This window comes from Mauremys mutica, chromosome 3 (assembly GCF_020497125.1).
Source record: "Mauremys mutica isolate MM-2020 ecotype Southern chromosome 3, ASM2049712v1, whole genome shotgun sequence".
Taxonomy (NCBI): Eukaryota; Metazoa; Chordata; order Testudines; family Geoemydidae; genus Mauremys; species Mauremys mutica.
The window spans coordinates 130,776,269-130,848,357 of NC_059074.1; the positions used below are offsets into that span (position 1 = coordinate 130,776,269).

The window sequence follows — 72,089 nt, forward strand, 5'->3', positions numbered from 1 at the left end:
CATGTACACTGATATTGCTTTAAACGATACTGCCTGGGTTTTGTGGTTAGTAGTATAGTCCATTAGCAATCTTTGCTGTTTTTTTGCAATTGTTTATGTTTGAATAGATTGTTAAAATGTAAATTTTTTTTTTTAGCCTGGTTTCAAGACACTAATGTGACTCTTAAGAGATGTGTGTGCATGCAAACATGGTCATTTCACTTCCCAGTCCCTGGACTAAATTATGGTAACCTGAAGTCTTGACTGCCTCAGGCTTCTCTTTCTAGTATTTCTGCTTGAAAGCACTCTGAGCCAGCCTGCTACCAGGCTTACAGGTATCTTCCTTCCAAGCATCCAGAGAGACTTCTCACTTTTCTTTAGTCCATTGTGTGACATCGATGGCAAATCTGATACCCACTGCACATCATGGTCAACTCTACAATAAATATGTCAGTCCATCACAGACACGATCTGAAGCTGCCAAGAGGCCTTTTTCCTAATTACACATATCTGATAGAAAGATCATACAAAGAACAAGTTACCTGGCACTGAACTACCGAGCAGACCTCAAAGCACTGAGGTGGTCTGCTGAAAAAGTGTTTTAATGTAGCTATCGATGAACTGATAAAAGAAAATGGAACAGGGCAAGATTGAGTCCAAGTGCCAGAAATACCATGGATGTGCCAAAGTACCAAAAAACCCAGGTACTGGAGCAGTACAAACAGAACAGAGGCTGATAGGCCTAGAAAATTAGGGCACTGTTACTGAACCAACTGCAAGGAAGACTAGTACATTTAAGACACTTTATAAGAGCTGGAGTGATGCAGAAGCACAGCAAACAGAAACCTGTTCACCAAACAGTGGCCAGGAAAGGACTGACTAGAAGGCTTGGAGAGCAGCATTTATAACCTGCATTGATTGGTGAACAACATGCAGCAGGAAGCCTGGCTCACATTGTACCATGCTACTGCTGTCCTCAAGGGTCAAAATTCATGAAGTCTCTGCAAAACCAATCAAACTCCCATTAAGGGGCTAAAATCTTGTCTGTAAAGGGTTGGGCTTTTTTTTCCCCACCAATGTAGCTACACTAATACAAAGCACCCACCCTGTGTAGACTCATTGCACTGGTGTAAAACACGATTTGCATCAATACAGCTCACCCACTAAGTCTAAAAATGGATATCAATTTTTTCCTCAATCTCCTCTCAATTAAAACCCCCCCACACATCTGAATAATTAAAAACAGAGTTTCATCAAGGAAACAAATGGCAGATCCTGGACTGTAGCTGTAGTGTCACTGAATGCTAAAAACAGACACACACACCCCTATTTTATCAGATTATAAATTAGTTGCTGCTGAGTAGGCTTTAAAAAGTTACATAATTACAAATAACCACAACATTGTTTCCAAGAACCTTTATACATCTTTTTAATTAGATTAGCTTTACAAGCAACTTGAGAGCTCTTTATAATGAACACTGCTTTTCAAATTACATGACTTTATAGGCAATCTGTAAATGAATCCTGAATTTCTTTGCCTGTTATAGAAAAAGGTCTCATGTTTTACAGCTGGCTAATGTCATGAATAAAAATAGTATTATGAAGCTTTATCTTTAACCAGGACTAAACACATACAGGTCATAAGACAGTTTAAAAAATAGTTTTAAACATGGACCTGCTTTGTGACGCTCAAGACTGAAGATTTCAACTGACATGAAATGAACAGATTCTAAAAGGATATTGGTTAAAGAAATGGCTGCTCAGATTTGTTGACCCTTTTGTAATGATTGACAAGAAATGATGAAGCAAAAAATTAAGTACTTTTTTTTTTAACCTGTCTGGCAAGCAGAAACATATACATTAATTAGAATTTGATACTTTGCATACCTGCAGCAATAGAAGTTTGAATTACAGAGGGACTGGAACAGAATTGAAAGGTTTATGCTGTACATTTCTGAAACAAAACCAATCAAATCTCCATTAAAATAATACAAAAGCAGATAAAATTAAAAGTGGTGGCTTTTTTGTTTGTTTGTTTTGTTACAGCTGGCCTAATGCAATGCACTGCAGACCAGACAGTAATGAAGATTTGCACTCCTTGGTCAGGCTGGCAGAGGCACTTACAGTAGAGGTGTCTTGTCTGATTTTCTGAGAAGGGAAGAAAGAGAAACTAAGCTGTAAAGGGTGAGAACTAATTAAGGTCTGAACAAAATGGGAGTTTTTCCATAAGGTCTCCTCCATTGTATCACAATAATGAGTTTCCCCTGCCCGCCCCCACCCCCCCCACACACACCGGTCAGTTTGTCACTAAATAAAATAAGGGTTGTTGGGGTTTTTTTTTCCCTTCATGTTTTACATGAATAGTAATCTTTTTAATAAAAATTACTGAGCTTTCCATAGAAAAGGTCTCTGACTGAATACAAACTATACAAATGCTAAAATTTTCGAAAGTTGTAATATTATATACAGAAATATTTCTGTACACTCACATTGTTTTGGCTATGTAAGGAAATCAAGGACAGATAGAAAAATGGAAAGAGGTGAGCTCAAATACCAAAGGCATTTGTAAATATGGATGCTGCCTTTTAGGATTTTCTTTGTTCTCTCAAACTTTAAAACTCAAGACTAGAACATCCATCTCTTAAGTAACAGAATTTCAAAGCTTTTGGATGCCTCATCTTTATTCTGTAAAGTCCATTTTTCCTTTTTTAAAAATGAAAATGTAAAAATAAAGTAATTTTTTTCGCTAAATATTCAGGACTGATCAAAGGCCAGTGCCTTTTTGGGGAAATCCTTCAGCAGAGTGACAATCTGAAAACATATTACACATGAAGCCTGTAGTGATGCACTTCAGCCTCAATGTATTGAATGTTCCCTTGATACTATATAATAGACCAAGGAGCCAGCCTGCAGATCAGACGGGACACCAATATTCAGAAAGAACACAAAGTTTGTGAATTTCAACGTTCTATTAACTTACATACAGTAAAAGAACAACTTTCAGAAAGGAAGAAAAAGGTGGAATTCTCCTGTCAAATACATAGGTTCTGGGTACCTCTAAAAGCCTAGGAAAGCCTATCCTAGGAACTTGACGGTATTTACCAGGTCCCCAAAGCCACCTACAGCATGGATAGTGTCAAGTTCACTTAGTGCCAGTCACTTTAAAAAAAAAAAAAAAAAAAAAAAAAAAAAAAAGATATAGAATCCTTCCCCTCTGTGGATTCAACATACAACACCATGAATTAGAAGTTGCTGATAGTAAGATAGTGATTTGTTTCTGTTAACAAGCTTCATAAAGGACATAATCAAAAACAATACAGCAGCAATCTTTAAAAGTTCAAATTAGTGTGAGATATGAATATAAAACAATCAGGTTTTTAGCTGGTAATTAAAGTGCTCCTTTTCTGACTTTAGATGTAAAGAAAATTAAAGTGATCATTAGTTACTGGCAATTCTTATATTAAATTAGATCTTTCATGGCAATGAACAGTATGAACAGTTTTACAAAAATAGATCAATGATATTTTGGAGAATACTGTATTTTTACTCAATTTTGATAAATTGTACCTGGTCATACAAAAATTACCCCAAATCCAAACTTTACCATATAAAAAAAGGGAGCGATGAATTGGATGACAGGTCTGGCAAAATATAACAATGGAAAAATTCTATGTAGGGCACTTATTTCATGTCCATATGTGTACGCTATTTCTTACTGATTGCTTATCTTCTTTACATAAGCAGTCACAGGTCTGGAGTCACAGTCACATAGCACAATGGTTCAGCAGTCAAAATCTTCTGTTTGATGCAACATTGAAATGCTGTGTTTGTTTCCTTATTAAAACGTTGATTTCTTGTCAATTTTTCTTTATTCCATTATTCACATTCAAAAGTTAATAGTTTACTGGGGGAAAGTAGCAAGGAGAGTTGCTAGATTAAATCCTTTATAAAACGTCTTTCCCAATTGAGTCAGAAGGTTTATTGAGTTCAACCCTCACACCTTTTTCACCTGCAGAAAAACAACAACAAAAATACATCAGCATAATGTTTCAGCATTTGCTAAAGAGCGTGCTATAATAAAACTACTGTGCCACTGCTATGCCTTCCTGTTGAAAGTTTGGTACCATGAAAAATAGGTATTTTCAAAAGGTGTTCAACACGCTTCAGAAAATAAAATACAAATTCATATATTTATTACCTCCTTATAGGCCAAATTGTGAGCAGCTACTTTTATATTCAGGAGAAAATTTTCAAACTTTGGTGCTTAAAAGTTTGGATCCTAGGTGTCAATTGACTGAATTATGGCTGAAAATTGAGTCATTTATTTAGCTGTTCAAATATGGAGTTAAAAGCCTAACTTCAGACAGTCCATTTTGAAAGTGTAGGGCTCAGTCCTTACACAGGCAAACTCGCAGAGAAGTCAAGTGAACCTCAGAATTTGGTCCATCATTCTACTTTTGTGAAGAGAATTACTGAAGAAAAGAGTTTGTTAAATCTTTATCCTTTCTAACATTAACATCCTATCTGAGGTATACCCTAAATTGCCATCTTTCCTGCCCTTTTCGTTAGAAGTGAACTGTAATACTGTAAAGTAAAACAGAACTGTTTAAGTCTCCAAATCATTAACAGAAATCAAGTATTTAGTTTTTTAATTTTTAAATCTATACAGATTAATGGTAAACCAAAAGAAAGACCCATCATCTACCAAGACCAGAGTTGAACTGCCCAGATTTCTGCATTCCCTAAAGCAGAGAAAGAGCTACAATCCTCATACTGCTTTAGTAGTCTGTTATGTCATCGACTGTACCAGGGAAAATAGGAATCGTAAGCAGTGCGTGCATCTGCTCCCACATTTGGCTCCTGTTTAAATCAGAATCAAAACCCTCATTGACTCAGAGGAAGTCAGATTGGAACCAGATTCTCAAGGTGGTGAAAGTCACCGTAGAGCCACTGACTTCATTAGTGCTATTCTAATTCCCAGCAGCTGGGAATCTAGCCCTATAACTATATATGCAAAAATATTTAAATTGACCTTTACTGCCAATGCCATCAACTACTTCACATTAATTTCATGTATGACAGCAGAACTAAGCTGCTCATTCTGATAAAGCTTGCTTATTTGCACAGGAAAATTAAATCAACTTCCTCTTGAAGGGCAATCCACAAGAGGAAGGCAGATTTTAGCTAAGTGGGCTTAGGGCAGCCTTGCAGAAGAAGTATCAGAGGGGTAGCCGTGTTAGTCTGGTTCTGTAGAAGCAGCAAAGAATCCTGTGGCACCTTATAGACTAACAGATGTTTTTGCAGCATGAGCTTTCGTGGGTGAATACCCACTTCTTCTTCTTGCATCCGAAGAAGTGGGTATTCACCCACGAAAGCTCATGCTGCAAAAACATCTGTTAGTCTATAAGGTGCCACAGGATTCTTTGCTGCTTGCAGAAGAAGCGACTATCACAAAAATCAACATTCGTAAATGAATACATTCTCAATTATTTTATTCCAGATATTCAGTTTTAGCTTTCTTTTCTATTCAAGCTGATTTATCAAGTCCTGTCCAGTTGTTAAAATTATCTTCTATTTTAGGTACTTGCATGGCCCCCATTACCCTAGGTATTAGGGATGGGGAGAAGTAATATCCCAGTTTTACAGACCAGGAACAGACACACAGAGGCTAAGTGACTTGCCCAATGTCATGCAGAAAGCATTTGGCAGAGCAGGGAACTGAATCTGGGTCTCTCAAGTTACAGGCTACCTACAGCCCAAACCATTTGACAACCTTTCTTCTAAAACATGACTACACAAGTCATGTTAACCCTCTCTTGGTGGCTGGTGTTAAGACTATTTTCATGTTTTTTCCAGAAAACCAATATATATATATATATATATAAAATATACAAAAGTGATTAATTACCAGTTAGATATTTTACTTTAGCTCGTGCTCTTTCATCTGCATCAAAATACCACACTGTTATTGCGTACCTATAAAATGGATGAAAATACAACAAATGAATTCCTGATGTCTGGAAAACAAGCAGTGATGTTTATTTACATAATACAACCCATTTAATTGTTAGGTTTTTTTCAGTACATTTGATAGAGTAGGATTAGGGGGAATAGAGGGAGAAGATTTTCTGTTAATTTCTACTGTTTTAATACCATTTATATGAAGGAAATTGTTTGAAAAGACAAAGTGGGTTTGCCATTGATGCTATGAATCTGCATTTTTCCAGTAAATGCTATACCATTATTACCCAAATCACATGAAAGAAACTGTATTGTATAGCCTGCGGCCAGACCATCTTAGGTTGTGGTCTCACATTTCATAAATTAAGCAGGTTCAAGGTAGCGTCCTGCTGATCATTCACTGGGAGGGAGAAGTAATTATCCCTTCCAGACAGATCGACCAGCATTCTATAGCCCATGTATAGTGCATGATAGACACTTTTTAGTAGTTTCAGTAAGTGGCACCCTTCCACCTGAATCAGTACTGAACCAATGACCCAACAAAGCTTCCAGGGGTATTGTGCCTTTGGAAATACAATCTATCAAACAAGATAGAATAAAGAGAAGGTCCTGCACACATGTATTTAAAAATCCCCTGGTACATTTTGCAAAGGAAGTGGGGAGTTGAACTAAATAGGCTAGAGCATAAAGGTTATTACATTCTGCCTAATCAAAAACCCATGAATTTTCAACAAGCTGCCTGTCCTACACTGTTGTGTAGTGTTGCTGTACACTGTTAAACAGTAACATGCTTCAACCCAGGAGCCAGCGGCGGCTCCAGACACCAGTGCTCCAAGCACATGCCTGGGGCGGCAATCTGCGGGGGGCACGCTACCGGTCCCTGTGAGAGCAGCAGGCAGGCAGCTTTCAGCAGCTTGTCTGAGGGAGGTCCGCCGGTCCCGCAGCTTTGGCGGTAATTCGGTGGCAGGTACGCCGAAGCCACGGGCCCGGCGGACCTCCTGCAGGCAAGCCACTGAAGGCTGCCTGACTGCCATGCTTGGGGCGGAAAAAAAGCTAGAGCTGCCCCTGCCAGGAGCAGCTGATTTCTGTACATTTAAATATATAGATTGCTTTATGACTCAAATTACAGGTGTTCCATAAATGGAAGCGATTTATGTTTCTAGTTTACATTCTTAACATGCAGAGAAACATCAATTCTCTAATTCCTGTTGCTTGCTTTAGTCAGTAAGGTTTTCTTTCAAACAAACAAAATATAGCAGAGTATTTCTGCTTGACTTGAAAATTTAAGGTTTAAATATACATTGATTTATTTAAAGTATTAGAAGTAGCAAATAGTTTGAAGTCCAAAGTCTCAAAATGATGTTAAGCAGAATTCCCCTTAAGCACCACAGCTTAAGTATAGTGGAAAATCGAAGTTAAAAATCAGGTCCAGCTCAATTGTGAGCTACTTTTTTGTTATTTTTTTTCTACTCCATTCTTCACATAAAAACAGACATTTGATTACGTAAGATAAAATTATATTTTCTGTATGATCCAGTTACTTGGTTCTGGAGGTGAGATTCTCCACAAAATAGATTTTTAGGGAGTATCAGCAATGTCATTAGACTTTCATCATTCTTGTCCTAGAGTTGAAACACAGTAACCTTTGCTGCCACGAGTAATAATGGGCAACATCAACCTTGATATTTCCTAACTTTTGAGTACTTAACTGTGCAATCAGAATATTCACTCTCTTAACATGTTTAGACTTTTTTTTTTTTTTAAATGGACTTTCCCCCTCTCCTTGTCCCCATTTTTTTTTCCCAAATAAAAGAAATTTCAGAGTCTGGAATTTTCCTATTTGGCTAGTTACCACCAGAATGCCCTGTTGTGTACAAGGTGCACAGTAAATCTGCCAAGGGCTCCTCCTCCTCACGCACTTCACCTGATGTGCATCTTGCTCGAGTGAACACCTTAGAAGGTGCATATTGAGTGAGGCACTGGTCTTGCAATGCAATTCATCCAATGCGCTCCCTACAAGATCAAACACATGCACTGCACACCCAAGTTAGTCTGACACACATATACCTACATTCCTTTGGGGTGTTGCTTTAAAAAGTGCTTTTGTTCTGATTACTTGCACACCCAAAGTAGGATAATCCTAAACACTACCAAACAGTATGTAATAAACATCATCTAGCTTTTATAAGGAGCTTTTCATCAGTAGAATCTCAAAGCACTTTACAAAGGTCAATATCATTACCCCATTTTGCAGATGAGGAAACTGATGCACAGAGCAAGGAAGTGATCTGCCCAAGGTCACCCAGCAGGCCAGTGGCAGAGCCAGGAACAGAACTGACATCTCCTAATTTCCAGCCCACTATTGTATCCTTTAGGCCAGGCCTGCACAACATGCGGCCTGCGGAGCCTCACTGTGCGGCCTGCAGGGGGATTCTAAATCCCCCGCACACGGCGCTCTGCGGGCAGCCCAGAGCCCTTTAAATCTCAGCCGCGGCCGGGATTCAAAGGGCTCTGGGCTGCCCGCTGCGGCGGGGAGCCCAGAGCCCTTTAAATCCCAGCTGCAGCAGGGAATCAGAGGGCTCTGGGCTACCCGCAGAGATTCCCAGCCGCGGCTGGGATTTAAAGGGTTCAGGGCTCCCCGCGGCTGCCAGCAGCCCAGAGCCCTTTGAATCCCAGCCCGTGGCCGCTGATTGCCCCCTCCCCGGACCCCTGCCTCCCAGGACCCCCACCCCCTATCTAAATGCTGCTGCTCCTTGTCCCTGATTGCCCCCTCCCGAGACCCCTGCCCCTAACTGCCCCTTGGGACCCCAGCCTCTATCTAAGGGTAGGTCTATACTCACCGTCCGGGTCGACGCGGTGAGTTCGACTTCTCGGAGTTCGAACTATCGCGTCTAATCAAGACGCGATAGTTCGAACTCCCCGCGCGCTCCGGTCGACTCCGGAACTCCACCACCGTGAACGGCAGTGGCGGAGTCGACCTTGGAGCCGCGGAGTTCGACCCCCCCGCGTCTGGACGGGTAAGTCAGTCGAACTAGGGTACTTCGAGTTCAGCTACGCTATTCGCGTAGCTGAACTTGCGTACCCTAGTTCGAGCCCCCCCTTAGTGTAGACCAGGCCTAAGCCTCCCTTCTCCTTGTCCCCAACTGCCGCCTCCTGAGACCCTCCCAACTTCCCCCCAGGACCCCACCCCCTACCTGTCCCCTGATAAACCTCTGGGACTCCCATGCCTATCCAACTGCTCCCTGTCCCTTTACTGCCCCCCGGAACTCCCTACCCCTTCTCCAACCCCCAGCCCCCTTACCGTGCCACTCAGACCAGCGTGTCTGGCTCCATGCAGCTCCAGACAGTTGCTGCCATGCTCCTCCGCGGAGCCCACAGCCCCCCCGCCAGCACCTGCCTTCCAGTTTCAAACACCTCAAAATTCAGGAGTGCTCAAGCTCAGTTTGGGCAGCTTTTACTTCATTTCTCCCAAATCAAATATACTGATCCACTGTAACTTGCTGTAGAAAAAGTAGGATAAAATTGAGCAAGAAATGCTTATTAGGACTGGAATTGCTATTTTCAACAGCCATTGCCTTTTTGTTTGTTTGAAAGGAAGACAGTGATATTGCATTGGCAAATTCCCCATAGAAAGAAAGAGTGGAACAAAAGAATAATGAAGGCACCTCAACATTTCCTCATTTATGGAGGACAGTCTTACAATATGCATCCAGATATCCTCCAATCACACAAGCTGAAAACTGTTCCACTTTACTGCAGCTCTGTAACCATATGGGAACCAATCCTGTCTGTGTTTTGTGCACGTCCAAAATTCCTGCTGAATGACCTGCCCTGGGAGCGTTACCAGTGACCCAGGGCTGGGGCGGCAGGAGGTGGGGGGACACCCAGGGCTGGGGCAGCAGCAGGGTGGAGGGAGGGCACTGGTGGGGAGGAAAGGGGGAAGCCTAGCGCTGGGGCAGCAGGGTGTGTGGGTGGGTGGGAGGAGAGCCCAGGACTGGGGCAGCAGGAGGGTACGGGGGGAGCCCAGGGCTGGGAAAGGGGGCAGCCAAATTTTTTTTTGCTTGGAGCAGCAAAAAACCTAGAGCCGGCCCTGCCGGGTTCCCCCAGCCGCCGGAGCCCCGGGCCCTTTAATTTGACCCTGAGGGCTCCCAGCCACCTCTTTAGCTGGGAGCCCCTAGTTGATTTAAAATAAAGTATCACCTCCCCACCCCCAACCTTCCTTTTTGGCCCACAGCTGTTTTGGTGGGGCGGTGCTGGGGAAGGAGGGTTTGTTTCCGCAGGGCTGGGCGGCTCTGGGGCGGGGTGTTTCCGCGGGGCCGGGAGGTTTCGGCCCTCAGCTGTTTTCTTTGAAGGAATGTGGCCCTCGCCGCTTTACGAGTTGTGCAGGCCTGCTTTAGGCCATAGTGCCTCACCAAATCAATGTAACCAAAACAGTCAAAAGGCTCAATGAGGGCTATTTCATCTTTTTTTCCCTCCTACCTAATTTCAACTTTCTGCTCCCAGCAGTTTTGACTATAGCCACTCAAAAAAAGATGGCAAGAATTTAAAAACAGGAAAACACATTTTCTACCTATGATCCTTGTCCTCAAAAAAGCCTGAAACATTTTGGCGCAAGGACTTAAAATTAAAATGCTGAGCAACATTAAGTATGGGTGTCACTACTAGCATCCCAACTTTTACATATTGACAGATCAAAATGTTATGTGCAACATGAAATGTGGATTCTACAGAATTAATAATTACAATGATTTAGTAGTTAAAGTCACCCCAGTAGATTGGCAGATAGCATCTGGTAATGCCACACTGGAGACACAGGTTTGGCAGTGACTGCAGATATGTTCACCACCATTACCACTCTGCCGCAGAATTAGTAGCATATTGGTGAGAGCGAAGTTCTGTTTGCGATTCAGACAAGGAGCAACATAGTACTCCATGTAATAGAGAGCTGAGTACAGAGGAGCACTCCATCCTTTCCCCAGCCACAGCCACTTTTGTGGTGTAAAACTGGCGGGGAAAACGAAGGAAAATTTTAAAATAAAGACAGTAACCTCCCCCAAATGAAAAGAATACCAAAGAAAATTGCTATGCCTAGCCAATCTCAAACACATGATGTGTAACTAGGAGCAAGGAGGAAAATTAATGCAATATAAGCCTAATAAAAAGCTAGTTGTAATCAGTGAGAAGATATCACTGACTATGGGTAGGACCCTACCAAATTAACGGCTGTGAAAAACACATCACAGACTGTGAAATCTGGCTATTATAGGGGAGGGGCAGGGCTGGGGGCACCCCAGCTAGGGACTCATATTGTGCACCGGCCTCCAGCTGCTAGTCCTGGCCTGGGCTAGGAAGCGACGGGACTTCTTCTTCCCCTGCATGGGCTGCTCCTGGAGCTGAGTCAGACCCACCTCCAGGAACCTCCTCCAGCTGCAGGAAGCTCTGCGGCTGCTGGCTGGGTGCCCAGCTCTGAAGGCAGTGCGGAAGTGAGGTTGGCTGTCAGCCCCCAACCAGAGCACAAGGCTGCAGCTCCAGCTGTCTGTCCTGGGCACGAGGCTGCCAGGAAAACCCAGACATATGGTAACCCACCCCCACATACTCTGTGACCCTCACTTCTGCTGGCTTTAGAGCTGGGTGCTCAGCCAGCAGCAGCACAGAAGTAAGGGTGGCAATCCCACAACTTCCTACAATAGCCTTGCAACACCCCCTCCCTTCCCCACAACACTCCCTTTTGGGTCAGGACCCACACAGTTATAACACTGTGAAAGTTCAGATGTAAACATCTGAAACCATGAAATTTACTTTTTTAAATCCCATGACCATGAAATTGACTAAAATGGACAGTGAATTTGTAAGGGTGCTAACAATGAGCTCTGTATCAGGCCCTTTTTGAGACTGATATAGCTTTGTGAAATCAAAATTACCAGTGGTGTCCTGTTTTGAGTATTTATGTGCCAAAAAGGATTTTCTGAATACTCAAAATTGTACCCAGAACTAGATTTTCTAGAAAGAGAAGAAAATGCATAGGAAGACTACAGTACGATGGCATTCTGACATCAAGTATCAGTAGTATGTTTGCAAAGGAGCCTCAAATTGTACAAGAAATGGGCTCTGTTTCAGGCCATACTATATTAAAATTTCCTCCTTGCTCTTAGTTTGTCATTATAGGATCTTCTACCTCTAAAAGAAGCTTTGTGAAATACATTCTTACATCTCATTCATCTTACCTTGTAGCAAATGCTGGCTGAACTTCATGAGGGTTGCGGCGGTCAGACCAGAAAAACAGCAGTCTATCAAATTTGGGTTCAATATCAGCAAATTGAGCTTTGCCTTCTGGGAATATTCGAAGAATACCTCCACTTACCTAAGTGATTTAAAAAAAAACAGTTAAATATTTATTTACTCACTCTTCGTCCAGTGATTTCAAGGTGCTTTACAAATAGCAACTCTCAACCCCCATTTTATAATAAAAGGTTTTTTTGTTTTTGTTTTTTAACCATTACCCATTTGAGGAAGTGAGACAGATGTTAAGGTGGTGACCGAAACCACAAAGCAAAATGAACACAGCCCAGAAGAGTAGAGGCCTAATTCTGAGTCCCACTAGGTTTCGCTCTCTCCAAGGGCAATTATTGATTTGCTAATGATATGTTTAAAAAAATCGTGAATCTGTAATTTAAAAGAAGAAAAAGTTAACTCTTTTTTTAAGCTTTTGGGGAATCACTGTTCTTTGGGTGCCATGTCACTGTCCACTTATTTCAAGCCCTTCCAAACTTGGAGCTCTTAAATAGGTGGGTGAGTATGTATCTCTACAGAATACCAACATCAGAAAAAGGAGAGAGAGAGAGAGAGAGAGTTACTCATAATTAATATTTTTCTAAAGATCCTGGTCATCTTGGGTCACATCGCGCCTCCCTCCAGCTGGTTGCTCTGAAGGATACCAAGTTTTTCAGCAATACATAGCGTATATACTAAAGTGCTAGAATGGCTATCGTGGCATCTATAGAACAACTCTGACATTGTTTTCAATGGGCCTTCATTTTCTCCAGAGGAAGACAGTAGTTTGTTGATTATGGGGAGGCTATGGTTCTTTTTTTCCCCTCCTTCTGTCCCTTCTCTACCCAATGATTCCTCCCCCTTCTACCTCACAAGATCCTGTCCATTCTTCATTCCTGTAATCCATTCATCCCTCTCCTAGGAAGGCTGCTTCTACTGTTGAGGATAGGAGGAGGACTGGCTCTATTCTGCTCCTCCACCAATCTGTGCTTCTCCTTGGAGCCAGAAATCATACTGGTAATTCAGGCAAGGCAGGTCAGCTACAGGTAGTTTAATCAGTGAACAGGAAAGAACTCACCACACCTAGTGAAAGCCTCCTCAAAGCCATGAACTGATCTTTGCCCCTTCTCTGTGGCATAACCCCCCACAATAAAATTAAAGTCATTAGTGCTCCAAATGCCAGTCTGGGCAGCTGCTGCTAAGACCCTTGAGTAAACCACGATTTTTAAAGGAAAAATCACCAAAATGTTCAGCCCTACCAATCTCTTTACCATTTGAAGGATGCAGCCATGCCAGAATGGGCTAGTAATTTATTTTTTAAATGAAAAAGGTTTACCATTTTGCATAGAGGGGTCAGAGGTGCAGGCTTTGTGGGCTCCCCTGATCTGGTTACTTACACTCACTCCAACTCAGTTTTCAGATCTTCACATTGTACACATATACCATCTACCCCACAGGGCTGTAGAGTGAAGAGACAGTGTCATGAAAACCTTTGAACATGAAAATCACCACTGAACTCAGCGGTAGCCAGTTAAGCATAGGGATTTGCATATCAGATCAGATTGGTTAATATTCCTCCTCATTTCAGTTCTCTCACTTTTAAGGTGCTAAGCAACAGAAATGTGCTGATAAATTGCATGACTTTTCAGACAGTCATGAGTGAGCTTTTCTTCTGTGCATAATAGGGAATAATCTCTGTATAAGTGATTGCTCCTTGGTCCCTCGGCAATGCAATCTTTGTCAGGGTCTGAATTCATGTTATAGCTGTGCATATCTTGTTTGGCTGTACTGAACCAGGATTAGCTACCAACACTTCCACAGTGTTAACTGCATTTAGACATGTTAGTCAGGCCCCAAATCCAAGAGAGTAACTAGAAAACTACTGGCTAAAAGCCAAATGGAGATTTCTATTAGATCCTGCACACAGAATGATCAGAACAGTGATAGCTACAGCCACAGTACCCATTTACTAGTCTGTGGGCTAGTTTATATCACAAAGGCTTTGCCAGTATATCAACAATATAGTGAAGACATTATCTTATACTGTCAACAAGATTCCAGTCAAGGGAGACACCCTTCAGAACCTGAATTTATTAATTCTGCCATAAAGTACATTTGACTTTTTGGGAGCTCAGAAAAGATCTTTTCTAAGTCTTAGGCCTGGTCTATAAGCTATTTTTGTACTGATATGACTATTTTGATTGGCAGTGATTTAAAACAACCCAACACAATAGTTACACCAGTACAACCCCTAGGATGGTTGCAGTTATGCCACTATAAAGGTGCTTTACCGGTATAGCTTATTCCTCTTCCGGTATGAGTACAAGCTATACAGTTTATATGGCATCTTAATGCTGGTATAATTGTGTCCACACTAGAGAGGGTTGTATTGCTTTAAACTCTACTGATATTAGTTAAAATGGTGCAACTGGTGTTTTTAAGAAACTCCTTAACCTCCAGCTTCTCCCTTCAGGCAGAATGGGTGTTGGCTACTGTTTAATGCCACCTTGACTCAAAAAAATTTAATTAAAAAAAATTAAAAACCCACACGCACTACAAAGTTGAAGGTAATATCTTTCATTTGTACTTTCATACTAATCTCATTAATACATTCCCTCTTCTGTTACTTTTTGTTTAATATCAATTGGGAAAGAGGTTTGTTCTATTTATATTACATTAATGCAGTGGTTCTCAAACTTTTGTACTGGTGATCCCTTTCACATAGCAAGCCTCTGAGTGTGACTCCCTGATAAATAAATTCAAAAGCAATTTTTTATATAACACCATTATAAATGCTGGATGCAAAGCGGGGTTTGGGGTGGAGGCTGACAGCTCGCGACCCCCGCCCATGTAATAACCTCATGACCCCTAAGAGGTTCCGACCCCCAGTTTGAGAACCCCTGCATTAATGTATATTCATACGTATGCTTATAGTAATTTTTAGGTATCTGGGGTGCTCAGATACTAGTGTAATTGGCTTATTTTATATCAAATAAGACATACAAAAATGTATACCATATTAAGCTTATTAGCCCCTTCCAGCCTCCCACTCCAGGAGGTTCTATCAATATCCTTCAAAACCCTGAAGCAATAATGCTTACTATTTGGTACACCTCACCAAGTAAGTGATATGGAGCTCAATGAAAAGCTTCAGGATCAGGAGCAGGAATCCTAAACACACACAGGAAAAAAATGTGTTAATTTCTCTTATATAGGAAGAGAAACTACATACCTTGGCATCCCAGTCTTTATTAAGATAATATATACATGTGACACATCTTCCATCTCCATTTGGATTATCAACGTGACGCACATATCCTGTTCCATTGCCTGGATAACAAGCCACCATTGCCTGCAATCAAAGAATCATCATATGAACCAAAAGGACATTTCTCCTACCTGTAAAACTGGATTTCTGCACTTCATCTATGTCAGTTCACACTTAAAACTTTTACTCCAACTCACACCTGTTAATAGGCATCAGCATCCATCGAAAGCTCCCTGAACTGGTATAGCTATGGAAACAATTTACAAGAATGAAAAACATTCTCTTTACTTTCAGCTCCACAAGACCTGACTCACTGAAAGACTCTGAACAAAAATCCTTGAGACAGAAGTTCTGCTTGATATTTCCTTACTCCCTACCTGTCTGAATGACTCCACAATGAAAGGCAGATCTGCAAATGAAAACAAAGCCTACGTTTTAAAAGTCATTCCTTCAAAATGTTTTTATATATAAAACAAACTTTCCACAGAAGAACCCCTACTATGCTTTCTAATTGATAGTTTGTCAAGATGGGTATGGACAAGTGGCAGATTCCATTTTTTTGTGCATTAAGTCAATCAGAATTATTTCCCACGATAAGCAATTTCACATGAAAATCTAAAGATTTTATACTGCTATCCATCATCATAATGCCCAAGTACCTATAATCATCATACATCATATTTTTCATTTTTCTTTTAAACTACAATTATGACTTTTGCATTTTTGCAAAGGGTATGATGGCTCCCCCCCGACAAACTAGACTTAGTGATGCCTAGGCTTAGAAAGGATCTCTAGACAATGGCCTTCATTGATTGAGTTGAAGTTAGACTAACAAATTTAGCTCAGAATTTCAACCATAAACTTCAACCTAACCATAAATTTTCAAATGGCTGAGCAAAGTTTCAGTCATGCTAATCTTATTATAATCAACACGAATTGTACAGCTTATGCTTTGCTTAACATTTTAAAAACATGCCCCACACAATTTGAAGTCTTTCAGTGCATACTTTGCTGGCACTATGTTTTGATATTGTGGTTGGGAGAGGATTTATGGAGGCAAAGCCTTTTTTTTTTTAAAAAAAATGTTTCTATAATCTAGACAAACAAAGGGTATTAGAGAGTTTATTCCAAAGGCAAGAAATTGCTGTTTGGCACATAGATAGGAGGACATTTTAATAGCAGGTTTTAAAAGCATTTAAGGTTCATTATAATTGGGAAAGAAGATCTTGCTACAAGAGTAAAAGCCAACCTACATATTTTAACATTTAAAACACAAATATAGTCCTACGTAGAGAAATCAGAATATACCCTTTGTTAAAGATGGTGTCAGTAAATACAAGTTTAAAATTTGGTGAATCTTAACATAAAGTATGGACATATATAGTCACATTGATGCAAAAAGCTAAGTTAATATGACATTACGGCAGAAATCTCAAAGCCACAAAACCCACAAAATTCAGAGTTTGCTTAATCCCTTAAATGCATTCACTGTTACAGGATCTTACATTAAGTAAACATATTACACAGAGTAACATGACCTAATATTTGGCAAGGTCAACATTTATCACTGTTGCCACAGGAAGATTAATTCAGTATTGTTTAGATTTTGTGGGTTTATGATACCAAACAATGTCATATTAGTGTTCTGTAACTTCCTGTTTTTTATCCACAGGAATTAACGAATGAAAAATGAAGCTAGTTTTGAAAAGGAAGACATTGGCTTCCATAGAAAGACAACCTCTCTTTTGAAAAAATGTCAGTCTACCACAGAACCAGTATCTGGTATTCTAGAACTTGCACAACTTTGAAAGCTGAGTCCAGTTTTTGCTGGATCCAGCCTCACCCACACCTATCCCCAGCTGTTATTTCATCTGCACCTCCATCCAAATTTAAAGGAATACTAAAATATATAAAAAGTTATTTGAGATGTTTGGATGAGAAGTGCCACATAAGTCCATTACAGATATTAAGCCTCAACACCTAAATGAAACAGGTACTACTAAACTCATGTAACAGAGCCTCTCTGTCTCAATTTTCTATTAATGACTTGAAGATCATTCACTGAGTCAGTGAGAATCAAGAGTAAAACCTACGAATCCTGCTTCCCATACCAGGCCCTTCTAGCCACCAGAAAATACTCCCTCAAACACACTTAAGTGCATCCAGGGAAGAAAAGTTACGTAGTTAGAACAACATAGCTTCCACAAATTTGTAAATCTGGAAGGAAACCAGATGAGTAAGTTACAGGAAGATTCTCTTCATTTACTATTTCTTGACTTGATCCAGGAGACTGGATCATACAATTTTAATTCTGCCTATTGAATCGAAAGGAGAGCTTTCAAAGCCATCTGAAGACGCAGACCCACCAGCCCTTTTTAAGATAGTACAGTGAAAACCCCATTATCACCACCTAATCCTTTAATGTAGAATTTCCAATAAATATGTTTAAAGTCAGTTGTCAGTATACTAGAAGAAAATACTTTTGCTGTGACACTTTATCTGGCTAATATATATTGGTCATATCAGTAACGGTGACTCAGCATTTAGGAGCAAAATGGAAAGCAAATGGCAATAAACCAATATCGCATACTACATTTACATATATTGCTTTATTATTCATTCCCTCCTGCCCCCCCCAACTGAATTACTTTAAAGGAAACTTAGAAAGCTTACAGTTTCCATAGTGTCTGTGAAATGTATTTTTTCTTTGCCCAAAACAATATCAATATGTTCTCATGTACTGCAAAGTTATTCATATTTAAGAGTTTTCATTTTGCTATTTAAGGATATGGCAGTTATATATATGTGTACAATTAAATCACAGTGTTCTTCCATTATATATGTATATATGTGTGTGTGAGAGAGAGAGAGAGAGAGAGAGAGAGAGACCTTTATTTTTATTTCTGTCTAACCCTCTGGATGGCAATACTGAAAATAATGCAGAAGTAAACTCGCAGCAGAAAGACATACCATTGATTTTTGGGTGCTCACTAACTCCAAGCAAACCTCCAAACCTTCTGCGGGTACACCTTCTTTGTCAAAATTGGCAGATGTTAAAAGCTTTTTAGAGAGAATGACAATAGGTGTGTCCCAATCTTTTTCTTATTTATTTATATTGTTGATGTAGGAAGCTTATGTCTATTTCTTACTTTGGACTTTCCCTCTCCTTCCCCATACAGCTAGGACACAGACACAAAGTTCTATTTATTTATAGTACCTCAAAAGTTTGTAATTATCAGAAATAAGGTGTTCTATACCATAACAGTCACAACCCCCCCCATCCCAAAATAACATGAGCACAGGGCATTTGTTAAATGTTCACCTATAATCTGTAACTAATGTTTTAGTGTTTTACTTTGAACTAGAAAAATTGGAAACGTTTTCCACAGAAAAACGGACCCTGCTCCTAAACCTATTCCTGCATTCATCAACTTGGAGCTTTTCCCCACCCAAGACTTTGAAACAGAATTTACAGTATAGATTTCAGGAGACTAAGTTAAGTGCTTGTACAAATACAGAGTGTATAAAAGTGTTCCACTTCCTTCAAAACCCGCATCTGGTACCAATGTCCCCTCTAGGTCCAAATAAGCATGTTTCCTTCCCTGTATTGCAGAACTGCAAGGCCTTTTCCTGACAAACAGTCTTTGATAATACAGAGTAGATGTTTAAGATTTAACCAAATGTCATCTCTCTGCAATAATCAACAGCGTGTGGCTGAGAGACTAGCAGTGTCAAGTCATGCATTTCAAATCTATACTGACCCCTTATGAGTACCATCCTTGAATAATACATTTCAAATTTAATATAGGGAGTTGTGTGTAAAACTGATTTCCCCCTCCCCACCCAATGTTATAAAAGATTAGCAGGATAATTCATTATTTCCTAGTACCAGGAGACACTTCATGAATAAAAGGAATCACTAATATTGGCTTTAGCCACAGGATTGCCAATTTCGGTTGAATGTATTCCTGGAGATTTTGTCACACAACAATCTTTAAAGATTAATCTTTAATTCCTGGATACTCCTGGCCAATCCTGGAGGGTTGGCAACCCTGTTTAGCCAGCTGCTTCATTCTTTGTTTGAAAATTTTCTTATTTCTAATTAAAGGCACAACAGGAATTTTAATACTGGAATTTAGCTTACAAGTTAGCTTTTTTTATTTAAATAAAAGTTTTGTGCAAGGAGGGTTAATAGAACTGGACCAACTTTAATAGGAAGATTAACATATTAGTATACGTTTGTTTTAACACTGTTGAGGTACACAGTGTATGTTTGAAAACAGATTAAGATTACACAATCTACGTTTAGTGCCCAAATCAAAGTCTCAGTGACTAACAAAAATTCTTAATGAACAGAAAGACTTGCTGCTATAATCACACCTCTTTAAAACAGAAATTCAGCACAAACGTGTAAGAAGCATATTTTAAAGTGGACAATTTGTATATATTGTATATCATTTAATGCTGCCAACATCTGTTCTCCAGTCTAAGCATGACATACTACCCAACATTTAGTCTGATTATCTGGGTAGCATCTTGGTGCTTATAAAATTTTTGAATGAAAACTAGATAACATAAATAGTAGCTGATTACGTGGAAAGGTCAGGATGGATAAAAACCAATGTTTGTTAAAAATCTCAAAAAATCAGATTTAAAAAAAAATATTTAAATTATTTTTTTTTAAAAATTGAGTATATTTGAAATTATGATTGCCTAAAATTACTATGATTATTAAAATAATTTAGATTAAATAAAGTAATATTAAGCAGTACAAGTTGCTGTCAAGTTTTAAAGAAAGTCAGCCACTGAACTGGTGGAAATCATGATTAAACACCTGGAATCAGTATTTGCTGAAGGGCTAAACCAGCTTATGATAGCAGTAGCCTCTTCTGCAGGAGCAGAGAGAATCATCTTCATTTCAGTTTTTTCATCTAGTTTAGTTCAATGACTAATTGATTCAAAGAGGGGAAAGCAACTGGGAGTTGAAAAAGCAAGCAAAGTTGGTTTTCCCTCTTCCAATCTATGAATAAAAGCTATGTGAGAGAGGTGGTCTACTCATAGGCGTCGACACTGTGGCACGAGGGGAAAAAAATGGTGGGTGCTGAGCACTCACCAGCAGCGCCCCCCCCCCATTAGCTCTCCCCTCCTCTACTGCCTCCTGCACGCCGGCAGACCCAGCGGATCAGCGCTTCCCCCTCCCTCCCTGCACTTCCCTCCCGCTACAATCGGCTGTTTTGCAACATGCAGGAGGCTGGGAGGGAGAACAAGGATGCAGCACGCTACGGAGGAGGGAGCGGAACAGGGCAGGAAGAGGTGGGGCGGGGTAGGGCCTTGGGGGAAGAGGTGGCATTGGGGCGGGGCCTGGGCCAGAGCCGGGAGTCAAGCAACCCTCGCCACTTTGGAAAGTTGGCACCCATGGGTCTACTTGTTCTAAAATTTTGAAGGATCTGATGACTAGAAACAATCAGCTCAATTCAAACTACTGATAACATTACCTTTAATAATTCAATTAGTGCAATGCAATATATTTTTATAAACTTTCTTATGCATCCTGATTTAAGGTAATTTTCTTTAACCAATAAACATTTTAAAATGCTGTTTTTATGCATTTCAAATTGAATTTGAACATCCAAACTGAGCTTTGACACAAATCAAGTAAAAAAAAAAAAACCCCAAACATCATTCACCAGTTATAACATCATAAAAAAATGCAAAAAATCAAGAAACTGAATAGTTGTAGATAATCTTTAGAATTGTTTAAATAAATGTGAAAGACAGTATATACTCCTGGCCAGCAAAAACAAAACAAAACAATAAAACCCCCATCAAATTTAGTGTAATACCAACCAATGAGAATCAACTGCTCTTTAGAAAAATTAAAAGTTTAAATGCAAAACAAGATTAATAGAGATTATTTAAATCAAAAGTTTCCTGCTTGCTGATTTACATCATGATTAAAATCAGTAATTTAAATTAATCCACCCTGGATACAGTAATACCAAAAAAGAGAAACTACTGCTTTAAAATAATTTTAACTGTATTTAAATCTGATCAAATAAGATTTGTGACCACGGAGAAACATATAGCCTAACGGTGATGACATTCTGCTTTATAAGTTTTAACCTATAAAATGTGTCTACACAACTTTTCTTTACTTTCTTATCATTACATGTGCAACCCCACTAATGGGAGTTTCTAGAATAGATAAGTTGATTTTCTACTACATCATCTCACCCTACTCAGAGCAAAGACAAACTGAAATGCTGGTAGCATAAGTCTTGATATTACCCTTCAAAAGTAGCTTCCCTCAGAAATTATTTTTTGCTTCTTAAAACCAGAGTTTAAAAGGTAAACATTTTAACCAGTTCAGACATTCATCACTGAACAACAATTCAAATCCTGGTTTAAAGGAACAAACAACAGCATGTGTCATTGCCTGGAAACCATCAATCCAAGCAATAGCACAAACCCAGTGGGCATGAGACCGCATAAGAGGCACCTTACACGTTTGTTCCCCACAACTTCAGCACCCACATCTGGCCCATGTGCCACAGCCAAGCATGCAGAAGAGTGAGGCTTTTCTTTTGTAGTTCTGTTTACTGACAGATCAACATTAACAAAAGTGAGTGTCTCTTAAGGGAAAATAATAAATAACCATAGAATGGCTTTGTGCTGAGGCCAGCTCAGAATTTTTAACCATTTTAAGAACATTGTACACTTTACAAAGCACATGGTCATGTGGTTGTGGGGGGAAACTCAGATTTAGAACCCCTTGCTCCTCTCTCAGTCAATGGAAAATGGGAGTGCTTCAAAGACAGCATCTTCAGACCTGGTCTATACTAGATAAAACAACAACAAACAAACAACTATCTGTTCTACCACAGATTCAACAGAATCAGTTTGTAAGAATTTGTATTTATTATGATTCCCTAGTGTAGACACCACTTCAGAGTGCAGAAGTCCTCAAGTAATGAACTCTGGCCAACAGATAAGTACTGACTAGTTAAGAGGGAGCAGCATCCATTTCTCCTTGGGAGGGTCACTTGCAATCAGGGATGTCAATGGGAAGAGAACAAAGGAATTCTGGAAGAAACACCTACTTCCCTCTGCAACACACCCACCCTCCACAAAAAGTCAATCAGTTGTACCACCAGATGTCAGCAATCTAATAAGGGACTTGGCTAGATCTATTCCAAATGTGTTTATACCAAACTTTGAAAAACCATCATGAAAGGTTACCAAAACCAGGCACAAAGTCTACTAGACTGCCCTTTACAATTATAGTGACTATAATGAAAAAGAAAGGATATATCCCTCAAAAAGATTCGCTCTTCCTATGCCAATGGGGGATAGGATTCCACAAGGCTGACTTAATCTTTCACAGCAAGTAATCACTACGTTTGTCGACTAGAGTTCTGTCACAAGAGTCAATCATAACTGCTGTGGACAACACTGGGTAAGTGCTACCGTTTGAGGGACAAAAGTGAGAAAACAAGTCAAGGAAATGGAGCCAAATAGACACCATTCAAGAAGAGAATGAACCAAGGAGAAAGACTAGTTAGCAGGAACTGAAAACTAAAAAATTCCTCTGAAATAAAACGTAACTAAAAACAGTTTTTGTCTTCTTCCACCCATTTGAAAGAACAGAAGGGGGAATCCCCCACTAGACAAAGAACAAGGAGACCAAGTACTTGGCAGCCTTACAAAACAGTAAATGCTCATTCTTAAGCCATTTTACAAGCAGGGCCACCTAGAGGATTCAGGGGGCCTGGGGCAAAGCGGGGGAGCGGACATAAAAAAAGGCACCACCCGCTGCAGCACTTGTACTCACCGGGTGGCGCTCTGAGTCTTCGGCGGCGCGAGTCAAGGCCGTGCCACCGATCTTTGGCAGCACTGAAGGACCTGCCGCCGAAATGCCACTGAAGACCCGGACCGGCACCAGGTGAGTAAAAATTAAAAAGGCACCTCTAGCCAGGGAAGGTTCTCTCGGCCAGGGCTCACAGGGCTCCTGCGGGGCCCAGGGGCAAATTGTCCCCACTCTGGGCGGCCCTGCTTACAAGTCTTGCACTTGGAAGAAAGAGCAACACAATGACCTGGACCCAAGAATGATTTCAAGATAGCAGATGTGCACCTCCGTCCTCTCAGATGTATCCCTGCAAGATGAGAGTTCTTATACACATGCCACCACAAGCCCAATTAGCAGCAACCTTCTCAGCAAACTGGAGGATCGTCAGACATTTCAATATACCATACTTCCTAGAGAAAGACTAGTTAGAATACTTCAGATCAAAGGTGTCATATACACACACCCCATGGGTAGGATCTGGCCCATACAATATATTTGTGAACAACATGGGAGATATACATTGAAGTTGGGCCTCTATTATGGTGTCTTTAAAAAGGGATTTCACTTTAGTCACTATACCTTAACTTTTGTCTAACTAACCCCCTCATTTTTGTACAGTTCCCCCTTTTGAAATTAAATGCCACAGTGAATCAAATCACTGGAATGGGTTCCCTAGGGAGGTGGTGGAATCTCCATTCTTAGAGGTTTTTAAGGCCCGGCTTGACAAAGCCCTGGCTGGGATGATTTAGTTGGGAATTGGTCCTGCTTTGAGCAGGGGGTTGGACTAGATGACCTCCTGAGGTCCCTTCCAACCCTGATATTCTATGATTCTATGATTCAGAATTTGCAGAACCTAAGTTTTCATTTTAAAAAGTGTTTCTAAAACAAATCTTCCAAATGTCAGAGCATAAACCAAAGAAAAGTCAGCCCAAGTCTGCAGAAACCTTGAAACAATGGCTCAAAGGTGCGAACTCCCCATTCCACTAATTTCACTGTCGTGTTCATTCTAAAACCTAATGATATTTCAAAGTGTAAACTATCTATTTCACTACTTATTTTAAGCAGTGAATGAGGAAGAGTTGGGAGTTGCTGCAAGGAAGGAAATGCAAAAAGGACAAGACACAGGGAAGCAAAAAAAGAAGGGGAAAGGAGGATGGGGAAAGGAAGAGAAACAATGGCCAGAAATAGAAGTGTTCCTAAATGTGAGCACATTTTCCCCATTCAGTAATAATAATGAATGCAATGATAAAGTATTGAACAAATTAAAGAATTAAATCAGTTTAGTTACTACATACAATGCTTGATCTCTGGGCAAACCTCCCATTGATGAATAGGAGATATGCTATGGATTGAGGAGAGTATGTAGTCCCAAATTTTTACTGCAACTCAAGGACTATAATTAAAAAATGAAAGTTAGCCCTCTACAGAGAATGGCCACACACAGTCTTTCACATGCCTTTAAGAAGTATGTGTCACCGATGTGTCATCCCCACACTGTGAATGCTAGTCTCTTAATGGCAGATGAAACTTCAGAAACACTACCTGTTGGTCAGCAAATTGAGATACTGAAGTAGTAATTTTTAATTGATGAGTCTTTTAGTATAGCTCAATTAAGAACATACTGATCCCAAAACAAACACTAGTACCATTCATAAGCCTTCACTGACTTAAGATATCAAACAAACAAGGCAAAAAATGTTGAAACAAGAATCTGACTGAAGGGAGATGGGGGGAGGGGGAAATAGAAGACTTACAGCATGATCTAAAGCTTGCCAAACGCAGGCTTTGATGATTGAGGGAACAAGTTCCAAAAACATGTTTTTTAAACTGTGAATGCCCTGCTACTGATCCCATGAAACCAAGTGCCAAGCACTAAACAACTGAAGCAGCCCACTGTGTCTTAACTATAATTGCACAACACAGGAAAGAAGGCAATCTTTTAAACAAATGAATTACAAAACATCTCAGATTTGGGAGCGTATCAGTAGCACCTAGAAATGCTCCTGGAAGTAAATAGGAAACCAGTACAGAGCATATAGCTGAAGTACTGTGTGCTCATGCCTATCCAGCACACTCAGAAGGCAGGCCATGGAGTTCTGCACCAGCTAATGTCTACAGAGATTTCTCAAAGAGCACATATAGAGCACATGACAATAATCCAGTCTGGAAGTGACAAAAGCATGGATAACTCTGGTCAGATCCAGATCAAAGAAAGACTGCAACTTCTTGATCAGCCACAGATGGAAAAGGACTATGAGCTACTGCTGGTAACTCCACATTAAGATACAGCCAAGGATCCAAAAGTCCCCTAAGTTTGCAAACCATACTAGAAAGGGTCAGCCCTAAACCCTCAATTGAAGCTGATGACAGTTTCCCTCTAAATGAATGACAGTATTCCTCTAAATGAATCCTGTAACCCACCAGCATTACTTCCATCTTGTACAGAATTTGTCACAGCTGGTTGGTTCCTATCAAAGGCAAAGTCCAAGTTCTATTAACAGAAGCAACATCCACTTCCTAGTGAAACTTTAGTCTTATCTCAATATCTCACTAGCTGCTTTAAAATTTTGAAAATTTAAATTTAATAAATCTAAAAAAAAAGGAGAATCCCTTGTTATACAATAGCTTTTCTTTAAAAAGGTGTGTTACCAGCTTATTTCCAATATTTATTTAAATTTTTCAAATTTTGTTTTTTCAAGTCCATGAGGTAAGATTAGACTGCTAAATACAGATAAAATAATGGGACATCAATTCCTTCATCTGTAGGTCTTTTCTTTTGTAGTTCTGTTTACTGACAGATCAACAGTTCAAATTTGGCCCAGGTGAGCAGCACTTAAGAGCAGGTGCTATCTAATCATCATTCAAAGGCCTAGATGAATGGGGCATCCACAGATCAGCTCCAAGTGGAAAGCTCACCATAACTAGCACCTTTTTTAGCAGTCACCAGATAGATCAGGGATAGGCAACCTGTGGCACGAGTGCCGAAGGTGGCACGCGAGCTGATTTTCACTGGCACTCACGCTGCCTGGGTCCTGGCCACCGGTCCAGGGGCTCTGCATTTTAATTTAATTTTAAATGAAGCTTCTTAAACATTTTAAAAACCTTATTTACTTTACATACAACAATAGTTTAGTTATTTATTATAGACTTATAGAAAGAGACCTTCTAAAAAAGTTAAAATGTATTACTGGCATGCAAAACCTTAAATAAGAGTGAATAAATGAAGACTCGGCACACCACTTCTGAAAGGTTGCGGACCACTGAGATAGATAATATAACAATAACAGAAGGGGCATGGACAATGCTCCTCCAAAACATGCTCCCCCTAAACACAGCTGAAACAATGTCAGAAGAGCAGGGGAAGCTTGCATTGGTACTGCCTGAAAAGGCTCTATTATATGGCTAAAAGGATTGCTTCAGTTTCTGTGCTGTAAGTCTGGCACCTCTTAGAACAGAGGGGGGCAAACTACGGCCTGCGAGCCACATCCGGCCCACAGGACCCTTCCTTCTGGCCCCTGAGCTCCTGCCAGGGAGCAGGGTCAGGACAGGCTTGCGGAGGAGCCAGCCCAACTCCCCAGCAGCATGTGGACAGCATGGTGAGCGGGCGGAGGCTAGCCCCTGGCCCCTCCCCTTCTGCTCCCCTCCCTCCCTGCCTCCCTCACAGTCCCCCCAGCACGGCTATAGCACCACCAGACCTGGTGCTCCAGGGCAGCACGGTCAGGGGGCATTTCAGGGGGGCAGTCAAGGCACCTGGGCCCTGCTGCCAGGGACAGTGGCAGAGCAAGCCAAAGCTCTCCTCCACCCCCAACATGCTTGGCCCCTATCCCCAGCAGCCAAGCCCAGATAGGGAGTGAGCCCTGCCCAACTGCCAGGGAGAGCAGCCCAACAAGCAGGGGCAATGCACAGGGAAAAGACTGAGCCCCATTTTCCCCCACCCCACAGGTAATGTGGGGCAGGGAGAGCAGAGATAGTTGGCTAGGGGGTGGGAGCGGCCTCGGGGGGGCAGTCAGGGGGTAGGGAGCAGGGGAGATTGGATAGGGGCAGGAGACCCAGGAGTGGTCAGGGGGGTGGGGAGCAGGAGGGAGTGGATAGGGGACAGGCAACCCAGGGTGATGGTCGGGGGCAGAGAGCAGGGGTGTTTGGATAAGATGCTGGAGTTCCGAGGGGGGAGGGGAGGAGTTTGGATAGGGGGCAGGGGCAAGGCCACACCTCACTGTTTAGGGAGGCACAGCCTCCCCCAGCCTTCCCTACCCGACCCTCCATATAATTTCTGTACCCGATGTGGCCCTAGGGCCAAAAAGTGTGTCCACCCCTGTCGTAAAGCACAAATTTAAATTTACCACACACACACACACACACACACACACACACCCCTCTAATTTACACTGACTTTTTTCTAATTTAACAGCAGCAGCAAAGAACAGAAAGCTATTTCCGGAACTATTTTAAGTTAGGCCTTCACTTACATTACTTACCTAGACTATAAGCTTTTCAGACCAGAGCCTGTTTTTGTTATGTTTGCACATGCCTAGCAAAACAGGCTTGGACCTCTAGACAGTACCACAATGTAAACAACAAGTCTCAAAAAAAATAAAGCTTTCCAGTTAAGTTCACAGATTTGAAACAAAACAACCATTTACCTTAAAGAATCATTCATTGATGAGCTTTTTAAAGGATATTAAAAAACCCAAATGTTAAAGAGAAGTCAGAATAGAGTACTTGACCATGTTCCTTCCACTACAGGATCAAAGAGGAGTTACACATTGTTTCATGCAGTGCAGGGAAAAAAATGAAGGTGCCTAAATTTAAGTGAAATAAAACACATTTTTGGAGAAAAAACAGGTTACAAAAGAGACTATTTAAAGAAGCCCTGATTCATCTTTTCCTTTGAAGCTAATCTCCAGACTCTAGAGTGTACCTACATTATAAAAATTTGTGTTTTTCTGTAACGGTACAGAAAACCTTAGTGGGGTCAAGACCCAGTAATGCTTTGGTTGGTCATTTTCAAAGGGATACCATCAACTTGAAACACTGTCAACTATAAAGCATCTTCAAGTACTACCCCTACTCCCAAATCCCATCTGCAAATTTTGTAGTTTTACCTCACTTTTTCCTATATTAAGTATTAACTGTATCTCTTCCTTGCTGATGTGTGAAAGATTCAAAACAGGGGAGATTGAATGATTAGATAACACAACTGAGGAAACTGTTGATACACAGAGAGCTGTCAAATGCACAAAGAAAACTGACAAGAAAAGTATGTATTTACTCTTATCTTAAGCATAACTAGTTTAACACATTACAAAAGTAGGTCAAACCGTCAGAAAAACGTGTTTTAACTTTGTGTCCTTTTAACACAAGAGCTTTGAATTCCCAAATTATCCCATATGTTAAAATAAAATAGTATTTTAATAAGTATTAATATGATGAATAAAACTTAGCATATCCTATGCACATAATTCTAAATCAATAACTGATGTAACTAATTGGTAAAATTACTCAGTTATGCTGGGGGAAAATAGAAGAACTTAAGTACACTAAATGGAATGGAAAGCTAACGTTGTTCTACCTCCAGAAACAGTTACCATTTGTGCTTGTATAAACTGTTATAGCAGATTGTTATAATACTGGCTCACTTTGACAGAATTGCAATATAATGGCCAAATGGTGATCTGCTGCTCAAAGATAAGTGCAGAAACAATTTGAGCGTGCATTTGCTAAAAATAGGTATAAAATTAGATTTATATTTTTCAAGTACCAGGCTAGTCCACTAACAATGTTTCATTCCATAAATTCATTACTATTATAGGAAAAAGTAATTAACACCAAGCCCATCTAGGTGACAGACCTGTTACCAGGCTCCAACATTCTAAAAAGAGTAATTTTCCAGCCTTTATGATTACTAAGAAAGTCTTCTAAATGCAACATAGCCTTCATCAGTCTGTAGACTCTAATGGCCAGATTATCCATTACAGTGGTAAAAGCCACAAGAGAAGACTTGTTGAGAGGGAATTTCTGAATCTCTTCAGATTCCCATGTATCATCCCATCAGAGACAGGGTCTGGTCTTCAACCAGACAAGTCCTCTGGGAAATTCCACATCCTTCCTGCTGTACACAGACAACTTAGATCAGTTGGGATACTCACCCCTGCTCTCCTAAACCACCAATTTTGTACAGAGTCCTCCACTGTGGAGTCTGCTCATCCCACTGGCATCATGGAGCACATAGCAGACGTATCCACTTTCATTGCATTTTCTCCACTGAAGCCTATTTGAACATATCAGTTTTCACTTAAGTTCCTTCTCATCCCTATCCTTTTGCTTTGAATTTCAATAAATGGGAGTGATTAAAAACCAGCATGCTTTGGGAAAGTAATGCAAAAACTTCCCGACATTACTCAATCCTAACCTGAAACAGTCCTCTGGTTCCATTCCTGGCTTCTCTCAAAGAACGGCTACCAAATGATAGCTATGTAATGAGGACAAATGCCCACTAAAGTTTAAAGTGATTCCATGATGCTCGCTCGCATGGAATGTAAACCAAGCATCCAAAAGTGACAGTCAATTAATGTACAGACTGCCACCTTTCCTTATATAGAGGTACACTATCAAGTTACTAGCACTGTTTCCCTATGTTGCCTATACCCAAGATTTAAAAATATTATTTTAAAATAAGTTATTTTTCCACTACTGATACTAGTCTATTTTTTAAATTTCTCTCAGCTCAAGCAAGATAAATGAAGTAAGTTTTAGTCTTGTTTATAATCAGTTTCACTTTCAAACTCTCAATGCTGCAGTGTTTGAAGTGCAAATAATGCAGATAAATGTTTAACAAGAACCATTTTTTACTTAAATATTGATTGAAACATTTCAGTTTATTGTGGGCTTTGAAAGAGCTTGATTTTGTAAATTATAAGGTATGAGTCTTTGGTGGGGTGGGGGGGAAAAACACTCCTATGTGAAGATGTTTTATCTACTCTTCCAAGAAATACCTAAGTTTACCGTAAAAAAAATAAACTAGAGGTTTGGGGAGATTGGGCCATCCTCCCCCCACATTGTGTGTATTTGAAAGTTTGGGGGCTTTGTATCATTTTACTGTAGTCAGCTTTCCCTATTCAGTGGGTCTTTCAGACACCAATAGAAAGAGAATACATTTTTTAAAAATAGGAAAAAAAATATAGCTTTACAACCACAAAAACTGGCAAAAGTACTCTTGGCAGGTTTAATATTGGAGACTAACTTTTTAAATTCATCAGATTTCAAGTTGACAGCACACCTTTAAAAGGTGAGAAGTAATCAGACTTCTAGCCAACTCACTCTGGTAGCATTGTAGTACAGCAACAAATACTCACTGAAAAGATGCATAGTGACTCGCCATAAGATTAGCTTCTTCTGTTTCCACCAATAAGAATGACAGTAATTTTTTAAAAAAAGATGGATTTACTTTTATGAATAAGAGGGTTTCAAAACTGTCTGATACTCCACCCCCCATTCAGACCATAAATAAGGTTAAGCCATCCAACAGTATGACTGACCATTTATTTCACTGGGCATAATATAACATGCCAGCTGAAATTTAATTAGCTCAAGATTCCCTTATCAACTGACCACAGTTTCCTGTCTCACAATGCCAAGGCTATGTGCCAGCTATCTTAACAGCAATGGAACAACTTCAACTGAAATGAATAAGAGCCTGATACCCTTTACTAAAAACAGATCAAATGTTCTACTGAAGCACAAGCTGTTTGTTGAGTTTCACTGTTGTGGTGAATGTTAGCTGAATGGATGTTTAAAATGAGATTGTAAAGAATTAACTCAGGATTTAGTAAAACTGACCAAGAACAGCTCTGAAAACTTTTCTTGCCAGTACATCATCTCCTCTTTCCACATCTACAGGATTTTTAAGAATGCAGAGAAGACTACTTGAATTTTAGTGGAAGATTCTTGTCAGTATGGGGGTATGGAGAGTTTTAAGACCTACAGAAATTAAAGTTCTACATTACATAACTTCCAAGCACATTCAACTCCTGAATACTATCAACTTAAATTACTCATTGTTATACCAATTTAAAAAACTCATCTAGACAAAAATATCTGCAGCCTCCTGAACTACAGAAGTACTGGAAGGTCACAGATCTTGGCTCTACAACAGGTCAACCTAGTAGTCACAGGAAAGGCACGTCAATACAGAAATCTCCATCCCATTGCTAAGGACCCCAAATTATTAACCTGACAACTGAAAATGACAAGTGGAGGGCTGTGGGGTGGAATCCCTCAGTAGCTGGGTTTAAATTGAAGTTTTCGGTCCATGTATTGCCCGTTAGAAACTCTACTCCAGCTTACCACCCACTCCTCATAAAACATAGTAGGGGTCCCTAAAATGGTTCATTGCACTCATCTGACATTGTTTTCAAGATCCTGACTGACATTTACTGAAATGCAGGATAGCGTCAGACTCTGGTCTTGGGAAAGAAATGGTGCAGACATTCTATGGATCCTCAAAATTCTGAATAGCCTCTAAAAAAAGAACAGGAGTACTTGTGGTACCTTAGAGACTAACACATTTATTTCAGCATGAGCTTTCGTGAGCTACAGCTCACTTCTTCGGATGCACAGAATGGAACACACAGACAGGAGATATTTATGCATACAGTCTGTGTGTTCCATTCTATGCATCCAAAGAAGTGAGCTGTAGCTCACGAAAGCTCATGCTGAAATAAATTTGTTAGTCTCTAAGGTGCCACAAGTACTCCTGTTCTTTTTGCGGATACAGACCAACACGGCTGCTACCTCTGAAACCTGAATAGCCTCTGTTGTACAGGTCAGAACTTTTGTAGGCCAGTCGCTATAAAAAGTAGCTTTTAGCTCAATCACGCCCTAATTGTGTTTGGACTCTATTAACTGAACTATAAAAATAATACTCAGTCTTAAAGAGTAGTTGTTAGTGCCCACTAGAAATTTGAGATATTAGGCTGTAGAGTTTTGTAATAAAAGGATTTTGTATTATTTATAGTGAAATTCCTATAAAAAATATTAACTTTGAGTTAAAATTGCTCAAGTATTTCTTCCCAATGTGAATACTGAAAAATAATGAAATCCTAAATTAAAAACACTGTTAAGCAAATAATCACTACTGAGCTTGCCTGCAGTCACTGCACTTGAGTGTCCAGTTCAGCAGCTTTCAACCTGAGATTATGATCCCAAGTCACCAGCAGGGTCATAAGCCAACTAATTCTGATTCTGATCTTCTACTGAAGATTTGCTCAGCAAAATGCAACCAGTCATCCTCAGAATCCAGAAGAGGTATCTTAAATGACTAAGCAATTAGCACTGTTGTGCCTTCTTTAAAGAGCCATGAAAAACTATGCAAAAAGGAATGGGATTTGAAAAGGTCCATTGAAAGTGAATATGGAGAAGAGGCTGTTAAATTCATATGTAACGCACTGCTTTCCATACTACTTTAACCATCTAAAGGAAATCTATATTTTAATAATTTGGGATTCTGCATCACCAAAACCCATCCCTATAGGAATAAATATTCTCTACATCTCTCCCCCACTTCCAAAATGGACCTTATTTCATCCTCTAGTTTCTTCACATGCAAATGAAAAATGGCTATAGTAGCCAAAGAAACAACATTAACAAGAGGCATGCAGAATTATTATGGATAATATTATAACAGAATATCCAGTATATTCATAAAAGTAGCAGAAGCTGGGGAATTCACATAACTTTGTCCATTCATTGAAAAGGCTTGTTCATTTGCTTGTCTGTTCAATATATTACTTTATCATCATTAATATACAGTCTAATCTGTAAGTCTCTTTCTGGTTTTACCAAGTGCTTCCAATCATGGTTTGAGAAACTCCAAGAGCCATTCATCTGCTTACATATTAGTTATTTCCCAAACAGCACAAGAGGTAGAGGAGCCTTGATTAGAGTATTAAGGGACATGCGTTAGATCAGTGGTTCTCAACCAGGGGTACATGTACCCCTGGGGGTGCGCAGGTTATATCAGCTTATCTAGATATTTGCCTAGTTTTACAACAGGCTACATAAAAAGCACTAGCGAAGTTAGTACCAATTAAAATTCCATACAATGACTTGTTTAGACTGCTCTATTTACTACACACTGAAATGTAAATACAATATTTCTATTCCAATTGATTTATTTTATAATTGTATGGTAAAAATGAGAAAGTAAGCAATTTTTCAGTAATAGTATGCTGAGACACTTTAGTATTTGTATATCTGGTTTTGTAAGCAAGTAGTTTTAAAGAGAGGTGAAACTTGGGGGTACACAAGACAAATCAGACTCTTGAAAGGTGTACAGTAGTCTGGAGAGGTTGAGAGCCACTGGGTTAGGTTACAAAACCTACTTAAAGCCTTCTTTTCAGTCAGAGTTTTCTGAAATGTTATTCTTTGCAGATAAAATATGTTTGGCCTTCACCCTAAGGAGAGATTTTCCAAATAGTTTTAGGAAAGCCTATTTAGCTGGTTTTTGAATTATTAGTGAGAGAAGAGATAACTATTCACCTGAAATGCTGCTTCTCTAAAGGTATGTTGGCTTGGATTCCTACTCTTTGATATTGACTCCTGGCCTTCATAACATTAGGAACAACCATAGCCCTCAAAAATTTCAGGCCCTTTGAGGCACTGGCAAAGAGAAATTACTTATCTGCACAGAAACTCGAGTTTGAGATGTGTTGTACACAGACACCATGCTCTCGGGTAGATTGGAATCTTTTGGCCAGCAGTGTCCATTAGGGCCAAGCATGCACCGAGTGTCTTTGTGCTTTGCACTGAAGGCATAAAGGGAGGTCTGGCCCAACCACCCCTCAGTTCCATCTCCACAGCAAAATCCAGATGCTATAGAACTCCATAACAGAAGGGATTGAGGGTGGGTCTTGGAATATATATTTATATGGAGAACAAATCTCTAAAAACTCCAGTTACAAATGTTTACAAAAGTTTAGGCTGAAAGTTAGAAGGTTTCTAATGATCAGACAGGAGTGATGTTTTAGAACAGCCTTCCAATATGAGTAGTGGGGGAAAACCAACCTAACTAGTTTTAAGATGGAGCTTGATAAATTTAAAGATAGGATTACATGACTAGGTTGCCTGCAATAGCAGGAGGCTAGACTTTCTGATCCAGGAGGTCCCTTCCAGATCAGGAGTAATCAATTATTTTTTGTCAAGGTCCAAATTTCTTGGTCAAGGTCCAGACGCGAGAGAAAAATAATACAAAAAACAATGATGATGATAATAAGTAAATAAAAAGATTTCACAAGTCCATTCAAAAGCTTCTGGCAGTCCAGATTTGGCCCACAGACCACCTACTGACTACCCCTGCTTCCAGTTCTGCGTTCCTATACAGGTAAGCAATTGTTTTTCTTCAAGTGCTATATATAGTCCACTCTTAGTGACTCAGAAGTAGTGACCCATTCTAACAAGGTGAATATGTACTTCATCTAACCCTGCATGCAACATAGGTGTAGTCTGGCATGCAGCGTAATGGAAATGCAATAAACTATCTGGTCCAGTACACTGTGACAAGTCCTAGCTGTTGTTTGAGGAACTGTCTGAAGTTGAGTGATGAGCATGGACATGGTCTCCAATTTCCCCTGAGGCAGGCAACCTCTGGCTGTCTTAGGGTATGTCTACACTGCATACCTGTGGCTGACCCATGCCAGCTGATTCAGGCTAAGGACCTGTTTAACTGTGGTGCAGACTTTCAGTCTAGGACCCTCCCACCGAACATTCATGCTAAGCATCCAGAAAAGGTGCCCAGCCGCCATTCTTCTTCGATATGAAGTAGTATTCGGAACAGAAATCTTTTCTTCTGTGTTGTGGAGGAACCTCTTTAGCTCAGAGAGGAGGGAGCTCAACCAAGAAGTGACTAGTCTCATGTGAGAGGGGTGCCTGAATAAGGACTGGGAAGCTGGGTTGTGGGTAGGTGTAGTACAGAACTGAACTGTATAATCAGACGTAATGATCTCTCAGACCCATGTCTGTTATAATTAAAACTAAGATTTTTTTCATGATTATTTTTAGTAAACGTCTCTGACCGGGTCATGGGCAACAAACAAAAATTCATGGAGTCCAGGACTTTTACTAAAAATAACAATACAAGCTGTGGGGCAGGAGTGCCTGGCCCCGGCAGCAGCCCTCGCCGTGTGGTTATGTGGGGAGCGTAGCCTCGGCTTCAGCCCCAGACCCTGTTTCGGCTGCTGACAGCTGAAGAAGTCACAGAGGTCCAGTAAAGTCACGGAATCCATGACTGCCGTGACTAAATCATAGCCTTAGTTATAACATTCCATAACCCCCAAAATAGGAAGAGGTTTCCAAAGAATTTTAGAGAAGGAGGAAGGGGAGTCAGAGTCAGTTTGTAGTTCTCACTCAACAAATCAGGATTGTTTACTGAAAATTTTTGACAGTGAGGTGATAGTAGTTGCTGTTGATCTTTTTTCCCCACCCTCCTCAATCTGTGCCACTTCCTAAGAAACTCTGAGGTTACTGTTTCTGGTAACAGAAGGAGCCTAGGGGGTTGTTCTCAGCCTTGAGTAAGTCTGGGACTTAGCATGCTTCCTTTTCGCTGCAGATGTGTATGCACCAAAGGTAGTGCAGAAATTCCTAAAGAGCGTGGAGGGTATCATCTGTCTTTCTACTGACAAGACTGGGGCCCTCAAGCAGAAGACCCTCTACCGTAGATTGGACCTCTCTAAGGATTATTGATGTCTGGAGCCAGGATGAGCACTGTATCACCACTGATACTGCCATGGAGCATGAAGCAATATCTGCAGCAGCCAGAGATGCTCATAAAGACACTCACTATTAACTGACCTTCTCTATGATCTTGTGGCAATTTCTCAATAAAGTCTGCAAATTCAATGTAGTTGAGAAGAAAAAAACCCATACCATACAACAAGTGCTGCAAACTTGGAGATAAATAATTTTTATGAGCAAATGGAGCCAAACATTTTGGATCCCTTTCAGTCGGGGCTATTTTAGAGTGATGTTGTCTGCTCTTTTTGTTTGCAGCTGCTACTACAAGAAAGCCTTACTACAAGAGAAGAATACAGATATACAGCTCCCCCAGAAGACACAAAATACCTTTTGTCAGCTTTCTTGGCTTTTGGGGCTATAGTAGCTGGCACCTGTCAGACTTTTTTTCGGTTCTAAAGGGGCCTCATTTATTGGGGGAGTAACCCATCTTGGCACACACTGATGTCCTCCTCCTCATGACATTGTTCCTCCTTAGAGGGTTCTTCAGGATGTTCCTTCTCAAGAGGGGTTTCTTAAGGCTGAGCAGTTTTCTGTCTCCAAATAAACACTCTCTCTCTGGGATGGTGTACGTGAAGTGTGTTTCCAATAAGAACCCCAGGGCTCCAGTATGGCCATGAAAGGGCATTCTAAAGGAATGATAGAGGGCTTCAGTGGGATGGATACCAAGGCACATGGAGGAAGTAGACTCTTACAATGTCTAGAATAGGACGACACTCTGGAATCCCTCTGAGTCAAAATCTGGAGAGGGGCCTTTAGGAGAACAGGTGGGCAACTTGCCTTCATTGTAGGATTCTGAAGCAAGATATTTCCATCACCAAAAGGAGAAGCTGCAGAAGAAGCAGTGGTTGGTCATAACCCTCACAGTCCTTCAGAATCATGAACCTCTTTGGTACTTATGATGAGGGGGACTAATGTAAAACAGGTCATTTTAAAGGGTAAAACAGGGTTGTTTTAAAGGAGGCAGGCCCATTTGTGTTTCAAAGTGAAAGGGCCAAGAATCTTTTCAGACCTAGAGGAATTCTGGCCTAACTCAAGCCAGGAGCAAAGACCTAGTCACTATGCCATCTTTAAGAGAGGAAAAATAAGTATGCATCTAAAAGAAGCGTATAACTTGTTTCTCCACCAAAAATTCAAACATGAACTAGACACCAGAAGGGGGCTGCACATCACAACTTTTGTGAAGAAGGAGCAGGGTTCTTTCCTGAAGGAGCAGCCAGAGAACAGCAGAAAGTAGGTCGTACTTTGAATGTTGAACAAAGCATGGACTGAGAAAAAGAGGAGGGCAAGGAGAGGCTGAGAAAGGAAACAGTGGGACTGAGACATAGTGTTTCTGTTCATTCTAAAAAAAACAAGAAAATTAAGAAAAAAATCTTTAACATTACATTAAGGTTACAAAAGTTAAAAACAGTGAAGTAAGGCTATGCAAAAGTATATGTTCTTATAACTAACACACATTGCCTCTATTGTATGTTAAAGTACACATTATTAATTTAACTACATACAAAAAATATTACACGTACAATGTGGTTATGTCAGTACTCAGGTTACACAGTAAAATGCAATTTAATCGCTAAACCATTGTTCACAAAAATGAGGACAAGCAAATGGCCATTCTTTTACTAAAGAACTGGGCAGTGAGTACACATGCAACAGAGAGGGTCATTTGGGGATCCTATATTTAAAAATAAAAAGGCTCTTTACCTATATAATCACCTTTCGTAAAAGTGAGGATTGGGTGAATAAAGGATGAGTGAAGGAGGGAATAAAACATTCACTTCAATGCTGAATTAGCGTGATTTTTTTGCTTAACATATAAACCAGCCTCATCACCCACTGTAATTCAACCACTGAAGGTGGAAGTAGACAATATGAGAACCTGTAAGTTTAGGCCACATCTATGCCATGGAGACTACACTGGCACAGCTATGGTGCTGTAGCTATGCTAGCATAACCCTGTAGAGCAGACACAGCCTATAGTAATGGAAGGGGGTTTTCATTCTCTGTTAGAGCACCACCTTCCCAAGCAATGGTAGATAGGCTGACAAAGGCTGACAAAAGCATTCTCCCATCAACCTAGCTACACCTACAGCAGGAGTTTAGGTTGGCATAGCTACATCACTCAGGGAAGTGGATTTTTCTCACCCTTGAGCACCAGCACTATGTCGACCTAAATTTTACGTGTAAACCAAGATTTAGCCATCTGTGATAGGATGAAATAACTGTGGTGGTTGTGTCCAACCCCTTGCCCTACCAAAAGGCAGATGAGAGTAAAGATCCAGCTAGTCCAGCCACATCACATACTGGAATATGAAATGTGCTTTCAATGAACCACCACACAAGGAAAAAGATTTCTCAATAGCTTTGGCTACGTAAAATTTTACCAGAAAGGACTACGAGCAGTCTGACAGCAGGAGATTAAATTACGATTGAGTAGACAATATAAAAGCTGAGTATAGTAGGGATAGATTTTGGGGGCATATGTATCGTAAGAGTTAGGACATAGATGCTGGAGCTCTTATAAGATTAGATTTACTAACTTTCTAGAAATAATTTTGACTTCTTAGAAACTAACTTTCCAACAGTAATATTATGTAATCCTACTAATGTAGGCAAATTCTACAGGCTAGGAACAGAAAAGACCTTTTATGCAAAGCCTGCTCTGTGTAATGGTTGGGAAAGACCAGAATCACAGCCAGAAATTATACTGCCAAAAAAGAAAAGAAAATCCCCAACATGCCAGGAATATCTATACCAGGAAAAACAGAGAGGATTGTACAATGACACATTATCAGATTCTCAAATGGTGTCATTTAGAGGGAAAAAGTATGAGAAGGCGTCCAAAACAGCATTTTGTCCAGAATGCAACTTGGCTACAGACTCAGAATTAAATCCAGTGGTGCATGCTGTATCACTGGATTTAATTCCCCATAATACTTAACAATTTAACAAGATAATGGTAATTTTAGAAATCAGTACGTTATTATACTTAAGGGTTGATAACCAGTAGTCCAGAATCTCCAGTCCACAAAGTTCACTTTCCACTATTTTTGTGGTGAAAAGTGAATTTATATGGTGCAAAGCACCCAGGAGATTGTCTCTGGAGAATTCCCCCCGTGTAAGGGGACTCTCCACCACCAGCTCAGAAGCCTCCTCTGCCAACTCTACTGTACCATGTGTTGGAGCTTTACCCTAGCGTAAAAAGAAGGAGACACTTGGGCAGGTAAGGGGCATGTCAGAGTGGGGCTCTAATACACCCAATTCTCCACTGGACTAAGGACCCTGAGAGACCTTACATCAACAGTGTAAATTAAACTTGCTCACCTTGCAGCTTTAACTTAAGCCAGGACAAAATAGCTGAGAGACCACCTTTTTGTTCCGTGTTTGTATAGGGCAGGGGTAGGCAACCTATGGCACACGTGACGAAGGCGGCAAACGAGCTGATTTTCAGTGGCACTCACACTGCCCGGGTCCTGGCCACAGGTCCGGGGGGCTCTGCATTTTAATTTAATTTTAAATGAAGCTTCTTAAACATTTTTAAATACCTTATTTACTTTACATACAACAATAGTTTAGTTATATATTATAGACTTATAGAAAGGGACCTTCTAAAAACGTTAAAATGTATTACCGGCACGCGAAACCTTAAATCAGAGTGAATAAATGAAGACCCGGCATACCGCTTCTGAAAGGTTGCCGACCCCTGGTATAGGGCCTAGCATAATGTGGTCCTGCTCTCTGAATAGGGCCCCTAGGTGCAGCAGAAATACAAATATTAAATAATAATAGTCAAGCAGGAAGCTACAATTGACTCCCTCCCAGTCTCCCCCTCCCCTTTGCTTCTAAGCAGAACCCAAGTGCATGGAGAATCAAGCACAATTTGTTTTAAATGTGCTACCCACTTTTTAGTCACTGCTTTAGGAATACGTCTTTTCTGATTTTAAAAAGGGCATGTTTTGAAAAGAATGGTCACATTTGTACCTTATCTTTGCAAAAGAATATACAGTGAAGTTCTGACTACCTGAAGGTCATCTGAGACACCTGAAACTTTCACACAGTGATGTTAAATGTGATAAGGAATGCAAATACAGCAGATTTTAAAGTCACTGTGGTTTGAGGAAGTTGATTTTAAATTGATCTACTTAAACCAGCACAAGCCCCTAATGTAAATAAACTCCTGTTTAAGTCATTTTAGTTTGCACTGCTAACTATCAAATAAAGGCAAACAAGTGCATCTGTTAGGGATTTGCACTGGTTTAAAGTAGATTTTAAAATCGATTTCAACTGATTGAATTAAACCATACAAATGATCATCAGTTCAGATTTAATCATGTCTCAACTGCTTACTGAGGAAAAACTTTCAGTACTGAAATCAATTACTTAAATTTTTGGATGTTTTTCAATCGTATTAGCCATTAAAATGGCATTTTGTCCTTTCATCAGCAATCCACTCACTTCTGTAAAGGCATACAGCTATCAGCTAAAGCAGAGAATTTTTGCTTTTGCATCTCTAGAAAAAAGGTAGAAGATTGAAAAAGGTGTAAAACATTACTGTTGTTTTCAGCCAATGAAACAACATAATTCCTACCCTTTTATTACAGCAGGCTATGGACTGGAGTCATTTATGATTCATTCCTTCTCATAACAGAACAAATTTGTTTACAGGGCTTGGGGACCAGTGCTAGTAAAAGGTCAAACATTCAAAAATGCTGTGGTGACTTCTGAGCCAATACTTATCCTCTCCACACCCTCAACAACAACAAAAAATCTATTTTCTAGACACAATGTACAAAAGGCCAGACAAGAGATTTTACTGTTCCATCTCTACTATTTTCCTCCCCAGAACTGTACTACTCAATCAGGTGATCCTGATTAGTTTCACTATGCTACTCTTGCCAAACAGAGAAAGCACTCTGAAGGAGTGGCACAAGTGCCATTCTGTACAGTTGGTGGAGGCTGAGGTAGGAAGAAATAAATATAAGTTTTCATAGCACTCCTAGTCCCTGTTAGCTGTGGGAGTAAGTGAATAAGCTTGGTTCAGAAGTATACACTAGACCGGGGTAGGCAACCTGCGGCATGTGAGCTGATTTTCAGTGGCACTCACACTGCCCAGGTTCTGGCCACCAGTCCGGGGGGCTCTGCATTTTAATTTAATTTTAAATGAAGCTGCTTAAACATTTTAAAAACCTTATTTACTTGACATACAACAATAGTTTAGTTATATATTATAGACTTTTAGAAAGAGACCTTCTAAAAACATTAAAATGTATTACTGGCACGCGAAACCTTAAATTAGAGTGAATTAAATGAAGACATGGCACAGCACTTCTGAAAGGCTGCCAACCCCTGCACTAGACCAAATACCTTGGCAATTTTAACCTTCCTTTTAAGACTTTTCCCTCTTCTCTCCTTTTGTCTATCCCCAACCCACTCAAGAGAACGATTCTTGTCAATTCACTGACTTCCACTTTGTCCCTGCTGAAGTTGCTGAGGAAGTAAGTTTACCCCCAGCAGCACAAGCATTAGCCTCTAACTACTAAGAAAGCAAGGGAAAAAGAGAGGAGAGAAAAGCAACATCTCTCTAAACCTTTTCATCTCTTGGAGGGATCTTGTCCATAACACATCCCCAGAGATTTCAGAAGGTACAGATTGCATCCAAGTAGGACTAACCACATGCCATCAGTCTTATTCTTACTCCATTTAGAACTAACTGCAGGAAGGAATTCCCTCCAGCCCATGTACATCATTTCACAATTAGCCAGGTGGTTTCTGAGGTGGAGGTGTAACCACCTCTGAAGCATCAGGTATTGGCCACTGCCAGAAGCTGGTAGGATACCAGACTAAATGAACTAATAATTTGACGCTGTGTGGCAACTCCAATAGTCCTTCCTCTAAGCCCCAGTCTTGCTATTTACACCATACTACCCATCTATCATAAACTGCAGGATTGGGGTCTGAATTACAAAAAGGCAGAGGCCATGGAAAACGCAGAATTACCATTCAGATAGTACGACTCCAATTTTAAATCTAACAATGCGACAGATTTTAGGAGGCTGTTTCGTAATATTTTAACTTTGAGGATTTTTTGAGTGGAATACTTACTTGAAGGATGAATTGGCTAACAAATGCCATGCTATGGAGTTACGCAAGAAACGCACACAATCATAGCACGTCAGCCAGCAGTTTCCAACATAATAACCTTTCAAATTAAGTGTCAGTACACCAAGGTAGACAAAATTCCACACATACCCTCCCTCCATCAGCAGGGAAATCTATATAATTTACTATATCCCAAAGAGGGCCAGGGCTACCCCCCTTCCAGTTTCTCCCTCTCCCCCATAGCTTCCTACTAGCTGATGCTCTGCAGCAAGAAGAGTCTGTCACAGTGCAACAGACACACATTGCTTCTTAGCAGTTCACTCTAACATTCTCATGTTGCAACAGAAGTAGCAAGTTGTCAGAGATTTAGCTGAAAATGTTTCATCTTTTTTGCAAATGTTTAAAATGTTTGATTTTTTTCTTTATTACTAAACCTTTATTTAACTTAGAGATGTCCTACACAGTCTCCTGTAAAGGCTGTGATTTTTTTCTTTAAGAACCCAAAGAAAACAGTTGCAAGTCAGGATGACTATGACATGAAACTTTGAATTCCATATTAAGAGAGCTAGTGTCTCAAAAAACACCCACACACACACCCAAAACACTAAGGAAAATATGAATGTACTAATTTTTGGCAAAACTGGCAAAGAAAACATCTCACAAAACAATCATACCTTTCCTCTCCTCACCACTTACATTTTACACTAGGTTATAAAAACCGCACTGCCTGATGACTCCACTACAGATCAACAAGTTACAAACTTAAAAAAAAAAAAACCCTACCTGGATACTTACCCAATAATTTCCATTTTGTTGTATTCATAAGTGTGCCAAATATTGTAATCTGACATATTATAGCCACTCTGTAAGCCACAGTCCCATATCTGGCAGTTTTATGCAAACACCTATTTACAACACTTTCTGTATTACTACACCAATGCAACGCATGGTAATTTAATAGACTACATACATGCTAAAGCCTCCATTGCCAAGAGCATCTTCATAAGCAAACACCCACTAAGTAATTCTAGAAGTATTCATAACAAGAATTACTATTTCAGAATTTATAAACTGAAGCAATCATGAGAAACTGATCAAACACTGTTGCAGCATGAGATCTCCAAAGTGGTCAAATTACTTAATATCTAAAGGGGAACACTACAGACAGTGACCATCACATTCCAAATTTTCAGGGGCCACCAGTTCAAACAAAATTTAAAGGAGGATCATTTTCACCCTTGTGTAGAGTGAGAGAGTTTCCACAGCAGATACTATCAAATTTATTTTAGCATGAGCTTTCATGAGCTACAGCTCACTTCTTCGGATGTAGCTCATGCTAAAATAAATTTGTTAGTCTTTAAGGTGCACAAGTACTCCTGTTCTTTTTGCGGATACAGACTAACACGGCTGCTACTCTGAAACCTGTCACAGCAGCTACTGTACATCTTCAGACCTGTCTTTTACTTATGAAGAAAAAGAAAAAAAAACTCAAGTCAGTCAAATTAAACTGCAACATTTTCAAAACTATTTTCCCACCTGTACAATATGAGTTTTCTGCCACATTCAGAACAAAAAACTGCTGTGCACATAAGAGGATAGAGAAGAGGAAAATTAGAACTAACCAGTCCTGTAGCAACCTTGACATTACAGACCTGCCTCATCTTTCTCATGAGGAGACACCTCTATTTGAAGCTGTGTTTCTGAAGCGGTGTTTCTTGTACTTTCACGAACAAGGATTGTGCTGTATGAGTTCAGACATTTAATACAGTATTACTGTTTTGCATACGGGATGTAGCATTTATGAAAGCATGCCCACTGACTGTCCTAGAAATGGAAGTCAGACACAGAACAGGCACAGCACTGACAGCAGCAATCACTGTTGTATGCAGGGTAGTTTTAGCCATGTGGGTCCCAGGATATTAGAGACACAAGGTGAGTGAGGTGGTATTTTTTATTTATTTATTTATGAGCCACACAAAGCTCTTCTTCAGGTCTGATTTTTCCCAGAGCTCTGTGTGGCTCAAAAGCTTGTGTCTCTAACCAACAGAAGCTGGTCCACTTAAAGATATTACCTCACTCACCAGCAATACCCATTACCCCACCCTGACATTTAGGGACAACCCTCTAGGAATGCGAAGCTGTTCAGTTTCCAGGACTATCCAATCCTTGGCCCCTGCCAAGCCTATGATTACACTTACAATGAGAATTTTAGAGAGTTCTAAACAGGGTTAGACAACACAGCAGTTAAAATGCTGTCCATGTAATCCTACTGTTGCTATTTCCAGCAGAGTTTCTTTGGTGCTGCACAGTGACAAAATTGACTAAGATGCTCAATATTGGTATCAGTGGAGCTTGCCTGTCAGTGGCATTTTTGAGAAGAGGAAACAGACTAAACTATTTTATTTTTCAATTCTCACTTGAGTTGCCCCTTCAGCGTGAGACAGAAGGGCAGCGAGAGGTGATGATTTAACCCATTAACCAGGGCGCTGCTTGGCCATAGAGAAGATGCTAGAAAGGTGGATAGAATCATAGAATATTAGGGTTGGAAAAGACCTCAAGAGGTCATCTAGTCCAATCCCCTGCTCAAAGCAGGTCCAACCCCAACTAAATTATCCCAGCCAGGGCTTTGTCAAGCTGTGCCTTAAAAACCTCTAAGCATGGAGATTCCACCACCTCCCTAGTTAACCCATTCCAGTGCTTCACAACCCAGCTAGTGAAACAGTGTTTCCTAATATCCAACCTAGACCTCCCCCAATGCAACTTGAGACCATTACTTCTTGTTTTCAGTGGTGGCAAATGACAACAGCCTAGCTACATCCTCTTTGGAACCCCCCTTCAGGTAGCTGAAGGCTGCTATCAAATCCCCCAATCACACTTCTCTTCTGCAGACTAAATAACCCCCGTTCCCTCAGCCTCTCCTCATAAATCATGTATCCCAGCCCCCTAACCATTTTCGTTGCCCTCAGCTGGACTCTCTTCAATTTGTCCACATCCCTTCTGTAGTGGGGGGACCAAAACTGGACACAATACTCCAGGTGTGGCCTCACCAGTGCCAAATAGAGGGGAATAATCACTTCCCTCGATCTGCTGGCAATGCTCCTACTAACACAGCTAACATGCCATTGGCCTTCTTGGAAACAAGGGCACACTGCTGACTCATAGCCAGCTTCTTACCCACTGTAATCCCTAGGTCCTTTTCTGCAGAACTGCCGCTTAGAACTGCCAGTTGGTCCCCAGCCTGTAGCAGTGCATGTGATTCTTCCTTCCTAAGTGCAAAACTCTGCACTTGTCTTTGTTGAATCTCATCAGATTTCTTTTGGCCCAATCCTCCAATTTGTCTAGGTCACTCAGGACCCTATCCCTACCCTCCAGTGTATCTACCTCTCCCCCCATCTTAGTGCCAACCGCGAACTTTGCTGAGGGTGCAATCCAGCCCATCATCCAGCTCATTAATCAAGATGTTGAACAAAACCATGCGCAGGAGGAGGAGGAAATGGGCGAGAAGCCCCAGGTACTGGTGAGCCTGGGGTGGAAGCCGCAGATGAATGAGGGGAAGGGAGGGTCACTCACTTTCGTCCTGCCGTTGATTTTGTAGTTGCCCAGCTTGCCATTGCAGTGGCGGATGAGATCGTCCATGCCGTTCATGAGGAGCCCGATGGTCTGGCAGCCGGGCTCCTTGCCCTCCACCCAGGTGATCTTGTCCCCGCGGATGTCCTTGGAGGAGTCGCTCTTCTGGCTGACCAGCTGCCCGTCGGTGAAGCGGCCGGTGTGGTGCAGGGCCCGCACCTCCCGGGCGATGCGCCCGCCCACCTCCTTGCCCAGGAACTCGTCCACCACGCAGATGCCGTGCTTGTTCATGCAGGGCACGATGTACTCCAGCGCCAGCCGCTGCGGCACCAGCGACTTGGTCTGCCCGTTCGGCCGCAGCGCGCCCCCGCCGGCCCCGGCCTGGCCCCCGCCCGGGTACAGGTTGGATTTGTCCCGGTACACGAGCCCCGCCTCCCCGCCCGGAGCCGCCGCCGCCGCAGCCTCCTCTTCGGCGGGGGCCGCCGCCTCGGACAGCGCAGCAGCGCCCGTGGGAACGTGGTTGTTGGTCAGAGGCGCCGCAGCCGCAGCCTCCTCCTCCGCGCCGGGGCCCGCGCCCGGCGGCACCTTCTTAGCCACGGCTCCCTCCTCCCTGCCGCCGCCGCCTGCTCCCGCGGCGGCCCCGGCGCGGCGCTCGGCAGCGCCCCCTGCCGCCGCCGCGCCGCCACCGCTGCGGCAGACGAGCTTGTGCTTCTTCCAGTCCTGGCGCTGGTGCTCCTTGCTGCAGTAGAAGGAGCTGCGGCAGCGGCCGCACCGCAGCAGGTTCTCCATCTTCCCGCACAGCTCGCAGTACTGCCGGTCCCGCTCGCTGCCGCCGCCGCCGCCGCCGCCCTGGCCGGCCCCGCTGCCCCCGCCGCTGTCATTGGCCATGGCGCCGCCGCCTCCCCTGGTGCTCCGCGGGGGCAGCAGCGCTCAGGCGGGCCGCGCTGGGAGGGAGCCTGGGAGGGCGAGTAGCTCTCACTGCATCATGGCCGTCCCGGCTCCGCGGCGGCCTCCGCTCCCCTGCCTGCCTGCCTCCCTCCCGCGACAGAGCCCGGGCCTCCTGCTGGGTGAGGAGCGGGCAGCCGAGGCCGCTCTGCTCTCCCCCGGGGCTCAGGCGCGCCACCGCCTCATCGCTGCTCCGGCGAGGGAAGCAGCTGGGAGTGCCGGGGCCGCCGCCGCCGCCTCCCCCCCTCTGCGCCGGGAACTAGGGTCTCCTCCTCCTCCTCCCGGTGCGGGTCGGCGTCTCCTCCCTTCGCCTCGCCTCGCCGCTGCCTGAGTCGGGGGGGGGGGAGAGGTTGCGGGGGCGAGGAGGAGGCGCCACTATCTCTGCCCGCTTTGCACGTACGCCACTTCCAGCCAGCCTGCGCGGCCGGGGCGGGGCCGCAGAAAAGGGGAGTGCGGGCCAGCTCAGCACTGCTGCAGCGTTGGGGGTGGGGCTGTAACACCCCTCCTGAGGGAGGTTTTAGTTCGTCAGCCACCTTAAAGGCCGTGATTTGTTCCTATTAGAGCAGATGGGGTGGATTTTGCCCTCAGTCACTTTAAGCAGCCCTGCCAGGACGTGAGTAGACACCCCTTTGCTCTCTCTGCGGAGCCCAGTTGGAGCTGAGGCCAAACCAAAACCTTGTAACCAAGCACCCACATTTTGCAAAAATCTGTTCTGACCTCCTCAGCCCCCTCCCCCCGTGCTTTGCACTGCTGTCTGCTAAATGAACTACAGTTATTTATCCAATAGCAGCCATGTGCTCTGTGCTGTACAAACATAAGTGGTGTGTCTGGTACATAGTAGGACATGATTTATAGTCCCAAATTCTGCCACTGATCTACTGAGTGGCTTGGGCAAGTCACTTAAAGGGAAACAGTTTGAATTCACACTTCTGTCTGAAAATTATTTACTTACTATTGTTATAAGACCTAAGGTTACTATAATGGAAAGGTTTGCAAAACTGCATTTGGCAACACTTTCTGCATAGTCAATTACACTATGGTTTCTCATGTACACAGGTTCTATTCTTGTTTGTTTATTTAGGATGGAGGGGGGTGTTTTGCAGCGCAACAGTGGAGAGGAAAACACTTCCCCCTCCCCCACCCCAAGAAAGACAATTTGGTTGTTAAATGACAACAGCTAACAGGGGGATAGAAACTACTTTTTTTAAAATTAGATTACAGGTTAATGGCATCCCTTTAATTTCTTGGTGTTTCAATAGCCTCATCCATAAAAGAGGGCTAATAATACATATCCACATTAGTAAAGTGCACCAGGCTCCTCCACTGAAAAGCGATACACATAAATAGGGTCCTGCCAAATTCACAGTTCATGTTGGTCAATTTCATGGTCATAAGATTTTTTTAAATTGTAAATTTCATTATTTCAGCTATTTAAATCTGAAATTTCATGGTGTAACTGTACAGGTCCTGACCCAAAAAGGAGTTGTGCAAGGGTTGCAAGGTTACTATAGGGGGAGTTGCATTATTGCTACCCTTATTTCTGCACTGCTGCTGGCAGCAGTGCTGCCTTCAGAGCTGGGCAGTTGAGAGTGGCGGCTGCCGGCCAGGAGCCCAGTTCTGAAGGCAGAGCCACCTCCAGCAGCAGTGCAGAAGTAAGGATGGCATGGCATGGCTACTTTTATTTCTGTGATGTTGCCTGCAGAGCTGGGTCCTCAGTAAGGAGCCTCCACTCTCTGGCTGCCCAGCTCTGAAGGCAGCAGCATAGAAGTAAAGATGGCATGGTATGGTATTGCTACCTTACTTCTGCGCTGCTGCTGGCAGGTCACTGTCTTCAGAACTGGGCGCCCTGCCAACAGCCACCACCCTCTGGCCACCCAGCTCTGAAGGCAGTGCAGAGGGTGACCCCTCTGCAACTCCCTTTTTGGTCAGGATCCCCAGTTTGAGAATTGCTGGTCTCCCTCGATGTTAAAAGCACACAAAAGACCAGATTTCACGATCCGTGAGGCATTTTTCATGGCCACAAATTTGGTAGGGCCCTACACATAAGTACAAAATATTATAAATTGACAGGCAAGAAAAGGCAAGATTTGGATCAACAGCATGGATGTTTTGAGATACGGAGAGCAAATCAAAGACGACATCTGCATTCTGGCCTTTAGTGACAGGGATGATTCCTAGTGGTGTTATTGACACTGATGGAGAAAGGAAGAAATGGAGAGGGCAGACTAGGAGGTCAGTTTTTGCCATTTCAAGCTGATGTTGTGAAAGTTAAAAGATGTCAGCTAAATGGACCAAGATGTAGGTATGGTTGGAGATAGCCCAGCCAGGGCGGCTGATCTAGTAAGTAGCCTAGGACTTGAGAGACCCGGGTTTGAGTCTCTGCTGTGCAGAGCCATCCTGTCCATTGGACGGACTGGGGCAACTGCCCCGGGCCCCATGCTTTGGGGCGGCCCTGCACTTTGGGACACAGGGAGGGTTAGTGGGGGGCCTGGTGCCAGCAGCAGCAAACAACCTGGCCCCAGCCCACCCTGCTCCGCCGGATCCTGACATCACTTGGGGGAGGGGACGGAAGCCAGAAAGAGGTGGGATGGAGGTTTGGGGGAAAGGGTGGAATGGGAGCAGGGAGGGAGCGGAGCAGGGGCAGGAAGAGACGGGAGTTTGATGGCAGGGGTGGAGTGGGGGCAGAGCAGAGTGGGAAGAGGCGGGGCAGATGCTTGGGAGAAGGGGTGGAGTGGGGGCAGGGCCTGGGGCCGAGGCAGGGAGGCAGTTGTCCTTGGCCCTGCTGCTGTGCCATTGACCTTAAGCAAGTCATTTTGGGTGGGATTCATAAAGATATTTAGGCACCTAACTCCCACGGATTTCAATGGTAGTTAGGTGCCTAAATACCTTTGTGAATCCCACCTTTACCCTCTCTGTGCCTCCATTCCCTATCTGTAAAATGGGGATAATTGTACTTCCCTACTACAAAGGGGTGCTATGAGGATTAAGATTGTGAGGCAGTCAGATACTATGGTAATACAGGCTGTATAGGTAATGAATACAGATAGGAAAGGTAACTTTGAGAGTTATTGGCATAGAAATGGTGGTTAGAGGAATGTGAGCAGATGCAGTCACCTAGATAAAGGATGTAAAGGTAGGAGAGAAGTGTGCCAAGTGAGGGATACTCCCAGAAAGTGGGAGGAGGGAGGATTAAATAAATTATTAGAGAGTCAGAAGAATTAAAAGAGAACAGGATCATGAACACGCAAAGGACAAGATTTCAAGGGGAGTGTGACCAGTGGTGTCTAAGGCTACGTATATACTACCCGCCCGGGTCGGCGGGTAGCGTTCGACTTCTCGGAGTTCGATATATCGCGTCTCATCTAGACGCGATATATCGAACTCCGAACGCGCTCCCGTCGACTCCGGAACTCCACCACCGCAAACGGCGGTGGCGGAGTCGACGGGGGAGCCGCGGACTTCGATCCCGCAGCGTCTGGATGGGTGAGTAGTTCGAACTAAGGTAGTTCGAGTTCAGCTACGCTATTTGCGTAGCTGAACTTGCGTACCTTACTTCGACCCCTCTACCCCCTAGTGTAGACCAGGCCTAAGGCAGCAAATAGAATAAAGGCCCTGAGATTTGGCCAGGAGGTTGTTGAAAACCTTGGAGTTTGAGAAGGGTGGGAATCAGATTGGAGGAAATCAAGAACACAGTTGTAGGAAAGGAACTTGAGGCAATGCTTGGGTACAGGATTTTTAATGGGTTTAAAGATGAAGGGAGATGTGGTGGTAGTTGGGAAAGGAGGTGGGCCAAAGTGGGTTTTTTAGACCATCGTATAAAGTGGGAAGATGTTATAACCTGGATTTTCATACTTCACCTGCCAATGAGAGATGTTTTTTAACTACAAGCAGAGAAAACTGAATTTCTGAAATTTTGGGCCTGATTCTCCCCGCTTTAGATTTAAGTTAAGAATAACTCAGTTGAAGTCAGTGGCTTTACAATGTTGTAAAACTGGCACAAGTGAGAGGAGAATCAGGCCCATTATTTTCTGAATTTTAAGAAATGATTGTAATGATGCTATATTCTGCCAGAGAAAAACTCTACTGTTAAAGATGAATGCATTTGTTGCCTTGTGCTTCAACGAATATAACTCGCTTTATCTAGGAATGAAGCTGAAGGCCACAGAAACTCCAATTGTTGCAATGCTCAACAGCTCATCTTTTAAGCAAGAAAAAGCGCCACAGTGCAAATTTATCTCTGGGGTAACTAGTAATATTCATTAAGCCAGGGACTAATTTGGTTCTAAGAGGCCACCAGTGCCTCATACAGTCCACTGGCTCCACCACATTTGTTAAGGGAGACAGTTCAAGGTCCTGGTCCTAATGTTTAAGGTTCCTAATTACACTGGTCTACAATTTTTGAGAAGTCGTCTGCTTCAGAGATAAAATGTGCTATTTATTATGTATTTTGATGTGCTGAATTCAAATATGACAATTAAAACAATTGATTGGCTACTGTTTCTAAGTTATGTAAGTTTTTACATTTTATGTCTATGTATATTGTGTAGATAGTAGAGTTTTAATCATAAATTGTAAACCTAGGTCTTTTCATGTGTTTATGGTTGCTTTACATGATAATATTTCACCTGTCCTGTTTATGTAACACTTTAAAAATCAGCAAAAGGGTTATCTAACTAAAATTTATTATGAAACAAAAGGCAAAAAACTATTATGTACATAGTTTAGTCCTATTCAGTGTCTACTCGGTGCTTCTTGGCTTGTCTCTTGTATTCATTAAATGGAGCATCTCTTGTCACTGTCCAGCAATAGTCTGCAAGCATTGATGGGCTCCATTTGCCCTGATAGCGTTTCTCCATTGTTGCAATGTCCTGGTGAAATCGCTCGCCGTGCTCGTCGCTCACTGCTCCGCAGTTCGGTGGAAAAAAATCTAGATGAGAGTGCAAAAAATGTATCTTTAGTGAAATGTTGCAACCAAGGCTTTTGTATGCCTTGAGGAGGTTTTCCACCAACAACCTGTAGTTGTCTGCCTTGTTGTTTCCGAGAAGATTTATTGCCACTAACTGGAAGGCTTTCCATGCAGTCTTTTCCTTGCCACGCAGTGCATGGTCAAATGCATCATCTCAAAGAAGTTCACGAATCTGAGTACCAACAAAGACACCTTCCTTTATCTTAGCTTCACTTAACCTTGGAAATTTTCCACTGAGGTACTTGAAAGCTGCTTGTGTTTTGTCAATGGCCTTGACAAAGTTCTTCATCAGACCCAGCTTGACGTGTAAGGGTGGTAACAAAATCTTCCTTGATTCAACAAGTGGTGGATGCTGAACACTTTTCCTCCCAGGCTCCAATGACTGTCGGAGTGGCCAATCTTTCTTGATGTAGTGGGAATCTCTTGCACGACTATCCCATTCGCAGAGAAAACAGCAGTACTTTGTGTATCCAGTCTGCAGACCAAGCAAGAGAGCAACAACCTTCAAATCGCCACAAAGCTGCCACTGATGTTGGTCATAGTTTATGCACCTCAAAAGTTGTTTCATGTTGTCATAGGTTTCCTTCATATGGACTGCATGACCAGCTGGAATTGATGGCAAAACATTGCCATTATGCAGTAAAACAGCTTTAAGACTTGTCTTCGATGAATCAATGAACAGTCTCCACTCATCTGGATCGTGAATGATGTTGAGGGCTGCCATCACACCATCGATGTTGTTGGAGGCTACAAGATCACCTTCCATGAAGAAGAATGGGACAAGATCCTTTTGACGGTCACGGAACATGGAAACCCTAACATCACCTGCCAGGAGATTCCACTGCTGTAGTCTGGAGCCCAACAGCTCTGCCTTACTCTTGGGTAGTTCCAAATCCCTGACAAGGTCATTCAGTTCACCTTGTGTTATGAGGTGTGGTTCAGAGGAGGAGGGTGGGAGAAAATGTGGGTCCTGTGACATTGATGGTTCAGGACCAGAAGTTTCATCATCTTCCTCTTCCTCGTCTGACTCAAGTGAGAATGATTCTGGTGAATCAGGAACCAGCAGTCCTTCTCCGTGGGGTACTGGGCGTATAGCTGATGGAATGTTTGGATAATGCACAGTCCACTTTTTCTTCTTTGACACACCTTTCCCAACTGGAGGCACCATGCAGAAGTAACAATTGCTGGTAGGATCTGTTGGCTCTCTCCAAATCATTGGCACTGCAAAAGGCATAGATTTCCTTTTCCTGTTCAACCACTGGCGAAGATTTGTTGCACAAGTGTTGCGGCATATGTGTGGGGCCCACATCTTGTCCTGATCTCCAATTTTGCAGCCAAAATAAATGTGATAGGCTTTCTTAACCATAGTGGTTATACTGCGCTTTTGTGATGCAAAAGTCACTTCACCACAAACATAGCTGAAGTTATCTGCACTGTTCACACAAGTACGAGGCATCTCTGCTCACTTTGGCTAAACAGAAATGTGTCCCTTTGCAAAATCAAACACTGACAAATAAGAGAGCACGACACTGTATGATTTCTAGAGCTGATATAGGGCAATTTGTTCAGCAGAGTGATGTAAGCTTCGTTATGATTGCATCATCCATGACTTCTAGGAATAACATGATGCAATTCATATCATGTATGATGCAATACCAGCTTCAGATTGCATCATTCATTGTTTTGCCTAAAAAGCAAGTACTGTCCAAACCCACTCATAGATTTATTCATAGATCCAGTCAAAGATGTATTTTAGTCATTTCTGGTTTAAATTGAGATCCCTTCCCTTTATAACTCACTTATCCTCCGCTATTCCCAAGTCAAGGGTCGTATATACTGACCCAATAGCATAACTTGAAAACTAGAGCCAGTCAACAATTTTAAACATCATTTTCGTTCTCTGTGACCCAGAATTTAGTAAAGTTTGACTACATTTATTTCAGAAGCATTTTGGCTGTAGAGCAGTGTTATCTGCATTAGGGCTTGTGCTCAAGCTAATCTCCCCTTGTAGTGAGATGCATAGTTATGAAAAATATCCGATCCTTTACAAGTATGAAGCTTGACTCTATCAGCTTTAGTGTTTCTGTGTAGTACTGTTGTTTTGGGGGGAGTTGTAGATAACACTGCTTAATAAAAATCTTCCTGTAATTTCAAAAGCTGAAGAAAGAAGGTGAGAGAACTGACTGAAAAGAAATGTATTATTTATATTGCTGTAGTGCTCCCAATGTGCTAAGTGCTTTCCCAATTTATAAAGACCCTGTTTTTGCCCCAAAGAGCTTGTTGTCTGAAACAATGGATAGAAACGATGGGGGAAAGGATACAATATACAAGCATAGTGTCCAAGGTGATGGCTGGCACAAACTGAAAAGTCAACATTTTTGTGGAGGGTTTAGTTTAGTTTTTTTTCTTCCCTAAATTATTCCCCCACTACTCTCTTACCTAATAATTATTAGGTGGCTAATTTCTTGTAGCTATCATGACAGAAGTCAGTCTTGAAAAGAGATTTGAAAGATGACAGGATAGTAGGCAGATGTATCATCTTGGGAGAAATACAAACAAAAGATAAAAAAACAAGTAAACAACTTGTCATAGGCAGGGTTTTTTAGCATAAACGTAATGCAAGTTAATAGTTTTTGTAATACTTTAGATTCTAATGTGATGGGATCATTAGAAATACCTAAAATGGGTAGATGGTTAGGCCAGATTTATCTTTTCAGAGTCTAGTAATAATAACTTAGCATTTATATAATTGCTTTATACATTTAACACTATGAAGACACTATAAAATACTACTAGATGTAGAGGCTATATAGGTATCCAGAAAGAAAGTTCAAAGTCTCTGGGAGGTAGATCAATAAGTATTGTTCCTATTTTATAGATGGGGAAGTGGAGACAAAAGGTTAAGTCACTGTTCAAGAAAAAACATGGAACAAATCAACCTTTTAAAAAATTAATAAAAGACCCCAAAACCCTACTCCAAGCATAGTTTTTACCTAGAGTATGTCTAACTGAAAATGCTACAGTAGCATAGCTGCTGCTGTAGCACTTCCATGTGAACGCTACGTACTCCAAAAGGAGCGATTCTAGCATCAGCATAAGTAATCCACTGTGGAAGTACAGAAAGAACTGACAGGGATTTGTAGGGGATCTTAATGCATGACAGTCTTTGTTAGCAAGAGTTAGGCTAACTGTAACCCTAATAACGCGAGGTTTGTAGAAGCGAGGATTGTGTGAGACAAGTGGAAAAGAACTGTGTGAGAAGTTGTTTTTCGACCTTGTGTAGATAATATGAAACGTAGACTGGAGTCTCTTAAGTGAGTAAAACAAGATATCAGAATGACCTATGTATAAACAAAATGCAGCTGTTGCTTATTATTGTCTGTAACAAAAGTATAAATGCTTGCTGTAATTGTTAACCTGTTGAGAGACCTGTCTAGGAAGGGGAGACCCTATGTCCTAGTGCACTCTCTCCCTGTTGTAGCTGCTAAACAGAATAAAGTATCTGACTCTGCTGCACCCAAACAAAAAGCAAGAACTGAGTTTTTCTCTGACACCAGCTTCCCTAGAAGCGGTAGCTAGGTTGATGGAAAAACCCTTCTATTGTCCTAGCACTGTCTACATGTGGGGTTAGGTCGGCATAGCTATGTCTCTCAGGGGTGTGGATTTTTCACGCTCCAGAGAGACATAGCTATGGTGATGTAAGTTCCCAGTGTAGACCAGCCCCCAGAAAAGGCAGAAGTGTCAAAGAAGCCATGAAGTCCAGTAGGGGTTTTGCTATTGCTATTGGTTTTACACAGAAGAGGCTCAGATACTATGATGATGGGAAGCAATATAAAATCCTAAAATAGATTAGATAGATAAAAGGACACAGGTCACTGTCAAAGCCAAGATGAGAATTCAGGATTCCCTGATTCCAAGACTTGTTCTCATTCCTCCAGACCTCACTGTCTTCTATCTCTCAGCTAGACTGGTTTCATTCTGCTAAAAGAGTGGAATCACTGACATAAACAGTGGCAATTTTCAAGCTTGCTTTTCATCCTAATGAGTGAACTGCAGTGGGTTTGCAGCATTTCCAGGTAAAACTAAAGGATTGTTTGTCTGAGTTTCATTCTCTGTTAAGCTCACATCCTTTCTAATCAGGACATACTGTACAAAGTACAGCCACAAGTCTATGCAAGTGCTCTTTTGCTGACTGCATGTTGTTCTCCTCAGCTATTCAAAGGGTTAGTGTAGTTTGTCCATTCAGTAATACCTACTCCTTCCTTTCTGCAAAGCTAGGAAATGTTCTTGCACAGGAGTTTAACACCACCACTTTGGAGTTTTTTTTTAAATTAAGAAAAGTCAGCTTAGTAATCATAATGCTCTTATGTCTCCTTACTTTGTACAGAAAATAATAGAGAATCTTATCCTGTGAGTTGCTGAGACGCTTCAATTCCCTTTGAGGTGAATAGGAATTCATGGAACTCAGCAGCTTTCAGGATCAGGTTCATAGTTCTCAAAAATACAGAGGGCCTGCCTCCCCACTGTCTTGCACCTTATGTGTACAAGGGGTGTGCAAAATGGTACCAAATCAGAATGGTAGCATTTCATAACCACTTTTTACAGGTGTCAATTACTACACAAGATTCAAGATAATGGAGAATCAGAGACAAAATCTAGTTAAGAATTCAAAATGCCTTGGGCCAAATTCTGCCCTTAAAGGCATGACACATAGGGATTTGAACTTGGCTCTATAAGATTCATGGGTGCACCTACACTCCAACCCCGAATGTAGCAACCTGCGGACATGGGCTTACCTAGGACCCATGATGCCCAGCTCCAGTTTGAGGCTCTGCTCCAGTCCTATTGGGAGAGTCCCATTGTCCCTACTTAAGCCAGCAGCAGGAACAGGAAGCTGTCCGAATCACTGGGCCTCTCCCTGTTCTGGACTGTGCCCCTTGTGCATTCCACTCCCATGGCTTGATTTTCTGGTATCTTGACCCAGTGTGACTTTTGGCATCTGATTTGTGGTTCTGATCTTGTTTGTCTACTGTCTCTGACCCCCTGGTATCCTGACCCAGCTTGACTCTGGTTTCTGACTCATGGTTCTCATCTCAAGTTTAGCTCTTGGTACCTGACCAGGGATTTCCCTACAACCCCCTCCCCACAGTGAGTGTGTATACCCCCCCTTGATTTTCCCCAACACCCCCCCAGTGGTCAACTAGTTACATGCAGTGTTGCCAATTTAGTCATTGGTTGGAAATTTGAATTGAAATTGAAACATTAATACACACTTTAGAAGCATATACAGTATATGATAAAATACTTGTACCTGAAAAAATATAATAGGTTTGAAAAGTATGAACAAAGATTAGGTTCTTCACACGGCTGTTTTTTCTGACAATGTTGACGCATTTGTTTCGGCAATGTTGGCCAACCTTATAATTTCAAATCATGATTTTTAAGCAAGGTCTGAATGAAATCTCTGCTGCCAGTTAGGGATGAGCCAGGGGTGGGGGAAAGGCTTTAGGACCAGACTGTATTTACATGAACTCACCTACTCTACTAGCTATCCAAAAGACAGAGCTGTGTTGCCCAAATGATCAATTTTGGCTGGTGCTGGTTATAAATCACTTTAGTATTGAATGTGGGGGTCATGAAATGTTATCCTTATTGTATGAGTAAAGGGCAGCAGAACTATACTTAGCCTACCTGATTGAGGGGGTCACCCTCAATGCTTAATTTTTGCCAGGGCTGAGCCCCGGCACCTCTAGGCTTGGCAGTTCATAGCCCCAGGACCTCTGGGCTTGCCACATCAGTTATGAAAGTAAAAAACTTTCTTGAGCCCCAATACCTCTTTCATTACAAATTAAGCACTGGTCGCTCTCAGCTGAACTGCACTTGCTAAGTAAGGGGTTTGGACGGCAGATCCCAGTGGAGCGGGAGGATGACAGGGATTTCGCTTGGTGGTGTGGGCTGTGCTGACCCTTGACTCCTGTCTTATGAGTGTGGATTCTAGCTCTCACCACCAGGTCTGGCTGCCCATGACCTGGCCATGACTGCTTGTTTGGACTACAATAACCCTGCAGGACATAGCCCAGTGTAAGAAGGATAGACCCAGCAGCATCACCACAGACATCATAATGATTGGATTCAGGCAGATAATCAAGTGCTGTAGGCCCAAGTTGAGCAGCTGATTGGGAAAACCAGCAGCTTCAGGAACAAATAAGGCAGCTCAGTGCTGAGAATACAATGCTGTGAGTTCATACTGCAGTGCCTTGCCCCAAACAGGGGCCATCAATATCATTGCCTGAGGAGTTTGATAGGAACTGCAGGCAGTTCTGGGGCTTCATGAACCAATGCCACCTTCAGTTTCTGATGCGTCTCAAAATCTATGCCTCTGATCAGTTCAAGGTGGCCTTGGTAGTTAGCCTGCTGACAGGCAATGCATTAGACTATGTCTCACCCCAGCTGGAAGGGCATAGCCCAGTACTGTTGAACCGAGATGCCTTTCTCCAGTCAATATTAACCATCTTTGATGACCCACACTGAGCCTGAATGGCCAATGCCACCCTGAGGAGACAGGCACAGTGGCCTGCTATAGGCACACTTCTGCCGCTGGCCCATGTAGAGATGCCTACAGGCCTAGACATACTTGTGGATCTTGCCATCCTCATAGATGATCAGCTGTGAGAACAAAGAGGAGAAAATAGGTTCCCTGCAGTCCTTTTACCATGACCTCACCTTCTGTATCACCTGCTCCTATATGAGCCAATCTGGTTTATCAGTGGCTCACTCCTGAAGAAAAAGAACAGTGCCATCAGCACCCTTGTGTTTCTACTGTGGAGAACCTGGCCATGCTGTTTTGGTCTGCCTAGTATGAACACCAAAGACCTTGGGGAAACAATCTGGTCCAGGCATGGTGGGAGGAACCAACTTGGTGCCTGAGAAAATAGAATTTCCCCTACTGTAGTCCTCACTAAGACACATCCTGAGCCCCATATAGGGGCTTCCCATTTGCAGGTGTCTATCCAGCAGTGCATCTTGAGGAACCCCTGACAGATTCCCCACTAACAAACTCTCATCAGTTCAGGAGCAGTGGACAATTTTATGGATGCAGCTACAACTCAGGCCCTACAGATTCCCCTACAACACAAGGCCAAGCTGCACGTGGTTGAAACTATTGATGGCTCCCCGTTGCCTTTGGGTCCAGTTATAGAGGAGACCGTCCCCCTGGTGGTCATTATTCAGGGACACACAGAAATAATACAATTTGGTGTGATCCACTCCCTGCATTTTCCCTGAATCTTGGAATCTCCCGGCTAGCCCTTCATGATCCCCTCATTCATTGAGGAGAACAGAAGGTCACTTGCCCATCAGAATTATGCCAACGGCATGGCCAGGGACCAGTAAGTGTTGCATCTAGGCCCAAGAAGGTTCAAGTAGATTTAGTCATCGACACTGAAACTCCTACTGAAGGAACTATGGAACTCCCCCTGAAGTACTGCAATTCTGCTGATGTCTTGGAAAAGAAGAATGCAGAAAGCCTCTCTCCACATTGGGACTGTGATTGCACCACAGAACTCCAGCAAGGGAGAAGATACTGTTTGGACAGATAAACACAATGTCAGAGCCTAAACTGATTGCATTGTGAGAATAACTCTAAGAGAACCTGGCCCGGGAGTTCATCTGCAAGTCAACTTCACCAGCCAGTGTCCCTGTCCTTTTCATAATAAAAGACAGCAGCTTCGGGCTCTGTGTCAATTACTGAGCCCTAAATTAGATGATAATCTGGAACCACTACTCACTACCTCTAATCCATGAGTTGTTGGACCACATGGTGGCCCCCTGCATATTCATCAGACTGGATCTTCAGGGAGCTTACAATCTTGTCTGTATCCAAGAGGAAAACGAATGGAAGACTGCGTTTTGGACCCACTGTGGCCACTTTTAATATTTAGTCATGCCACTTGGATTGATTAATGCCCAAGCAACATTCCAGCATTTCATTAATGATGTGCTACAATACCTACTGGACCAGTTTGTAGTGATATACTTATAAAAGACATATTGATCTCCTCAGATTACCTGGACCAGTACACCACACACATCCACACAGTCCTGGAGGGACTACGACAAACCAGTTCCTAAACTGAACTTGAGAAGTATGCATTTGATCAGACCTCAGCTTAGTTCCTCAGTTTCATTCTGCCTCCAAAAAGGAATCAAGATGGATCTGTGGAAGGTCCAGGCTGTCTGTAACTGGGCAGCTCCCAGCAATGTGTGTGATCTACAACATTTTTTAGGCTTTGCAAACTTTAACTGGATGTTCATCTTGAATTTTTCAAAACAAGCCGAGCCCCTCACTATGCTACTCCACAAAAATGCCTAGTTGCATTGATTGCTAGATGCCCAGCATTTATTTGAGCAACTAAAGCTTGCCTTCACCATTGCTCCAGTATTGGTCCACCCAGATATGATACAAGTTTTCATTGTGGAAGTCAACAACTCTAGCACAGTGATCAAGGCCATCCTCTCCCAGAGGCATGGACCCAAGAAAATACTGCACCCCATCACCTGCTACTCAAGGAAGCTTACCCCTGCTTAGAAGAGCTATGAGACCTTGGACAAAGAGCTCTTGGCAATTAAGACCACCTTCGAAAAATAGCGACATCACTTGAAAGAGGCTTGGCATCCAATCCAAATGTTTACTGATCACAAGAACCTGGAGTACACGTGCAGGGCCAAGGCCCTAAATCAACAACAGCTCTAGTGGTCTCTATTCTTCTTCCAGTTCAACCTTACCTTGACCTGCTGCCCTAGAACTAGAAGTGGCAAGGCTGATGCCTTGTCCCAAAGGCATGGGTTTTAGCAATGAGAGCCCAATCCGGAACCACATTCTCAAGTCCTATAATTTCCTTAAGGCAACCCACTGCCAGTACCTGCTCATGCTCATCTGCTCTCCCTCTGTCTTTGGAATTTCACCTGATGAGTTGGCCATTATCAACCAAGAATCACATGACTCCCAGGAGGGAATCACGCTTATAAGGGACTGCATGCATATTCCCCACCAGGACCTCCAAGAATGGTGGTTCTTCAACTGTGCCATAACACCACTCTGATAGGACACTTGGTGCAACATAAAACAGGACAATTAATGTCCCAGTACTTCCGGTGGCCTCGTATGCACCCCACAATAGAGACCTTTGTCACTTCCTTCCAGGTGTGTGCCTGCACCAAGATCCCATGCTAGATACCCTGCAGTCTCCACCAATCTCTAGGCACCCCATCTCAGCCCTAGAAGGCCATTTCCCTGGTCTTTATGGTGGACCTACCAGAATCCCCACAGGGAAAACTGCCCAGCTCTGGATAAACAATGTGGTCCATCTTCATGTCTTTCTAGATCATGTCACCTCTGACTAGGGGCCCCAGTTTATTGCCCACTTCTGGCATGACACCCTAATCTATTAGGGTTCTATGCACACCTCTCTTCTGCCTACCATCTTCAGTCAAATGGCCAAATTGAAAGAATCAACCAGATCCTAGAAAAAAAGTTTATGGTAATACACCAACCATTACCAGGATGGCTGGTCTTCACTGTCACCATACACTGAGTTCTCATATACTAATGCAGACCATGCATCCACAGGCCACAATCTGTTCTTTGTCAACTATGGGTACCATCCCCCCACCCCCTATTTCACTCACAACTATCCAACCTCCTTCCCCCCAACGCGTTGACCTCAGATCTAGTACAACACATCTATCACATCCAAGAGGAGGTGAAAGGACACCCTGAGAAGGCAAAGGAGGACTACAAAAAGCAAAGCATAGACAATAAGGCCCCACCTACACTGTGGGACAAAAGGTATAGCTTTCTACAGAACACCTCCACATGGACAGACCTTCTTGGAAACTAGACCACCATTTCCTTGGCCTGTACCAGATTCAGCAACAAATCAACCTGGTCACCTTTGAACTCCAGGTCCCTTGATCCCTTAGAGTCCACCCCATACTCCATGTCTCACTTCTAAAACCCTATGCTGAGAACACATTTCCCCATAAAGTCCAATCACCACCACTACCAGTGCAAGTACAGGGCAAGGATGAATATATTATCCAAAAAGTCCTCAATTTTAAGATCAAGCAGGGCAAATTACAGTACCTAATTGACTGGGAAGGTTGTAGTCCAGAAGAACACACTTGGGAGCCAGCTGAAAACATTCTCACACTCACCCTGGTATGGGCCTTCCACAGGCACCACTATGAGAAACCTGGACCCACATCACCCAGAAGGCACTGGTAAGGGAGTGGGGATGCTGTCATGACCCATGAGTCTCAAAACTGGGTCCATAGGAGCAGCCACACTCCATCCCTCCATGTGCAGCCTGCTGACAACTGCTTATCTAGGACCCATGAAGTCGAGCCCCAGTTTGACGCTATGCCCCCTGAGGTCCCAGTGGTGGTGTCCCAGAACAGCTGATTGGCCCACTGGCCATACTTAAACCAGCAGCAGGAACAGGAAGCTGTTTGACAAAAGGGCTCCTCCCTGTTCTAAGTGTATTCCTTTTGGCTCCAGCTCCAGCTTGATTTCCTGGCATCCTGACCCGGTGTGATTCCTGGCATACGATTCATGGTTCTAATCTTTAGTTTGTCTCCTGCCTCTGATGTCCCAGTATCCTGACCCAGCTGATTCTTGACTTCTGTGTCATGAATGTTGACTCTGGCTCAGACCACTAGGTCTGACTGCCCATGACCCAGTTCTGACGTGCATATTCTGAGTTTACACTAATCTAAAGTCCATTCAATTTCTTCAGATTTAACCCCGTGTAACAGAAGAATTTGCCTGCTAATCATTGAATTTCATAATATTGACCAACTTTGAATTTTAAAGGAAAAACTGTTATAATCTCACTCATTTAGTCCAGTCCTCCTGTGTATCAACCCCTCCCCTAGATCAGGCCACAACATTTTCAGTACAAGATCAACTTGTATTCCGGGAAGGGCAACGCATTAAAGTTACAGAGGGTGGGGCAAGTTTAATTGAAGAGCCTGAAGGAATCCTGCAATATTTAAGGCAAGGCTAGATGAGTTTATAGAGAGAATATTGTAGAACCATTCTCACTTGGTTTATATGGAGCTTTATTAAAATGCATTTATGACCGCTGTAAGAAATTGTTTACTCAGTATGTTTAGATTTTGATAAGGAAGAATAGATTGTATGTTACAGAACAACATGTTTTTTAATCTGGGGATACTCAGTGGCGGATTAACAAATTTGCCGCCCCTAGGCCCTCAAAAAATTGCTGCCCCCCTCCCCCCCCCATGCCAGCTCACCTCCGCTCCCCCGCGGCAAGCCTGAGAGGGATGGGGGAGAAGGGGAGTTGTGGCGCGCTCGGGGGATGGCGGAGGTGGAGTGATGGTGAGCTGGGGCAGGGAGTGGTTCCCTCCCCCCCCCGAAGAGTTACTCCCCGTGCCCACTGGCCCCAGGTCACCTCCGCTATCCCCCGAGCGCGCCGCTACTCGCTTCTCCCTCCCAGCACTTTCATGCGGCAAGCCTGGGAGGGAGCGGGGAGAAGGAGAGTTGCGGCGCACTCGGGAGATGGCAGCGATGAAGCAGAGGTGAGCTGGGGCGGGGAGCGGTTCCCGGCCCACCCTGGGTTACTCCCTGCGCCCGCGGGCCCCAGCTCACCTCTGCTCCGCCTCCTCCGAGTGACACTACTCGCTTCTCCCTCCCTCCCAGAGCTTTCGCGCGGCAAGCCTGGGAGGGAGGTGGAAGGAGGGAAGCATGGAGCGCCTGGGGGAGGAGGTGGGCTGGGGATTTGGGAAAGGGGCGGAGCTGGGGAGGGGGCATTAGCAAATTTGCCGCACCTGCAAATTTACCGCCCTAGGCCTAGGCCTTGTTGGCCTAGGCGATAATACACCATTGGGGATACTGCTGACAGTGATCCGTAGCTGTCAGTCTATGAAAATGTAACCAGATTTTACAAGAAGTTCAAGACCATCTCATTCTGTTTTTTGTCTTCATTTTAAACTTTGTATTGTGAAAAGTCAAAGGCATGTTCCACACTGCTTGGGCAGTTTCTCTAGAGCAGTGGTTCTCAACCTATTTACCATAGTGGGCCGCATATGCAGCTCTCTGTATTACGTGGGTCGCATCCATCCACACAATATAAATACACACACACACACACATGCCACAGGCTGTGCTGATTTGACTGCAGGCAACCTGTGGCCTGCGGGTTGAGAACCACTGCTCTAGAGGGAGGGTCATTAACCATTTATTTTTCTAGAAAAAGAACTCCCTAACAGTCATACATATTTTTTTACCCTCTGGTTCAAGCAAGCCTTCAAGCTTTGAGGGTGCTTAAAATCTGATTATAGCCAGAAATAATACCTTTTAAAAACATTTTCCTGAAATTTACTGTTTGAAATGAATGTGTTTAGCAGCATATTTAACAAAAACAGCTCTGTAAACAAATGTCCTTTTGTATAAAACAGGTCAGCAGAGGCAGCATCAATGCAAGCTTCTCTACACTGGTCACAGCAATGTTCCTCAAACCTGCTGTCAAGGGGATACTTAGAATTAGAGCAATAACACAAATATAAAGTGAGTCCCTTCAGCACTGAATGGAGTTACAGAGTGCCACAAAGTAAAAATAACACAACCTTTTTACTTTGCATTGTGATGTTTGTTTCATGTCCTTGTGTCAGTATGATTCAGCATCATAACATACTGAGAAAACATCAAGATGAAAACAATTCAAAGTAATGCTAGGATGCCATGCCAGGCTATAATTATTTTGCATTTATCTTTAATCTATTTGATGCTATCTTCCCATTCCTCCTTTTTCAGCTACTAGGGGACCAGCACTCACTCTCTCTCTCCCCTGTTTTTCCTGCTACTCAGAGGGGATAGGAGGGGTCCTGATTACTCTGGTGATTGGCACGTCCCCTGCAACCTCACAAGAAAATGTATAGTAGAGGGTTTCTGATCCTAACCAGGGAATCCTTGGGAGCTGCATGCAGGGCCTCAAAGAAACACATGTGGCTTTATAGCTGGGAGTTGCATCTCACTGAATTACAGGGTAGTTCAGCCCCCATGCTCCTTCAGTCCTCGATCTTTCAGACATTGCCAACAAGGAAGCCAAGCATAGTTCTAGTCTTCATCTCCTAGACATTGAATGGAGCCTATTCACCAACTTCATATAGACAGCCAAAGAGCAATCAGTTAGCAATGGCTTTCAGTCACTACCAGACTGGGACAGATTCTAACCAGTGAACTGGAGGTGAAAGGCTCTATCTTATCACCAACTTCCTCTTTGGGCTTGTCTACATTGGAAAGTTTTTTGTTTTTTTTTAATTAAACTGCCTTGCATTCACACGCAGAAATTCTTTTTTTTTCAAATTATCTGTGACATTGTGAATCGGAGAATCCATTTTTAAAGGGAATTCATTTCAGGATGAGTAATTTCAGAAAAAGGTTCATTTGGACACATCTGTACTTTGGATTAACTTTTCTGCCTTTGGCAGGCCTCCCACTGCTATCCTGCAATGCATTGCGTTCCACCTGGATCAACCTGTCTGTCAGACTAGCAGCACTGCAGGGGTTGAAAAAATTGCAAGGCAGGCATGTTTATGGAAACAACATGTACATAAAGAGAAAAAACAATATAGAAAAATACTTTGCTTCCCAGTATGAGCACTGCCCTGGGCTTTTAGCTATCTTAGCATTTAAACAAGGTGTATTTCCAACATGAGACATTTCACAATGCATAGAGATCATAAGGCACTCATGGCTATTATTAATAAGCCTCTCATCATTGTTAATCCCTTGGGTTCAGAACTTATTTTGCAGGGCACTTTGTACTGACTTGCGGGTGTTATAAAAGGTAATTTAAGGCAGAGATAGTGCTCTATTTTGGCACAAACATTGCAAGACGATGCAGCAGTCTTAGGGCTGCCTGTACAAACAGCACTGCCTTTCCAATCCTGCATCATCTCTGGGGGATCCTTCTGCTGAATAACATCACTGCACCTCTTGTTGGTTTGCCCATTGCCATTTCAAACAAGAGCCTTCTTATCTGCCTCTTGGTGACACCCCTCAGCGTAACATCCTCCAAAGTAAGGGCAGCCTGAAGAGGTGCACATGTGATTGCTAACTTGTCCCTGCTTCCCCAAACCCTTCCGGCCCACCACAAACTCAGGCTTGGTACATGGGTCCTATACAAAAGGGAGATAAAGCAGAAAAGTATCTCCAAGTTCACCAAGAATGGGAAGAGGCTTCTCATTTATTTATTTCTGAAGTTGAAGAACAAGCAACATTTTGTCCTTGTCTCTATGACAACAAATGATTTGTATAACTACTTCTGTTTCTCACCTCCCTCAGTTCCTGCACCTGAAGCAATACAGCCCCCACAGACTGGAGTATTATCGTCCTCTGGAAGTTTGACAACTCTCCGGATGAAGAAAAAAAGAGGACAACGGAGGAACTATTTGCATGTCTGCATTCCAGAAAAAGGATAAGATGACAGAAGAGTGAAGGGGAAGGTCTTTTTGCAGAGAGAGAACAGAAAATTGACAAGGGAGAGCATGGAGAAAGATAACAACATGCAATAACAGCTGCTCGAGTTGATACAGAAGCAGACAGTCCTGCTGGAGAACATTTTGGTACAATGTTCCTACCCAGCACCCTCACTCCAAGCCCAACCCTGCCAAGCCCATGGAGAACAATGCCTACTGGGAGCAGCACTACACTATAGTGAAAACTGGGGCCATCTTCACTCCTATAACTACGAGTGTTTGTTTCTTCCCTAACCATTTGTGATATAGAGTGCATAGACCCCACACTTCAGCTGCCAGGAAAGGTTTAATAGATGGATCTATTACTTCTCCAGCTGTGACCAAGTGACCAATTAGCAACAGTTGGCATAAAAGGCTGCAGGTCTGGCAGAAGGGTGGTCACAACCTCGCAGGGTTCTAGAATCCAGGTTGCAGCCTGAGCCCCAATGTCCACATCAATTAAACAGCCCCTTAGCCCAATCCCTGAGAGCCTGAGCCAACTGGCATGGGCTAACCATGGATTTTTAATTGCACTGTAGACATACCCTAAGTCAGGGCTGCCCAGAGGATTCCGGGGGCCCGGGGTCTTCGGCGGCGGGGGGCCCTTCCATTCCGGGACCCGCCGCCGAAGTGCCCCGAAGACCTGCGGCGGGGGCCCCCCCGCCGCCGAATTACCGCAGAAACGGGACCCGCCACTGAAGTGCAGCCCGGTCTTCGGCGGTAATTCGGCAGCGGGGGGCCCCCCGCCGTGGGTCTTCAGGGCACTTCAGCGGCGGGTCCCGGAACGGAAGGACCCCCCGCCGCCGAATTACCGCCAAAGACTGAGCTGAACTTCGGCGGCGGGTCCCGCTTCGGCGGTAACTCGCCAGTGGGGGGTCCTTCCGTCCCGGAGCGGAAGGACCCCCCGCCGGCGAAGACTGGGAGCGGAAGAAGCTCCTGCGCCCGGCCCCGCAAGAGTTTTCCGGGCCCCCCGGAGCGAGTGAAGGACCCCACTCCAGGGGCCCCAAAAAACTCTGGTGGGGGCCCCTGTGGGGCTCGGGGCCTGGGGCAAATTGCCCCTCTTGCCTCCCCCCTCTGGGCGGCCCTGCCTTAAGTGACCTGGCCAGAGGGCTGAGTCACAAGAAGGGACAGATCACCCTTTGGTCCAAGGTGCTGTTGGCAGGACCTGACTGAGATAGAGGAGGTGCTACACTAGGCCCAGCCATGAGGAGGCACACAAACCACTGATCGAAGGCTAGGACAGCAGTCAGAAGCCCTGGATGCACACACATTTGTGACCAGGACAGCACTTTAGGCATGTATGCCACATCTGCACTATGTTCCATAAAAGGTTGCACTATTCTTTGTTGTGGTTTATATTCCACTAGTCTAACTTTGTGTTATATTCAGTGAAGATTTTTATTAACTTCACTACTTTACATTCACTATATTATTGACAGAGGTTCAATACAATTTCATCAAATCACATGTGCTAAACAGCATTACAAAATGTCCTTGCATGGAATCATTGTGCAAAGCATAACAAAATTGCATTTCATCAAATTTTACAGACAGACTAATGAAATCCTTACATAATGCATAATAAAATTTCATTTTATTTTCTAGCGTCCAAGTGGAAGCACAGGGCATTCCTGATTGTTTGCTGCAGTCTGCAGAGGCAGCCTTTCTGCTGGCTGCTCATAACATTCCCAAAGGCTGTGCACCTCTGCTTCCCACCCATCAGGGAGGCTCTCTCCCTTGCTCTCATAGCTGTTGTGCAAAATACAACAAGCAGCTGTTGCTCAACAGCCTCCAGTCTTGTCGGTAGGCACCTCTGTCTCTTTTTCAGCTTTCCAAATGGACATACTACTGGGCATCCGAAGAAGTGGGTATTCACCCACGAAAGCTCATGCTGCAAAACGTCTGTTAGTCTATAAGGTGCCACAGGATTCTTTGCTGCTTTTACTGTCACTCTGCCACTCCTTAAGGTATAGTTGAACAGGAGCTGTTCAAGTATCCAGTAAAAGGCTTTGTAAGCTGAAATAGAGAATAAACTGGGTTAATCACAACACCCTTAATGCCTACAGTAGTCCTGGTAGCAAAACTTCCCTTTTTCATTGTAGAAAAAAGGCCCAAGTCGCTAAAGATCACTCTATATTAATATTGGTGAACCTGCCATGGTATCAGCCAGGCCTTGAAGCTCCATGTAGAAATACCCTTTTCTGTTGATGAACCGCAAGACTGATTTGGGGGGCAAAGAATAGGCATGTGGGTCCCATCAGTGGCCACAGTACAACTTGAGAATCCAAACCATGCAAATTCATCAATAACCTCCTGTGCATTGCCAACCTTTGTGACCTGAGGCAGCAGCACCCTCTTGATAGCAGCATGCACTCACATGACAACAGTCCCAACATTTGATCTGTTTAGCTATTGATCAGTAGCAGTTTGGGGTGGCAAGCTTGCAGATGGTGATAGCCATATGCTTCTCCACTCAGAGGGGAATTTTCATGTTGGTGTGCAGCTCTGGGGTGAGCTCTGCACAGATTTCCTAGGAAAGTGACCTTTGTCATCATGAAATTCAGCCTCCAGTGCTGATCATCCCAGGTCTGCATCTCTCTCCTTCTCCCACCAGTTACTGCTAGTTTCCTGAGCCCAGAATTGGCACTTCACCAAGTGAAGCTGCTCCAGGAAGTTCATCCACCAGTAGTTGGACAACTTCATCCTCGTCCTCCATCCAAATCAGCATGGCAGCTGACTCCCACACCTAAACCCATCCAGCTCTGTGACTGCAAATATAAGTACAACAGAGTCAATATATAAATAACTGTCAAGATCACGGCTGTCTGGCAGCAGTTTGAAAATGGCACTAATTTGCAAGAGACAGATGAATGGGAATCTGCTGGTTTGACCCCAGATCCCAGAACTCTGGGCTTCTGGTAGGTATCCCACAATGACCTGCAAGAAAAAAATCCCAGAATGCACAGAGTCGTCCAACAGGACATTGTTGTGTGGATGCACTGATTTGAGGGGAAGTAGGTTAAAGCTGGCCCTACATGTATTTCATAGAATCATAGAAGATTATGATTGAAAGAGACCTCAGGAGGTCATCTAGTCCAACCCCCTGCTCAAAGCAAGACCAACCCCAACTAAATCATCCCAGCCAGGGCTGTATCAAGCCAAGCCTTAAAAACCTCTAAGGATGGAGATTCCACCACCTCCCTAGTTAACCCATTCCAGTGTTTCACCACCCTTCTAGTGAAATAGTTTTTCCTAATATCCAAACTAGACTTCCCCCACTGCAACTTGAGACCATTGCTCCTTGTTCTGTCATCTGCCACCACTGAGGACAGCCTAGCTCCATCCTCTCTGGAATCCCCCTTCAGGTAGTTGAAGGCTGCTATCAAATCCCTCCCCCCCATCACTCTTCTCTTCTGCAGACTAAATAACCCCAGTTCCCTCAGCCTCTCCTCATAAATCAGCCTCCTAATCATTTTCGTTGTCCTCCACTGGACTCTTCAATTTGTCCACATCCTTTCTGTAGTGGGGAGCCCAAAACTGGATGCAATACTCCAGATGTAGCCTCAGCATCAAATAAAGGGGAATAATCACTTCCCTTTATCTGCTGGCAATGCTCCTACTAATGCAGCCCAATATGCTGTTAGCCTTCTTGGCAACAAGGACACACTGCTGACTCATATCCAGCTTCTTGTCCACTGTAGTCCCCAGGGCCTTTCCTGCAGAACTGCTGCTTAGCCAGTCGGTCCCTAGCCTCTAGCAGTGCATGGGATTCTTCCATCCGAAGTGCAGGACTCTGTACTTGTCCTTGTTGAACCTTAGATTTCTTTTAGCCCAATCCTCCAATTTGTCTAGTTCACTCTGGACCTTATCCCTACCCTCCAGCGTATCTATCTCTCCCCCCAGCTTAGTGTCATCCGCGGACTTGCTGAGGGAGCAATCCATCCCACCATCCAGATCATTAGTGAAGATGTTGAACAAAACTGGCCACAGGACTGACCCCTGGGGCACGCCGCTTGATACTAGCTGCCAACTAGACATCGAGCCATTGATCACTATCATTTAGACCAATGATCTAGCCAGCTTTCTGTCCACCTTTGAGTCCATTCATCCAGTCCATACTTTTTTAACTTGCTGGCAAGAATACTGTGGGCGACCATATCAAAAGCTTTGCTAAAGCTTTCTCCATATCTACAGAGCCAATTATCTCGGCAATCAGGTTGGTCAGGCATGACTTGCTCTTGGTGAATTCATGTTGACTATTCCTGATCACCTTCCTCTTCTCCAAGTGCTTCAAAATGGATTCCTTGAGGACCTGCTCCATGATTTTTCCAGAGACTGAGGTGAGGCTGATTGGTCTATAGTTCCCCAGATTTTCCTTCTTCCCATTTTTAAAGATGGGCACTATATTTGCCTTTTTCCAATCATACGGGTCCTCCCCTCATCACCACGAGTTTTCAAAGATCATGGCCAATGGCTCTGCAATCACATCAGCCAACTCCCTCAGCACTCTCGGATGCATTAGATCTGGACCATGGACTTGTGCACATCCAGCTTTTCTAAATAATCCTTAACCTGTTCTTTCACCACTGAGGGTTGCTCACCTCTTTCCCATACTGTGCTGCCCATGCAGCAGTCTGGGAGCTGACCTTGTCTGTGAAGACTGAGGGGGAATTAAAAAAAAAAAAAAAAAAAAGCATTGAGTACTTCAACTTTTTCCACATCATCTGTCGCTAGGTTGCCTCCCCCATTCAGTAAAGGTCCCATACTTTCCCCGACCTTCTTCTTGTTGCTAACATACCTGTAGAAACCCTTCTTGTTACCCTTCACATCCCTTGCTAGCTGCAACTCCAATTGTGCTTTGGCCTTCCTGATTACACCCCTGCATGCTCGAGCAATATTTTTATACTCCTTCCTAGTCATCTGTCCAAGTTTCCACTTCTTGTAAGCTTCCTTTTTGTGTTTAAGCTCACAGAAGATTCCTCTGTTAAGCCAAGCTGGTTGCCTGTCATATTTGCTATTTTTCTGCACATCGGGATAGTTTGTTCCTGCATCAATAAGGCTTCTTTAAAATACAGCCAGCTCTCCTGGACTCCTTTCCCCTCATATTAGCCCAGGGGTAGGCAACCTATGGCACACGTGCCGCCTTCGGCACACGAGCTGATTTTCAGTGGCACTCACACTGCCCAGGTCCTGGCCACCGGTCCGGGGAGCTCTGCATTTTAATTTAATTTTAAATGAAGCTTCTAAAACATTTTAAAAACCTTATTTACTTTACATACAACAATAGTTTAGTTATATATTATAGACTTATAGAAAGAGACCTTCTAAAACCATGAAACCTTAAATTAGAGTGAATAAATGAAGATTCGGCACACCACTTCTGAAAGGTTACCGACCCCTGTATTAGCCTCCCATGGGATCCTGCCCATCAGTTCCCTGAAGGAGTCAAAGTCTGCTTTTCTGAAGTCCAGGGTCTGTATTCTGCTGCTCTCCTTTCTTCCTTTTGTCAGGATCCTGAACTCTACCATCTCATGGTCACTGCTGCCCAGGTTGCCACCCACTTCTACTTCCTCTACCAATTCTTCCCTGTTGGTAAGTAGCAGGTCAAGAGGAGCACAGCCCCTAGTTGGTTCCTCCAGCACTTGCACCGGGAAGTTGTCCCCAACACTCTCCAAAAACTTCCTGGATTGTCTGTGCACCGCTGTATTGATCTCCCAGCAGATGTCAGGGTGATTGAAGTTCCCCATTTGAAGGGAAGTACGTTAAAACCAGCAATTGAGGTTCACTTATTAGTTATTTCACAAATAACTTGTTAGTTATTTCACAAATATTTATATGCAAAAACATATTCCAAAAATTTTTTC

At 42.9% G+C, this 72,089-nt stretch overlaps 1 protein-coding gene across 1 annotated transcript; it reads right to left on the reverse strand.

Annotated features, from left to right (window-relative positions):
• Nucleotides 1–1,391: 1,391 nt before the first annotated feature.
• On the reverse strand, nt 1,392–47,140 carry EGLN1 (egl-9 family hypoxia inducible factor 1). Its single transcript, XM_045010734.1, has 5 exons — nt 45,777–47,140; nt 15,443–15,562; nt 12,165–12,301; nt 5,888–5,955; nt 1,392–3,988 (listed from the first exon to the last, which is right to left on the reverse strand). Exons 1-5 carry the CDS (start codon nt 46,659–46,661, stop codon nt 3,924–3,926), a joined length of 1,275 nt encoding a protein of 424 aa, XP_044866669.1. The 5' UTR covers nt 46,662–47,140; the 3' UTR covers nt 1,392–3,923.
• Between the last annotated feature and the right edge of the window lie 24,949 nt (nt 47,141–72,089).

Excerpts from the sequence above, each read along its gene's own strand:
- EGLN1 (XM_045010734.1), bottom strand. The coding sequence starts at position 46,661 with ATGGCCAATGACAGCGGCGGGGGCAGCGGGGCCGGCCAGGGCGGCGGC. Across the intron at positions 15,563-45,776 it reads AAATCAACGGCAGGACGAAA|GCAATGGTGGCTTGTTATCC; the intron begins GTGAGTGACCCT and ends CTTTGATTGCAG. Across the intron at positions 12,302-15,442 it reads ATAAAGACTGGGATGCCAAG|GTAAGTGGAGGTATTCTTCG; the intron begins GTATGTAGTTTC and ends TAAATCACTTAG.